General features: G+C 34.7%; 2 protein-coding genes and 3 pseudogenes across 5 annotated transcripts; 3 read left to right on the top strand and 2 right to left on the bottom strand.

Moving 5' to 3' along the window:
* Positions 1 to 7236: 7236 nt before the first annotated feature.
* On the top strand, positions 7237 to 12560 carry LOC138328860 (uncharacterized; annotated as a pseudogene).
* A 3539-nt stretch (positions 12561 to 16099) lies between these two features.
* LOC138328855 (uncharacterized) lies at positions 16100 to 21902 on the top strand (annotated as a pseudogene).
* A 4223-nt stretch (positions 21903 to 26125) lies between these two features.
* Positions 26126 to 35766, bottom strand: LOC138328854 (uncharacterized; annotated as a pseudogene).
* A 307-nt stretch (positions 35767 to 36073) lies between these two features.
* LOC138328853 (loricrin-like) lies at positions 36074 to 36812 on the top strand. Its single transcript, XM_069275575.1, has 2 exons — positions 36074 to 36079; positions 36363 to 36812. Exons 1-2 carry the CDS (start codon positions 36074 to 36076, stop codon positions 36810 to 36812), a joined length of 456 nt encoding a protein of 151 aa, XP_069131676.1.
* A 13993-nt stretch (positions 36813 to 50805) lies between these two features.
* Positions 50806 to 62653, bottom strand: LOC138329034 (uncharacterized). Of its 4 annotated transcripts, XM_069275731.1 has the most exons (4): positions 62123 to 62653; positions 61764 to 61933; positions 52404 to 52496; positions 50806 to 51553 (listed from the first exon to the last, which is right to left on the bottom strand). In XM_069275731.1, the coding sequence occupies exons 2-4, from the start codon at positions 61773 to 61775 to the stop codon at positions 51395 to 51397; spliced, it is 264 nt and encodes an 87-aa protein (XP_069131832.1). In that variant the 5' UTR covers positions 61776 to 61933; positions 62123 to 62653; the 3' UTR covers positions 50806 to 51394. The 4 variants fall into 4 exon arrangements, 3 of the variants coding, with proteins under 3 accessions (XP_069131832.1, XP_069131833.1, XP_069131831.1); XR_011209393.1 differs by lacking the exon at positions 61764 to 61933; XM_069275732.1 differs by lacking the exons at positions 61764 to 61933; positions 62123 to 62653 and adding an exon at positions 61373 to 61399.
* Between the last annotated feature and the right edge of the window lie 5128 nt (positions 62654 to 67781).

Below are 67781 nucleotides of genomic sequence, written 5' to 3'. Positions count from 1 at the left end.
CTATCAAAATCCAAGATGGCCGCCTGTCGGCCATCTTGTTGACTGATCGGTCCCAAAATGCAATATGCACAACTAGGGTCCTGGGGGAACCTGTATATGAAATTTGAGAAAGATCCCTTCAGCACTTTTTGAGAAATAGCGGTAACAACCTTTAACTATCAAAATCCAAGATGGCCGCCTGTCGGCCATCTTGTTGACCGATTGGTCCCGAAATGCAATATGCACAACTAGGGTCCTAGGGAAACCTACATATGAAATTTGAGAAAGATCCCTTCAGCACTTTTTGAGAAATAGCGGTAACAAACTTTAACTATCAAAATCCAAGATGGCCGCCTGTCGGCCATCTTGTTGACCGATCGGTCGCAAAATGCAATATGCACAACTAGGGTGCTAGGGGAACCTACATATGAAATTTGAGAAAGATCCCTTCAGTACTTTCTGAGAAATAGCGGTAACAAGAATTGTTAACAGACGGACGGACGGACGGAAGGACGGACGGACGGACCACGGACGAAAGGCGATTTGAATAGCCCACCATCTGATGATGGTGGGCTAAAAAAGTGGCACAGTTCAAATTTAAAATACTTACAAGTAGTTCAAATGATCTATAGTCTAACCAGTTTAAATGCTTACTAACTGGCATTAAACATGCTTATCACCACTAATGAAATGTTAAAAGTTAATGTGAAATGTCAAGTATGACTGATATTATCATATAATAGTACTAATTATTATTATTCTAATTGTAACTTACCATCAAAAACTGAGATCAAAGATCAGTGAAAAATTGGCCAGGATTTGTATGACGACATCTCAACCACACAATCATTAATTAAAGATGGCAAAACAAAAACAAAAACAACCTATGTTACCTCTAGACACTATCAAAGGTTGGTAACTGTGGTTACCACTAGACAATATCAAAATGATGGCTATTTTGCCTCTTATCAAATCTTAGGCCAAATAATGGCTGTGACCTGGAAAGAATGTCAAGGTCATTGATTTGAGTAAAATTGGAACACATGTAGCTCTTCCTCTCAAGAGGCAATGTGTCTCTGGACATGTTATTTAACAGAAGCATGTTTGAATGAAAAAGTTGATGCTTGACTTAATGTTAATGGGTATTGCACCACAACATAAATTCACATGTCCTTCTGCACTAAAAAAAATGAATTATAAATAAAAACCATATTACATATTAAAATATCCCTCTAAGATATAAAGCCATCATCTTATGGTGAGGGTGTACAATGTTTTAAAGGTATCTTGAAAATCAAGATTGAAACCAATCTTGTTGATAAATTATGAAAAATTTTCACATGACTAATACGAATACACAAATGTTATACACGTATTACAAATGACAGTATGTATATAATGGTACAGTTTTACTTTTAGAGACAAGCAATATCAAGCACAATGTGTTAATCTAATACTTTAACTAACATACATTCTAACATTGGTATTAGAAATATTGCTAGAAAACTATAAGTAAGAAATTTAAGACTAAAGTGAGTACCACAGCCAAGCAAGATTTTACAAGACAATATAAAAGCAAGTGTAATATGTAGATTTAGCTGATTTTACAAATCCAAGCAAGTGAAAAACATATACATGTGTATTTAGCTGAAAAAATATTTAATTTATTGCCTTTACAAGACTATATAAAAACAAGATCAAAATGTAGATTTAGCCGATTACAAAAGACCCAAGCAAGTGCAAGTTAAAGATTAAGCTAATTTCACAAGACCCAAGCAAGTGAAAAAAAGTAGATTTAGCTGAGTTCATGAGCCCCAAGCAAGGGAAAGTTATAGTTTTAGCTGAATTCACAAGACCCAAGCAAGTCAAAGTTATGGTTCTAGCTGATTTCACAAGACCCAAGCAAGTCAAAGTTTAAAAAGTATTAGCTGAATTCACAAGACCCAAGCAAGTCAAAGTTATAGTTTTAAAACTGATTTTTAGCTGACAAAGACCCAAGCAAGTGAAAAAGTAGATTTAGCTGATTTCATAAGACCCAAGCAAGTGTAAGTTATAGTTTTAGCTGAATTCACAAGTCAGTTTTACAAATGTTTTTCCACAGAAACCTAAACCTTCCATGACTTTAGTACTGAGTTGAGTTGAAATCTTTGTCAGTGTGATTGTCTAAGACTGGAATAAGATAGTCTTTCAGAAAATGACAATGCATACATTTAATACCCGTAGAAATATCTAGAGAGTCATAAGATACATTGTAATTTCTAAATTTCCACATTTTTAAATGTGTATGAAAAACAAGATTTCCTGGTTTGAACCAAATTGTGTATAAAGGAATAAAAAATACAATGTACCACATAGATTTGCCAGATTTTGAAAAGGAGCATTCTGTAACTGTCCATTAATAGCTTCAGCTGTAGCAACACACTTCCTTTTTGACCAGGAGGAACAATCTCATAAATCGTGTTTGTGGAAAAACTTTTATGTTCATCAATAGAAGTTTTACATGTTTTAAACACTTTCAGTACCTGTCCGATCTCACTTTTCATGAATTGCCAAATGATTTTGTTTCAAAAAGATTTTGGTGGGGATTTGGAGGTTGGAAATCTTTCTTCAAATCTTGTTTTGCCATCCGATAGTAGATGACAGTTAGATAAATGATTTAGAGAATTTGATTGTGCTAGTAAAGCTGCACTGGGAGAAACATTTTCTTAAGAAAAAAAAGGCTGGGGATTTTGATGTTAAACTAATTTATCTAATGGAAATGACAATAACTTTCTTTGCCAAATAGATCTTGATACATCATTCAGGTCAGAATGTAAAAACCAGCCATCTGAGATTGCATTTAGGCTCAACTTCATCATGAAAGCCTTTGCCAACACAATGTAGAATATGATAGCTAAAATTGACATTACAGTTCTGAGCCAGGCTTACTAAATTTGCCAGTATCTGCTTTAATTTTTTTATATTGTTTTTGTAATTTTTGTTTGCTCTACCTTTTTTCCCCTTTATTTTCCCTATTGCTCTTCCTCTTTTGGATTAACTTTAGAATATCTGATTCAGTTACAACCTGGTGCAGAAATAAGGATTTTGCTGATGTATTTAAAACTTCCATCAGGCAGTCCTTACCTACTTGGGCCATGAAATTAGTATAATATCCTGATTCAATAAATCTACAATAATTTATTTCTTTTCCACCAATCTCCACTTTGAAAACATTACATAAGACAAGAGATCCCAGAGGGATCTTGTCGCCCACCAAAGAATGATCTACATCTGACAATGGAAAGATGGATCTTTTCTCTGCTTTTCAAGCTTTTACTACAAACTTCATATAAAATTTGAGAAAGATCCTTTCATTACTTACTAAGATATATGGCAGTAACAAACTTCAATTATCAAAATCCAAGATGGCTACCTGTTGGCCATCTTGTTCAGCAATTGGTCCCAAAATGCAATATATATGCACAACTAAAATCCTAGGGGAACCTAAATTTGAAATTTGGATCGTTTCAGTACTTTCAGAGAAATAGCAGTAACAAACTTCAATTATCAAATTCCAAGATGTCGGCCTATCGGCTATTTTTTCCCATCCACCGAATGGTCTGAGAATGCAATATGCACAACTAGGGACCTAGGGGAACCTGCACATGAAATTTGAGACAGATTATTTCAGTACTTTCTGAGAAATAGTTGTAATAAAACTTCAATTATCAAAATCCAAGATGGCTGCCTGTCGGCCATCTTGTTCACCGATCAGTCCCAAAATGCAATATGCACAACTAGGGACCTAGAGGAACCTACAAATACAATTTGAGACAGATCCTTTCAGTACTTTCTAAGAAATAGCGGTAACAAATTTCAACTATCAAAATCCAAGATGGCTGCCTGGCGGCCATCTTGTTGGCCGATCGGTCCCAAAATGCAATATGCACAACTAATGACCTAGGGGAACCTGCACACGAAATTTGAGACAGATTAACAAACTTCAGAGGAACATGCACATGAAATTTGAGACATATCCCTTCATTACTTTCTGAGAAATAGTGGTAACAAACTTTAACTATCAAAATCCAAGATGGCTGCCTGGCGGCCATCTTGTTGGCCGATCGGTCCCAAAATGCAATATGCACAACTAATGACCTAGGGGAACCTGCACACGAAATTTGAGACAGATCCCTTCATAACTTTCTGAGAAATAGCGGTAACAAACTTCAATTGTCAAAATCCAAGATGGCGGCCTGGTGGCCATCTTATTGTCTGATCGGTCCAAAAATGCAATATGCACAACTAGGGCCCTAGGGCAACATATATATGAAATTTGAGAAAGATCCTTTCAGTACTTTCTAAGAAATAGCAGTAACAAATTTCAACTATCAAAATCCAAGATGGCAGCCTGTTCGCCATCTTGTTCACCGATCAGTCCGAAAATGCTTTATGCACAACAAGACCTCTAGAGGAACCTGCACATGAAATTTGAGACATATCCCTTCATAGCTTTCTGAGAAATAGTGGTAACAAACTTTAACTATCAAAATCCAAGATGGCTGCCTGGCGGCCATCTTGTTGGCCAATCGGTCCCAAAATGCAATATGCACAACTAATGACCTAGGGGAACCTGCACACAAAATTTGAGACAGATCCCTTCATAACTTTCTGAGAAATAGCGGTAACAAACTTCAATTGTCAAAATCCAAGATGGCGGCCTGGTGGCCATCTTGTTGTCTGATCGGTCCAAAAATGCAATATGCACAACTAGGGCCCTAGGGCAACCTACATATGAAATTTGAGAAAGATCCTTTCAGTACTTTCTAAGAAATAGCGGTAACAAATTTCAACTATCAAAATCCAAGATGGCAGCCTGTCGGCCATCTTGTTCACCGATCAGTCCGAAAATGCTTTATGCACAACAAGACCTCTAGAGGAACCTGCACATGAAATTTGAGACATATCCCTTCATTACTTTCTGAGAAATAGCGGTAACAAACTTTAACTATCAAAATCCAAGATGGCTGCCTGGCGGCCATCTTGTTGGCCGATCGGTCCCAAAATGCAATATGCACAACTAATGACCTAGGGGAACCTGCACACGAAATTTGAGACAGATCCCTTCATAACTTTCTGAGAAATAGCGGTAACAAACTTCAATTGTCAAAATCCAAGATGGCGGCCTGGTGGCCATCTTGTTTTCTGATCGGTCCAAAAATGCAATATGCACAACTGTGGCCCTAGGGCAACATACATATGAAATTTGAGAAAGATCCTTTCAGTACTTTCTAAGAAATAGCGGTAACAAATTTCAACTATCAAAATCCAAGATGGCGGCCTGTCGGCCATCTTGTTCACCGATCAGTCCGAAAATGCTTTATGCACAACAAGACCTCTAGAGGAACCTGCACATGAAATTTGAGACATATCCCTTCATAGCTTTCTGAGAAATAGTGGTAACAAACTTTAACTATCAAAATCCAAGATGGCTGCCTGGCGGCCATCTTGTTGGCCAATCGGTTTTAATATGACTATGGATACAAGAATTCAAAATCTACAATATAAAATTCTCCATAGAATTCTAACTACAAATACTTTTTTACACCAAATTAATGTAATTGATAATGATTTATGTACCTTCTGTAAGAACTCTCCGGAGACTATTGAACACTTACTGTTTTATTGTGGCAAAGTAGACAAAATATGGAAAGAATTCAAAAGTTGGTTAAATAATATAAGCCAAAACAACATTCATACGGTAGGTGAAGATTTGGGAATAAGAGATATACTATTTATTTGTGAAAACGGACCACCTGTTATTAATCATTTGATATTAATAATCAAATACCATATTTATAACTGTCGCTTCAGGAAGACCCAACCAAATTTTGAGAGCTGTAAGAAACAGTTTTGTAAAATAAAAACAAATTAAAAAAATAGTGGCCACTGAAAATAACTCTGTTAATGAATTTAACCAAAAATGGTTCCCCTTAACTATTTAACTACTTTATTATTATTTTTTTTTTTTTATTTTTTTTTTTAAATAAAAAATATCTGAAAAACAAACATTTGTTTTTTTTTTTATATTTATGGGCAACTAGATATTTTTCTTGTGCTAAAAAGGTGTTGTTTATGTTTGTGTTATTTTGTTGTTGTTTTGTTGTCTCCTATACATGTGACATATGTGGAACTATCTATGTACCAATTATGATTACAACAAAATTAGCTCTTCAAGAAGGTCAATATCTCATACTACCCTAGCCAACAAATTGTAAAAAAATATCTAAATAAATATAAATATATAAATATCTAATATCTAAAGAAAATGTGCTTATGATATATATGAACCTTCTTATGTATGAAATCTTATAAGGATTAATTCATTGGCTTTTATTAAAATTACACATATACAATGCATGTATGTATATATGGTATGTGTGAATATATGTATATGAGTTAATTTAATTTCCCAAGATTGCATATGCAGAATTGTTTTACTTCTTAATTTTTATTAACCAGTTTCAACTGACCCTTGTGGAAACACAATGGACTTTTATGGGTCATGTTGCTGCTGAAGATAAATAATGAGTTACTGCTATTGTGAAAAATTTATACATGTATGTGTTAAGTCTGTATTAGGGCACAACAGTGCGAACAAGTATATGTATAAATACATGTAATATATGTGTGCTGGTATAGGAAAATGAGAAATGGAACAATTGTTTTAGTTGCACATATGTCGAGTGCTATGGATATATATGTAGTGTTTGTTTTTGTTTGCTTTTTGTTTGTTTTTCGTAATGTCTAAAGTCATGTAGTTCATAATGTAAGTGTGCCATACATATATGTATTTTTTGAGGTTCCCAATTGATGATTGATACTGTACCTAGCGTCTCTTGTACACATACATGTAAGCAGTTGTATCAATTGATCCTATCTACAAATGTTACAAACTTGTCTGATTCTTTTTCAGTGCTCAGTTCTATGTCACTAAAATTTTAACAATTGTGATATCAAAATCAAGGAATATGTGACATAGCATATATATAAATGATTACATGTATGAATAACAGAGAAATCTCTCACTTATTTTAAATTTGTAGATATATATTTGTGCTCAACTTTATGCCACAAGAATTTAAAAAAATATGATGTCATAATTAACAAATAGGTGACATAACATAAATGATATAAATGATTACATGTATGAATACAAGAGAAACCCTTTCACTTAATTTAAAGTTATATATCTACTGTATAATTGTATTTGTATGAATGAGTTTGGAGAATGAATGGAGCAAATCAAATGTGATGAATGAAAGCGATCGAGTAAAAGGAGTGAAAGAGACCTCCTGTGAGAGGCTATATGTTGTAAGAGGGATGAACCCAGGGTCCCAACCCTGGCATCCCTCAAATTTGCTGGGGAATAAAATCGATTTTGAAACCTTAAAAAAAAAAAAAAAAAAAAAAAAAAAAAAAAAAGCTCTACTAACCGTAACAGATGTGTGAGCATATAGATTCCAACCCCTTGGACTTTGAAATCGTGTCCCCTGGTAAAAGTCTTGCACCTCCATGTAGGCAGCCATTTTTTAATTCTCGTTATCAGCTTATTTGTTACAATTTTTTAAGTCCCCTGAACGCTAATTACAGTAAATTCAGTATTTGTTATTTATTATTATCTTTTTTTTCTCTTTTGTATTATAAGGATCCATACATAATGAGTCTCCTAAAGGAAAAGGCTGTCCTGCTTTTGGCATCACCGTTGACCTGATAAGTTGAAGAAAGGCTTCACAGCTCGAGCAGTTGCATCTCAACTAAAATGCAGTCCATCCCTAGTCTACAAGACTCTGAAATCTGAAAATCTGTCTGTACGGAGCGTCAAATATACAGCTATCAGTGACAGTGATCTAGATGCTGCTGTTGAAGACCTTCATCAGACACATCCAAATGCAGGAAATGAGGTAAAATGTTATATATAATATTATGGGTACGTCTCCATGTTTTCCCTACCTTTATATGTAAAGCTGGGGTTGAATATCAACTCCACTCCAAAAGGCAAATACTGTGAAAAATCCTAATATTACAGAAAATTTCCAACCGATAACGGATCCAGGACCTGATCATGACTCTTGATAAGCATTCACTTCTATATTTCTATACTTCTATACTTGTACTTGTGAGTTCTTACTATATATTTTTAAACTCTTTCCCTGTCTTGTATTCTTTCCCAATTAATATTCCATATGTATCAAAAGTAGTTTATTATCTCATACCTGAAAGTTTTTGAGAAAATGTCGGAACAAAATGGCCAGTTGTTGTATGCTAATTCATTTAGTTCAAGCATACCAAGTTAATGCAACTATTTTATTTATGAATTATTTATAACCTGCTTGTACATCCAGTGTTTTTCCTGCCTATATATATGGGGCCAAAATAATTTAAGGCCCCATTCCCAATTGTATTTTTTTGTAATTTTTTCCCAAATCTATGTCTAAATTTCCCAAATCAGTGATTTGACGCGTATTTTGTGCGATAAAACTAAAAAAATTCAGAAAATCCCAAGCCTGAACGTCGTATTTTAGTAACCATTCTTACACTTGATTCTTAGAAAAGCATAATTGTCTATTCTACCTTTTCCAAGATTTCCATAAACACTGTTCAAATTTTTCATTTCAAATATTAATTTGGGTTTGTCCGTCTGTCTGTAACACTTCGTTTCCGTGCAATAACTGTAACAAATGTAAACTTTTATCGCACAAAATTTCCCAATTTTCACCAGGTGGCAATTTCCCAAAATACCCAGGAAAAACACTGACATCAAGATTTTATTTTGATATTGCAATGTGGAGCAAATGTGCAACAGACCGCCATTTTGTTCATGATGATAACATCCGTATTTTATTTACCTTGTTTCTCTGCCATAAAAACAATATACATGGTCCAATTAAATATTTCATTGATCATTTGGAAAGTTAATTACTAACTTAAAATCACTGATTGAATTTGAATTTAATTGGAAATTTATTGTGACAAAAGAACGTCAATATGGTTATCAAGTGTCGACTAAATTTGACACTGTGAGAGTGGGGAGGGTAAAATTCTGTTGACTATAGTCGACAACAAGGGGTAATTGTGGATTGGTTAAGTTATTGCATTTCAATTTACACAGTTGATGATTTAATAAATAACCTATAAAGGTTTTTGAAAATAACTTCTCTCCAAATTTGACAAACTTGCAATGAAATATTCCCAAAATACACAGGGAAACAATTGCAACTGTTGAATTGCAATTGGTTTAAAATTCAATGCCAATTGCAACAGTCCCATCTAAGTTGAAATGTACGTGTCAATTTTGTTATTTCATTTAGACACAATATTTGTTTTTAGAAACTTTCATCTTGATTTCTTGTTTAGTACTGGTAGTGGTTTTGTTTGTTTAACGAAAAAAAAAACCACATACAAAAATGGTTACCATTAAATTTGAATACTGATTTCAGATGATGAGTGGTTACCTTAGAAGTCAAGGACTTCAACTACAGAGGCATAGAGTCCGTAGTACTCTGAATAGGATTGATCCTGAGGCAGCAGCTCAGAGATGGAGTCGTGCCATAGTGAGACGTGTCTACAAGGTGCCTGTACCAAACAGCCTGTGGCATATAGATGGACACATGCGTCTAATTACCGGTAGGTAACTTTTATATTCTATAATCTCTGCTAAATTTGTCAGGTGACTGATTGGCATAGAAATAATGGGGAAGAGGGATTCATGATTATATATGTTCATTTAATGATTTACATTTTTGTCCTTCTCATCACTTGGTTACATTTCATTTTTATCATACAGGTACTGCATATTTTTAGCCCACCATCATCAGATGGTGGGCTATTCAAATCGCCTTTCGTCCGTGGTCCGTCCGTCCGTCCGTCCTTCTGTCCGTTAACAATTCTTGTTACCGCTATTTCTCAGAAAGCACTGAAGGAATCTTTCTCAAATTTTACATGCATATTGCATTTTGGGACCAATCGATCAACAAAATGGCCGCCAGGCAGCCATCTTGGATTTTGATAGTTAAAGTTTGTTACCGCTATTTCTCAGAAAGTACAGAAGGGATCTCTCTCAAATTTTACATGTAGGTTCCCCTAGGTGTCTAGTTGTGCATATTGCATTTTGGTACCGATTGGTTAACAAGATGGCCGACAGGAAGCCATCTTGGATTTTGACAATGAAGTTTGTTACCGCCATTTCTCAGAAAGTACTGAAGGGATCTCTCTCAAATTTTACATGTAGGTTCCCCTAGGGGCCTAGTTGTGCATATTGCATTTTGGGACCAATCGATCAACAAAATGGCCACCAGGCAGCCATCTTGGATTTTGATAGTTAAAGTTTGTTACCGTTATTTCTCGGAAAGTACTGAAGGGATTTTTCTCAAATTTTACACGTAGGTTCCCCTAGGAGTCTTGTTGTGCATATTGCATTTTTGGACCAATCAGTCAAAAAGACGGCCGACAGGACGCCATCTTGGATTTTGACAATTGAAGTTTGTTACCACTATTTCTCAGAAAGTACTGAAGGGATCTGTCTCAAATTTCAAGTGCATGGTCCCCTAGGTCCCTGGTTATGCATGTTGCATTTTGGTACCGATCGGTTAACAAGATGGCCAACAGGAAGCCATCTTGGATTTTGACAATGAAGTTTGTTACCGCTATTTCTCAGAAAGTACTGAAGTGATTTGTCTCAAATTGCATGTACAGGTCCCCTTGGCGTACAGTTGTGCATATCACATTTTCGGACTGATCGATGAACAAGATGGCTGACAGGCCGCCATCTTGGATTTTGATAGTTGAAGCTTATTACCACTATTTCTCAGAAAGTACTGAAGGGATCGCTCTCAAATTTTACATGTAGGTTCCCCTAGGAGTCTTGTTGTGCATATTGCATTTTGGGACCGATCAGTGAACAAGATGGCCGACAGGACTCCATGTTGGATTTTGACAATTGAAGTTTGTTACCGCTATTTCTCATAAAGTACTGAAGGGATCTGTCTCAAATTGCATTTGCAGGTTCCCCTAGGGGTCTAGTTGTGCATATTCGATTTTGGGACCGATTGATCAACAAGATGGCCGATAGGCCACCATCTTGGATTTTGATAGTTGAAACTTGTTACCACTTTTGCTCAGAAAGTACTGAAGTGATCTGTCTCAAATTTTATATGTAAGTTCCCCTAGGACCTTATTTGTGCCTATTGCATTTTCAACTGATCAGTCAAAAAGATGGCTGACAGGTAGCCATCTTGGAATTTGATAATAAAGTTTGTTTCTCAGAAAGTATTAGAAGGATCTTTCTCAAATTTCATATGTAGTAATATGTACAGCTGTACGAAAAGTTTGAAAAGCAGAGAAAAGATCCCTCTTTTGTTTGTCAGACATAGATCATTCTTTGGTGGGCGCCAAGATCCCTCTGGGATCTCTTGTATTATTAACTCAAACTTTTAATTTTTGAGCTTAAAATGTCTTGTTATATTAAATCTGAAAATAAAATAAATTGTTTTACAGGTTTTTTTGTCAAAATGAATATGATTTTGGACCAGTATCAGAGGAGTGAAATTCACCTATATTTCTCCCAGTTTTCCCCCTATTTTGAAAAAGGGTAGTTCCCCAAAACCTAGCTATAGATTAACCCCTGATATATGACACAAATTCATTTGAACTTGAGTATCATCACCAATGGCTAAATTCGTGAACTATTTTTAATTTTGGACAAGTCTTCATTGCAATTAGGTTCATTTATTTATAATTATTTTTGTTTGTTCTCTTTTCATAGGTGGGGTATTGTGACTCATGGGTGTATAAATGGCTTTTCCCGTTTGATTACATTCCTGGAATATGGAGCTGATAACTCGTCAAAAACAGTCCTGAACCTTTTTATTGGTGCAGTGATGAGATATGGACTGCCAGCAAGAGTGAGGAGTGACCATGGAGGGGAAAATATTCAAGTTGCTCTATTTATGAACTTGGTTCAAAATTCCACAACAAGCCACTTGACAGGGAGGTCAGTCCATAATCAGCGGATAGAGCGCCTGTGGAGAGATGTTCAGGAACAAGTGGGTGATGTTTTCTACCAGAAATTCTACATGATGGAAGACAGTGGCATTCTGGACATCAACAATGACAGCCATATATGTGCCTTACAGATGGTGTATATTCCAGAGGTAAACAAAAAACTGAACTCCTTTATGAAAGGCTGGAACAACCACAGGATGCGGACAGGAGTCCAACAGAACTCCAGAACAAATATGGTCTGAGGGCATGCTGATGGGTGATGCCGAAATTCGTACCGTAGAAACAAATGCAGACAATTTGAGAGACAAACTTCAGGCATTTGGTTTGAGTGAGACAGATGTTCAACTCAATGATAGCGACAGGGTCATTCAGAGGAGAGGTCATGTGTTGAACTACCAAGATATGCAAAGAATCCTTTACGAAACCTCTGGAGCTGCTTCTTTAGAAGAACAGTACAGGCTTTGTGTTGAAGCAGTTGATAGAATTCTAATTCCATCATGAATCTTGCTGTATTCATATTAACTTTCATGCAACAGCAATACTTTGATGGAATGACTTCTAAGACACAACTATGTGCTGTTGAACTTCATAAATTGTGAATTATAGAGTTACAAAAATAACATTCCTTACATTTTTTGGCTATTAATTATAAACCATACCATTTTTTCATGTCCCATCCTAACTATCTTGTTAACTAAATCCAAAACCAAAGAACTGTTGTTTAATCTCTGTTTATTATAAACTCCAAAATTTATATATATATTTGTATATGATTTATGGTAACTAGAATTCATCAATTTATTTGATGAACTTGAACATTTCATGCTGATACTACCTTAAAGTCAGGGCCTGGGTTCTGTTCCACATCACCACAGCACAGTATCATGGATGGAATGGCAGGGTCAGGCTGAATGCATGGAGATGGAGCAGGCCAAGTTAACATGCTATCAACATATAAATGACAGTCAAATGGTTATTGAATTGATTATCAAAATGGTAGATTACTGTTAGTATCAACATTGTAAATAAACATTAGTATCAACATGGTAATTGATGTATAAAATTATCAAATCCTTTAAAAATATGCTCTTTGCAATATGTAGGCTGTATAGAAAATATATCATAGAAGCGTTAATATTTATACCTTTGTTTGACAAGTCTGGTAGTTTATCTAAGAGCTAGTTTTTAAAACTTTAAATAATTTTCTGGTACCAACATATTGGACTTGCAATAAAATGATTTGGCTCTGTTATCTATTTTAGTTATTTACAGCTGTAGAAAGTGTATACATATATATTGACTGGGCTAAATTTAACAGAATGAACAACATGATTTAATTTAAATACTAGTAAATATACCAATCATAATAACTACAAGAGATCCCAGAAGGATCTTGGCGCCCACCAAAGAATGATCTATATCTGACAAAGGAAAGATGGATCTTTTCTCTACTTTTTAAACTTTTTTCAAACATACTACATATAAAATTTGAGACAGATCGCTTCAGTACCTTTTGAGAAATAGCGGTAACAAACTTCAACTATCAAAATCCAAGATGACTCCTTGGCGGCCATCTTGTTGATCAATCGGTCCCAAATCACAATATGCACATAGGGCCCTAGGGGAACCTACATGTGAAATTTGAGAAAGATCCATTCAATACTTTCTGAGAAATAGCGATAACAAACTTTGAATATAAAATCCAAGATGGCTGCCTGGCAGCAATTTTGTTGACCGATCGGTCCAAAATCACAATATGCACAATTAGGGCCCTAGGGGAACCTACATATGAATTTTGAGACAGATCCCTTCAGTACTTTCTGAGAAATAGCGATAACAAACTTTGAATAACAAAATCCAAGATGGCTGCCTGACGGCCTATGCAGCATAAGGTGAGAAGAGAAAATGCATTAGGTAACAATGTAATTATAAACTTATTTCAGAATATTTTGAAATTAACAGATTTGAAATATGTATATAAATCTCTTCTGAGAAGTTATAAACACTTCCCTATTGAAAAGCAACACAAATGGATTGGAAAACTTCATATAGACCCAAATGAGGAATTAGACTGGAGGAAAATTTATACACTTAGTTTTAATATGACTATGGATACAAGAATTCAAAATCTACAATATAAAATTCTCCATAGAATTCTAACTACAAATACTTTTTTACACCAAATTAATGTAATTGATAATGATTTATGTACCTTCTGTAAGAACTCTCCGGAGACTATTGAACACTTACTGTTTTATTGTGGCAAAGTAGACAAAATATGGAAAGAATTCAAAAGTTGGTTAAATAATATAAGCCAAAACAACATTCATACGGTAGGTGAAGATTTGGGAATAAGAGATATACTATTTATTTGTGAAAACGGACCACCTGTTATTAATCATTTGATATTAATAATCAAATACCATATTTATAACTGTCGCTTCAGGAAGACCCAACCAAATTTTGAGAGCTGTAAGAAACAGTTTTGTAAAATAAAACAAATTGAAAAAATAGTGGCCACTGAAAATAACTCTGTTAATGAATTTAACCAAAAATGGTTCCCCTTAACTATTTAACTACTTTATTATTATTTTTTTTTTTATTTTTTTTTTTAAATAAAAAATATCTGAAAAACAAACATTTGTTTTTTTTTTATATTATGGGCAACTAGATATTTTTCTTGTGCTAAAAAGGTGTTGTTTATGTTTGTGTTATTTTGTTGTTGTTTTGTTGTCTCCTATACATGTGACATATGTGGAACTATCTATGTACCAATTATGATTACAACAAAATTAGCTCTTCAAGAAGGTCAATATCTCATACTACCCTAGCCAACAAATTGTAAAAAAATATCTAAATAAATATAAATATATAAATATCTAATATCTAAAGAAAATGTGCTTATGATATATATGAACCTTCTTATGTATGAAATCTTATAAGGATTAATTCATTGGCTTTTATTAAAATTACACATATACAATGCATGTATGTATATATGGTATGTGTGAATATATGTATATGAGTTAATTTAATTTCCCAAGATTGCATATGCAGAATTGTTTTACTTCTTAATTTTTATTAACCAGTTTCAACTGACCCTTGTGGAAACACAATGGACTTTTATGGGTCATGTTGCTGCTGAAGATAAATAATGAGTTACTGCTATTGTGAAAAATTTATACATGTATGTGTTAAGTCTGTATTAGGGCACAACAGTGCGAACAAGTATATGTATAAATACATGTAATATATGTGTGCTGGTATAGGAAAATGAGAAATGGAACAATTGTTTTAGTTGCACATATGTCGAGTGCTATGGATATATATGTAGTGTTTGTTTTTGTTTGCTTTTTGTTTGTTTTTCGTAATGTCTAAAGTCATGTAGTTCATAATGTAAGTGTGCCATACATATATGTATTTTTTGAGGTTCCCAATTGATGATTGATACTGTACCTAGCGTCTCTTGTACACATACATGTAAGCAGTTGTATCAATTGATCCTATCTACAAATGTTACAAACTTGTCTGATTCTTTTTCAGTGCTCAGTTCTATGTCACTAAAATTTTAACAATTGTGATATCAAAATCAAGGAATATGTGACATAGCATATATATAAATGATTACATGTATGAATAACAGAGAAATCTCTCACTTATTTTAAATTTGTAGATATATATTTGTGCTCAACTTTATGCCACAAGAATTTAAAAAAATATGATGTCATAATTAACAAATAGGTGACATAACATAAATAATATAAATGATTACATGTATGAATACAAGAGAAACCCTTTCACTTAATTTAAAGTTATATATCTACTGTATAATTGTATTTGTATGAATGAGTTTGGAGAATGAATGGAGCAAATCAAATGTGATGAATGAAAGCGATCGAGTAAAAGGAGTGAAAGAGACCTCCTGTGAGAGGCTATATGTTGTAAGAGGGATGAACCCAGGGTCCCAACCCTGGCATCCCTCAAATTTGCTGGGGAATAAAATCGATTTTGAAACCTTAAAAAAAAAAAAAAAAAAAAAAAAAAAAAAAAAAAAAAAAAGCTCTACTAACCGTAACAGATGTGTGAGCATATAGATTCCAACCCCTTGGACTTTGAAATCGTGTCCCCTGGTAAAAGTCTTGCACCTCCATGTAGGCAGCCATTTTTTAATTCTCGTTATCAGCTTATTTGTTACAATTTTTTAAGTCCCCTGAACGCTAATTACAGTAAATTCAGTATTTGTTATTTATTATTATCTTTTTTTTCTCTTTTGTATTATAAGGATCCATACATAATGAGTCTCCTAAAGGAAAAGGCTGTCCTGCTTTTGGCATCACCGTTGACCTGATAAGTTGAAGAAAGGCTTCACAGCTCGAGCAGTTGCATCTCAACTAAAATGCAGTCCATCCCTAGTCTACAAGACTCTGAAATCTGAAAACCTGTCTGTACGGAGCGTCAAATATACAGCTATCAGTGACAGTGATCTAGATGCTGCTGTTGAAGACCTTCATCAGACACATCCAAATGCAGGAAATGAGGTAAAATGTTATATAAAATATTATGGGTACGTCTCCATGTTTTCCCTACCTTTATATGTAAAGCTGAGGTTGAATATCAACTCCACTCCAAAAGGCAAATACTGTGAAAAATCCTAATATTACAGAAAATTTCCAACCGATAACGGATCCAGGACCTGATCATGACTCTTGATAAGCATTCACTTCTATATTTCTATACTTCTATACTTGTACTTTTGAGTTCTTACTATATATTTTAAACTCTTTCCCTGTCTTGTATTCTTTCCCAATTAATATTCCATATGTATCAAAAGTAGTTTATTATCTCATACCTGAAAGTTTTTGAGAAAATGTCGGAACAAAATGGCCAGTTGTTGTATGCTAATTCATTTAGTTCAAGCATACCAAGTTAATGCAACTATTTTATTTATGAATTATTTATAACCTGCTTGTACATCCAGTGTTTTTCCTGCCTATATATATGGGGCCAAAATAATTTAAGGCCCCATTCCCAATTGTATTTTTTGTAATTTTTTCCCAAATCTATGTCTAAATTTCCCAAATCAGTGATTTGACGCGTATTTTGTGCGATAAAACTAAAAAAATTCAGGAAATCCCAAGCCTGAACGTCGTATTTTAGTAACCATTCTTACACTTGATTCTTAGAAAAGCATAATTGTCTATTCTACCTTTTCCAAGATTTCCATAAACACTGTTCAAATTTTTCATTTCAAATATTAATTTGGGTTTGTCCGTCTGTCTGTAACACTTCGTTTCCGTGCAATAACTGTAACAAATGTAAACTTTTATCGCACAAAATTTCCCAATTTTCACCAGGTGGCAATTTCCCAAAATACCCAGGAAAAACACTGACATCAAGATTTTATTTTGATATTGCAATGTGGAGCAAATGTGCAACAGACCGCCATTTTGTTCATGATGATAACATCCGTATTTTATTTACCTTGTTTCTCTGCCATAAAAACAATATACATGGTCCAATTAAATATTTCATTGATCATTTGGAAAGTTAATTACTAACTTAAAATCACTGATTGAATTTGAATTTAATTGGAAATTTATTGTGACAAAAGAACGTCAATATGGTTATCAAGTGTCGACTAAATTTGACACTGTGAGAGTGGGGAGGGTAAAATTCTGTTGACTATAGTCGACAACAAGGGGTAATTGTGGATTGGTTAAGTTATTGCATTTCAATTTACACAGTTGATGATTTAATAAATAACCTATAAAGGTTTTTGAAAATAACTTCTCTCCAAATTTGACAAACTTGCAATGAAATATTCCCAAAATACACAGGGAAACAATTGCAACTGTTGAATTGCAATTGGTTTAAAATTCAATGCCAATTGCAACAGTCCCATCTAAGTTGAAATGTACGTGTCAATTTTGTTATTTCATTTAGACACAATATTTGTTTTTAGAAACTTTCATCTTGATTTCTTGTTTAGTACTGGTAGTGGTTTTGTTTGTTTAACGAAAAAAAAAACCACATACAAAAATGGTTACCATTAAATTTGAATACTGATTTCAGATGATGAGTGGTTACCTTAGAAGTCAAGGACTTCAACTACAGAGGCATAGAGTCCGTAGTACTCTGAATAGGATTGATCCTGAGGCAGCAGCTCAGAGATGGAGTCGTGCCATAGTGAGACGTGTCTACAAGGTGCCTGTACCAAACAGCCTGTGGCATATAGATGGACACATGCGTCTAATTACCGGTAGGTAACTTTTATATTCTATAATCTCTGCTAAATTTGTCAGGTGACTGATTGGCATAGAAATAATGGGGAAGAGGGATTCATGATTATATATGTTCATTTAATGATTTACATTTTTGTCCTTCTCATCACTTGGTTACATTTCATTTTTATCATACAGGTACTGCATATTTTTAGCCCACCATCATCAGATGGTGGGCTATTCAAATCGCCTTTCGTCCGTGGTCCGTCCGTCCGTCCGTCCTTCTGTCCGTTAACAATTCTTGTTACCGCTATTTCTCAGAAAGCACTGAAGGAATCTTTCTCAAATTTTACATGCATATTGCATTTTGGGACCAATCGATCAACAAAATGGCCGCCAGGCAGCCATCTTGGATTTTGATAGTTAAAGTTTGTTACCGCTATTTCTCAGAAAGTACAGAAGGGATCTCTCTCAAATTTTACATGTAGGTTCCCCTAGGTGTCTAGTTGTGCATATTGCATTTTGGTACCGATTGGTTAACAAGATGGCCGACAGGAAGCCATCTTGGATTTTGACAATGAAGTTTGTTACCGCCATTTCTCAGAAAGTACTGAAGGGATCTCTCTCAAATTTTACATGTAGGTTCCCCTAGGGGCCTAGTTGTGCATATTGCATTTTGGGACCAATCGATCAACAAAATGGCCACCAGGCAGCCATCTTGGATTTTGATAGTTAAAGTTTGTTACCGTTATTTCTCGGAAAGTACTGAAGGGATTTTTCTCAAATTTTACACGTAGGTTCCCCTAGGAGTCTTGTTGTGCATATTGCATTTTTGGACCAATCAGTCAAAAAGACGGCCGACAGGACGCCATCTTGGATTTTGACAATTGAAGTTTGTTACCACTATTTCTCAGAAAGTACTGAAGGGATCTGTCTCAAATTTCAAGTGCATGGTCCCCTAGGTCCCTGGTTATGCATGTTGCATTTTGGTACCGATCGGTTAACAAGATGGCCAACAGGAAGCCATCTTGGATTTTGACAATGAAGTTTGTTACCGCTATTTCTCAGAAAGTACTGAAGTGATTTGTCTCAAATTGCATGTACAGGTCCCCTTGGCGTACAGTTGTGCATATCACATTTTCGGACTGATCGATGAACAAGATGGCTGACAGGCCGCCATCTTGGATTTTGATAGTTGAAGCTTATTACCACTATTTCTCAGAAAGTACTGAAGGGATCGCTCTCAAATTTTACATGTAGGTTCCCCTAGGAGTCTTGTTGTGCATATTGCATTTTGGGACCGATCAGTGAACAAGATGGCCGACAGGACTCCATGTTGGATTTTGACAATTGAAGTTTGTTACCGCTATTTCTCATAAAGTACTGAAGGGATCTGTCTCAAATTGCATTTGCAGGTTCCCCTAGGGGTCTAGTTGTGCATATTCGATTTTGGGACCGATTGATCAACAAGATGGCCGATAGGCCACCATCTTGGATTTTGATAGTTGAAACTTGTTACCACTTTTGCTCAGAAAGTACTGAAGTGATCTGTCTCAAATTTTATATGTAAGTTCCCCTAGGACCTTATTTGTGCCTATTGCATTTTCAACTGATCAGTCAAAAAGATGGCTGACAGGTAGCCATCTTGGAATTTGATAATAAAGTTTGTTTCTCAGAAAGTATTAGAAGGATCTTTCTCAAATTTCATATGTAGTAATATGTACAGCTGTACGAAAAGTTTGAAAAGCAGAGAAAAGATCCCTCTTTTGTTTGTCAGACATAGATCATTCTTTGGTGGGCGCCAAGATCCCTCTGGGATCTCTTGTATTATTAACTCAAACTTTTAATTTTTGAGCTTAAAATGTCTTGTTATATTAAATCTGAAAATAAAATAAATTGTTTTACAGGTTTTTTTGTCAAAATGAATATGATTTTGGACCAGTATCAGAGGAGTGAAATTCACCTATATTTCTCCCAGTTTTCCCCCTATTTTGAAAAAGGGTAGTTCCCCAAAACCTAGCTATAGATTAACCCCTGATATATGACACAAATTCATTTGAACTTGAGTATCATCACCAATGGCTAAATTCGTGAACTATTTTTAATTTTGGACAAGTCTTCATTGCAATTAGGTTCATTTATTTATAATTATTTTTGTTTGTTCTCTTTTCATAGGTGGGGTATTGTGACTCATGGGTGTATAAATGGCTTTTCCCGTTTGATTACATTCCTGGAATATGGAGCTGATAACTCGTCAAAAACAGTCCTGAACCTTTTTATTGGTGCAGTGATGAGATATGGACTGCCAGCAAGAGTGAGGAGTGACCATGGAGGGGAAAATATTCAAGTTGCTCTATTTATGAACTTGGTTCAAAATTCCACAACAAGCCACTTGACAGGGAGGTCAGTCCATAATCAGCGGATAGAGCGCCTGTGGAGAGATGTTCAGGAACAAGTGGGTGATGTTTTCTACCAGAAATTCTACATGATGGAAGACAGTGGCATTCTGGACATCAACAATGACAGCCATATATGTGCCTTACAGATGGTGTATATTCCAGAGGTAAACAAAAAACTGAACTCCTTTATGAAAGGCTGGAACAACCACAGGATGCGGACAGGAGTCCAACAGAACTCCAGAACAAATATGGTCTGAGGGCATGCTGATGGGTGATGCCGAAATTCGTACCGTAGAAACAAATGTAGAAACAAATGCAGACAATTTGAGAGACAAACTTCAGGCATTTGGTTTGAGTGAGACAGATGTTCAACTCAATGATAGCGACAGGGTCATTCAGAGGAGAGGTCATGTGTTGAACTACCAAGATATGCAAAGAATCCTTTACGAAACCTCTGGAGCTGCTTCTTTAGAAGAACAGTACAGGCTTTGTGTTGAAGCAGTTGATAGAATTCTAATTCCATCATGAATCTTGCTGTATTCATATTAACTTTCATGCAACAGCAATACTTTGATGGAATGACTTCTAAGACACAACTATGTGCTGTTGAACTTCATAAATTGTGAATTATAGAGTTACAAAAATAACATTCCTTACATTTTTTGGCTATTAATTATAAACCATACCATTTTTTCATGGTTTTTGTGTTGCAAAGGCGACACTTAGGTACCACTATGTCGGCATCGGCATCCGGGAAATGGTTTCCGTGCAATAGCTTTAGTATTAATTGTCCATTTCAACCAAATTTTATATATTGTTTAATTTGTTTTAATTTATATCAATGAGATCTCAGATGAGTTTGATAATGGTCAAAATTGGTAAATATTAGCAAGAGTTACGGGACTTTAAAATCGTCAAAACAGATAAATCCATGGTTTCCGCTCGATTAATTCAATATTTATTGTTCTATTTCAACCAAATTTTTTGTATTATTTCATATTGAAGAGATCTCATATGAGTTCGATAATGGTCAAAATAGTGTCAATATTCTCAAGAGTTACAGGCCTTTAAAATGATCAAAACTGACAATTTTTTGGTTACTGCTCCATAACTTTTGTATTTATTATGCGATTTCAACCAAATTATTGGTATATATATTGCTTTATATCAATAAGATCGCAGATGGGTTTCATACTGGTCAAAATCGTAACAATATTTTCACCCTAAATAATAACTATTTTTTGTGATGTTTAAACTGCTGTGCAGGCGACACATCCACTTATGTTGAATTCTTGTTCATTAAAATTTGACTTTCATATATGCAATTTGTTTGTTTTTGATTCTACCTATTAGTTCCCCACCATGAATATGCTGGGGACTAATCTTGCATTGTATCGGTCAGACCGACCTTGTCCATGATCTATTCCTAAACTATAAGGCAATGAACTATTTACTTTGCATGTGGGTCCATTTGGGTAAGATAGTGAAAGTGTACCAAAATCATTTACTTCAATTTTGAAATAGCTTGGACTAGGTATGACAGGGAATTTGAAATACAACCTCAAGCTTGTGTACTTTGAAGTTAAAATGCCTTATAGTTTAGTATAATAGTATTGTCAGGACAAGGTTATAATCATTGAAAACAGAAGCTTGTCTTTAGTTTGCATCATTAATAATTTATTTGTATTTTGTGATTATACACATAACAATAAACATTTCAAATACACTACCATGGTAAAGAAGGCTGGAAGTGACAACACAGATGACCAAAATGGCCATCACAAGGTTAAAAGTCAAAGAAAATTAAAAAAGGTCATACATATGTATCAAAACAGAATAAAGTTGAGCTACTATTACACATTTAATAGACAAAACAATTATCTCTAATATCTTCAGAGAAATAACATAAGATGATAAAAGAGAATAAAAAAGGGAAAACAAAATATGGTATTTTAATGCATCTATAATAATTTTAAAAAATGAAATAAAGAATAGTAAGGTCCATATTCAAATCATACAGATCTGAATATTTTAATGTTTCAAAATGTAGGTCGCATTTATGGGGAAGTGTTTAAAGATGCTCCACCGACGACAGAGGCTACACAATACTCATTATTTTAAAAATTATTGGTATTTATGTCTAATTAACACAAAAAATAATATAAAATGATTAATTTTGCTTTGGGTGCATGCACAATCAATACTTCATTCCATATATAGGACATAGTTCCATGAAATTTTTTCATGGTGCAATTAATCTTTTTTTAATATTTTCATTTTGAAATAAAATTCAAATCCCAAACTTTTGAATGGTGGTAATAGTGTAAAGTAAGTAACTTTTGTAGCTAAGAAAAAATACTAATTCGCCTACTCCTGCTTTTAATAGAGAAAAAATACTATTTGTCAGTGGTAGAGCATCTTTAACTAATGAAATAAAAATAACCATTACCAAGTTGAAATTCAAAGAAAATTCTAAAAGGTCATAAATATGCCACAAAACAAAATTAAATTGAGCTACTATTACACATTTAACAAAGGCAAAATTATTAAATTATCTCCAACATTGTCAGCGAAATAACATAAGATGGTAAAATAAGTCATTTTAGGCACTATAAGAGATCAAATGAAAAAGGGAACACATAATATGGTATATTTATGCATCTACAATAATAAGTAAAAAATGGAATTATAGAATAGAAAGGTTTTACATATATTATTTACTCAAATAAACCAATACAATGTGATCAGAACTGTCATCTCCTGTTACATTGCAATAAACCCAGACTCGATCATTTTTGCAAGGAATTTAATTTCAGATTTTATTTATGTATAAGAGTAGTTTCACAAATTAGTATATTGATAAGACTAGGTATTATAACAAAATGGAATTTAATTACATAAACATTTTAAGAAGCATAACATAAACCACAAAATCAGTCTTACACACATATGACTCGTATTCATACCAACGTAATGTATAGCAAGCTTCCAATTTTGCCTTTGAATAGGAAATAAGGATAAAAACAGCTATATTATCTTTGTAAACAGTAATTAAGTCATCTTTGACTTGAAGTTGGCACATAAAGATTGGTGAAGGAAATTGATCCTATTTCTTTTGCTAATAGCATAAAACCCTGTCTACCACTGAGTTATGTTTTTGTACATCTTTGCCATCATTTCATTTCAGGTTTTTTAGGTCACCTGAGACGAAGTCTCAAGTGACCTATTCTAATCGCCTTTTGTCTGTCGTCGTCCGTCGTGCGTCGTGCGTCGTGCGTCGTCCGTCGTATGTCCGTAAACAATTTACATTTTCAACTTCTTCTCCAAAACTGCTGAAGCAATTTCAATGAAATTTTGCACAAACCTTCTAAGGCATAAGGCCAATCAAAATTGTGAATTATATGGTCCCCACCCCCCAGGGAGCTATGGGAGGGGCTAAAAGGGGTAAAATTGACTAAAATTTCAAAAATCTTCTTCTCCACTCACAGATGTGATGGAATTAAATACTCTTCATAGATAGAAAGGTCCTAAAGTCCTTTACAAAAATTGTGAATTATATGACCCTGGGGTCTCAGGTTTCCCCCTGGGGAGGGGGTTAAGTTTACTATAGTTTATATAGGGAAAACACATTTTTGAGTATTATTTGATCATTTGTAATAGGAAATGAGTCAAATATTGTCAGAATTATCCGTATGAGATAGTCATTGAATCCTATTAACCAATTTTCCATAACTGACCCCCAGGGGCCTTAGGGGCGGGGTCAAAAGGGGTCAAATAGGCTATAACTTCAAAAATCTTCTTCTGAAATCCTGGAAATGGTAGAATCACATACTCTTCATAGATGGAAAGGTCTTGAGGTCCTTTACAAAAATTGTGAATTATATGACCCTGGGGTCTCAGGTTTCCCCCTGGGGAGGGGGTTAAGTTTACTATAGTTTATATAGGGAAAACACATTTTTGAGTATTATTTGATCATTTGTAATAGGAAATGAGTCAAATATTGTCAGAATTATCCGTATGAGATGGCCATTGAATCCTATTAACCAATTTTCCATAACTGACCCCCAGGGGCCTTAGGGGCGGGGTCAAAAGGGGTCAAATAGGCTATAACTTCAAAAATCTTCTTCTGAAATCCTGGAAATGGTAGAATCACATACTCTTCGTAGATGGAAAGGTCTTGAGGTCCTTTACAAAAATTGTGAATTATATGACCCTGGGGTCTCAGGTTTCCCCCTGGGGAGGGGGTTAAGTTTACTATAGTTTATATAGGGAAAACACATTTTTGAGTATTATTTGATCATTTGTAATAGGAAATGAGTCAAATATTGTCAGAATTATCCGTATGAGATGGCCATTGAATCCTATTAACCAATTTTCCATAACTGACCCCCAGGGGCCTTAGGGGTGGGGTCAAAAGGGGTCAAATAGGCTATAACTACAAAAATCTTCTTCTGAAATCCTGGAAATGGTAGAATCACATACTCATAGATGGAAAGGTCTTGAGGTCCTTTACAAAAATTGTGAATTATATGACCCTGGGGTCTCACGTTTCCCCCTGGGGAGGGGGTCAAGTTTACTAGGGAAAACACATTTATGAGCATTTTTTGCTCAATTTTCATAGGAAATGAGTCGAACTTGTTTAGAATTATTAGCCTGAGATAACATTTTAATATCATATCTATATTGGTCCTGGTCAACCCCCTCAGGGCACAGGGGCGGGGCCAAAAGGGGCAAATAGGCTAAAACTTTAAAAATCTTCTTCTTAAATACTGGAAATGGTAGAATCAAATACTCGTCATAAAAAAGGCAGGTCTTAAGGTGTTTTATGAAAATTGTGAATTATATGACCCTTGGGTCTCAGGTTTCCCCCTGGGGAGGGGGGTAAGTTTACTGTAGTTTATAAAGGGAAAAGACATTTTTGAGCATTATTTAGTCATTATAATAGGAAATTAGTCAATTGTAGTCAGAATTATCCCTATGTGATGACCATTGAATCTTATTACCAAATTTTCTATGACTGATCCCAAGGGGCCTTAGGGGCGGGGCCAAAACGGGTCAAATAGGCTAAAACTTCAAAAATCTTCTTCTGAAATTCTGGAACTGGTAGAATCAAATACTCTGCATAGATTGAAAGGTCTTAAAGTCCTTTACAAAAATTGTGAATTTCATGGCCCTGGGGTCCCATGTTTCCCTCTGGGGAGGGGGTCAAGTTTACTTTAGTTTATATAGGAAAAACACATTTATGAACATTATTTGCCTATTTTTCATAGGAAATTAGTCAAACTGGGTTAGAATTATTAGTCTGAGATAGCATTTTAACATCATATCCATATTGGTCCTGGCCGACCCCCAGGGGCCAGAGGGGTGGGACCAAAAGGGGTCAAAATAGATAACACTTCAAAAATCTTTCTTCTGAATTCACAGATTTGATGGAACCAAATAATCTGCATAGATTAAAAAGTCAAATTTATAAAATCACTGACTGACTTCAAGGGCCTGATGGGCAAATATATAGTGTTTATATGCATGTCTTTGTTTCATTCTGTATCTGAACACAGGTGACCGTTAAGGCCCATGGGCCTCTTGTTTCTCTTAGTTGAACTTATTACAATTATCACTTAATAGGTAATTTGTGTCATAAATATAATAAGAAAAATGTATTTTAAGCCATATGCATTTGGAATGAGTCATCATTCCTGATAATACAAAGGAACTCTTTTAAATTCTTGAAGGGTGTCATATTCTAGGGGTAAATCCAAGACATTACCACATGTCCTACCAATTGGATGTCTTTGTAGGCCATCCGCATGGTGAAATATCACAGTTATAGCTAATGAGGGCATAACTGATGAACCAGTCACAAACTGGAGAAAACGGATAAGATCTTCATGAGAGGACAATGAAAGAACAAAGTCCTTCAGAAAGTAAAATATACTGTCTGCCTCAGGCCTCAACAGATCAAAGACACGCGAGGCAGTTGGCGCCAACCTTTCACACATTGTCACAAGGCCTTCCTTTGTAACCTGGTGAAAAAAGACATCCTGATAGATATCAGGAATGCCAGATTTCATTTGGTTACAGAGGAAGGAAGGCTTCCCAGTTAATTCATACACTGCTAGGTTCAACACATGCTGCTTAAAAGTGTTCCTTGTAGGAACCACAGACATGTTGAACCTAGAAAACATATCAATTACCTGACAAGTCTCTCCTTGTGACAATGTGTCAAAGGCATCAAGTCCTTTCCTAGTCAACTCTCTCTCGTGCTCTGAGATGAAGGATAGAAAATCCTGTAGCAGTATTTTCTCATCCATCATCGGACCAAGCCCTACATTTAGTAGAACAGTTCTACTTATCCTTACTGGGAGGAATCCTATCAAGGCAATGCCATGGCATAGGATTCTTCCAAGTATAGGAAAAGCTGAAATGGCTTCACAATACTTATGGGGGGGGGGGGGGGGGCATAAAAGGCACTAAAAAATCTTCACCACAAAAAAATTGTATATATGCTCTCTCCCAAAATGCTGTGAACACATCTTTAGTCAGCCCTCCTGCATATTGACCTTCCTCTCCTTCAAACGACACATTTAGCATGTGTTGAAGAATGTCAGCATCTCCATAAACGTCCATAAGGTCTTTCACGACATGATGTCTATGGACTGTGACATGCTTGCTGCCAGAGAGTATGCCGTTGAGATTGCTGAGAGCTATAATATAAAAATAAAAATGTCATATAATTATATTTATAACAAAGGTGCTTTGAGGCTTTATCATAACAATCTTGTTATATATTATGCAGATATATTATTTGAACATTGAGCAGGAAATGAATTTACAATGTTATAAGCATGTTTGTTATACATGTGTCTTACTGTATTAAACACTAAATACCACCACTCTAGTAAAACACTGTATACCACCACTCTAGTACAACACTGTATACCACTACTCTAGTACAACACTGTATACCACTACTCTAGTGCAACACTGTATACCTATACTATAGTACAACATTGTATACCACTACTATAGTACAACACTGTATACCACTACTCTAGTACAACACTGTATACCACTACTCTAGTACAACACTGTACACCACTACTATAGTACAAAACTGTATACCACTACTATAGTACAACACTGTATACCACTACTATAGTACAACACTGTATACCTATACTATAGTACAACATTGTATACCACTACTATAGTACAACACTGTATACCTATACTATAGTACAACATTGTATACCACTACTATAGTGCAACACTGTATACCTATACTATAGTACAACACTGTATACCACTACTATAGTACAACACTGTATACCTATACTATAGTACAACACTGTATACCACTACTATAGTACAACACTGTATACCACTACTCTAGTACAACACTGTATACCTACTATAGTACAACACTGTACCTATACCACTACTCTAGTACAACACTGTATACCACTACTCTAGTACAACACTGTATACCACTACTACTAGTACAACACTGTATACCACCACTACTCTAGTACAACATTGTATACCTATACTATAGTACAACACTGTATACCACTACTTAGTACAACACTGTATACCACTACTCTAGTACAACACTGTATACCACTACTCTAGTACAACACTGTATACCACTACTTAGTACAACACTGTATACCACTACTATAGTACAACACTGTATACCACTACTATAGTACAACACTGTATACCACTACTATAGTACAACACTGTATACCTATACTATAGTACAACACTGTATACCACTACTATAATACAACACTGTATACCACTACTATAGTACAACACCGTATACCACTACTATAGTACAACACTGTATACCACTACTCTAGTACAACACTGTATACCTATACTATAGTACAACACTTTATACCACTACTATAGTACAACACTGTACACCTATACTATAGTACAATACTGTATACCACTACTACTATAATACAACACTGTACACCACTACTATAGTACAACACTGTACACCTATACTATAGTACAACACTGTATACCACTACTCTAGTGCAACACTGTATACCACTACTATAGTACAACACTGTATACCACTACTATAGTACAACACTGTATACCACTACTATTAGTACAACACTGTACACCACTACTCTAGTACAAACACTGTATACCACTACTATAGTACAACACTGTATACCTATACTATAGTACAACACTGTATACCACTACTATAGTACAACACTGTATACCACTACTATAGTACAACACTGTATACCACTACTCTAGTACAACACTGTATACCACTACTATAGTACAACACTGTATACCACTACTCTAGTACAACACTGTATACCACTACTATAGTACAACACTGTATACCACTACTACTAGTACAACACTGTATACCTATACTATAGTACAACACTGTATACCTATACTATAGTACAACACTGTATACCACTACTATAGTACAACACTGTATACCACTACTATAGTACAACACTGTATACCACTACTCTAGTGCAACACTGTATACCACTACTATAGTACAACACTGTATACCACTACTATAGTACAACACTGTATACCACTACTCTAGTACAACACTGTATACCTATACTATAGTACAACACTGTATACCTATACTATAGTACAACACTGTATACCTATACTATAGTACAACACTGTATACCACATCTACTATATAGTACAACACTGTATACCTATACTATAGTACACCACTGTATACCACCAATCTAGTACAACACTGTATACCACTACTCTAGTACAACACTGTATACCTATACTATAGTACAACACTGTATACCACTACTATAGTACAACACTGTATACACCTATACTATAGTACAACACTGTACACCACTACTATAGTACAACACTGTATACCTATACTATAGTACAACACTGTATACCACCATCTAGTACAACACTGTATACCACTACTCTAGTACAACACTGTATACCTATACTATAGTACAACACTGTATACCACTACTATAGTACAACACTGTATACCACTACTCTAGTACAACACTGTATACCTATACTATAGTACAATACTGTATACCACTACTATAGTACAATACTGTATACCACTACTCTAGTACAACACTGTATACCACTACTATAGTACAACACTGTATACCACTACTATAGTACAACACTGTATACCACTACTATAGTACAACACTGTATACCACTACTATAGTACAACACTGTATACCTATACTATAGTACAACACTGTATACCACTACTATAGTACAACACTGTATACCACTACTATAGTACAACACTGTATACCACTACTATAGTACAACACTGTATACCACTACTATAGTACAACACTGTATACCACTACTATAGTACAACACTGTATACCACTACTATAGTACAACACTGTATACCACTACTATAGTACAACACTGTATACCTATACTATAGTACAACACTGTATACCACTACTATAGTACAACACTGTATACCACTACTATAGTACAACACTGTATACCACTACTCTAGTACAACACTGTATACCACTACTCTAGTACAACACTGTATACCTATACTATAGTACAACACTGTATACCTATACTATAGTACAACACTGTATACCACTACTATAGTACAACACTGTATACCTATACTATAGTACAACACTGTACACCTATACTATAGTACAACACTGTATACCTATACTATAGTACAACACTGTATACCACTACTATAGTACAACACTGTATACACCACTATACTATATACAACACTGTATACCACTACTATAGTACAACACTGTATACCACTACTATAGTACAACACTGTATACCACTACTATAGTACAACACTGTATACCACTACTATAGTACAACACTGTATACCACTACTATAGTACAACACTGTATACCTATACTCTAGTACAACACTGTACACCACTACTATAGTACAACACTGTATACCTATACTATAGTACAACACTGTATACCACTACTATAGTACAACACTGTATACCACTACTATAGTACAACACTGTATACCTATACTATAGTACAACACTGTATACCACTACTATAGTACAACACTGTATACCACTACTATAGTACAACACTGTATACCTATACTATAGTACAACACTGTACACCTATACTATAGTACAACACTGTATACCTATACTATAGTACAACACTGTATACCTATACTATAGTACAACACTGTACACCTATACTATAGTACAACACTGTATACCTATACTATAGTACAACACTGTATACCTATACTATAGTACAACACTGTACACCTATACTATAGTACAACACTGTATACCACTACTATAGTACAACACTGTATACCACTACTATAGTACAACACTGTACACCTATACTATAGTACAACACTGTATACCTATACTATAGTACAACACTGTATACCACTACTATAGTACAACACTGTATACCACTACTATAGTACAACACTGTACACCTATACTATAGTACAACACTGTATACCATACTATAGTACAACACTGTATACCCTACTACTATAGTACAACACTGTATACCTATACTATAGTACAACACTGTATACCTATACTATAGTACAACACTGTACACCTACTACTATAGTACAACACTGTATACCACTACTATAGTACAACACTGTATACCACTACTATAGTACAACACTGTACACCTATACTATAGTACAACACTGTATACCACTACTCTAGTACAACACTGTATACCTATACTCTAGTACAACACTGTACACCTATACTATAGTACAACACACTGTACACCATACTATAGTACAACACTGTATACCTATACTATAGTACAACACTGTACACCTATACTATAGTACAACACTGTATACCACTACTATAGTACAACACTGTATACCACTACTATAGTACAACACTGTACACCTATACTATAGTACAACACTGTACACCTATACTATAGTACAACACTGTATACCACTACTCTAGTACAACACTGTATACCACTACTCTAGTACAACACTGTACACCTATACTATAGTACAACACTGTACACCTATACTATAGTACAACACTGTATACCTATACTTAGTACAACACTGTATACCATACTATAGTACAACACTGTATACCACTACTATAGTACAACACTGTATACCACTACTATAGTACAACACTGTATACCACTACTATAGTACAACACTGTATACCACTACTATAGTACAACACTGTATACCACTACTCTAGTACAACACTGTATACCACTACTATAGTACAACACTGTACAACACTGTATACCTATACTATAGTACAACACTGTACTACCTATACATAGTACAACACTGTATACCATACTATAGTACAACACACTGTATACCACTACTATAGTACAACACTGTATACCACTACTATAGTACAACACTGTATACCCTACTACTATAGTACAACACTGTATACCTATACTATAGTACAACACTGTATACCACTACTATAGTACAACACTGTATACCACTACTATAGTACAACACTGTATACCATACTACTATAGTACAACACTGTATACCATACTACTATAGTACAACACTGTATACCTATACTATAGTACAACACTGTATACCTATACTATAGTACAACACTGTATACCTATACTATAGTACAACACTGTATACCACTACTATAGTACAACACTGTATACCACTACTCTAGTGCAACACTGTATACCACTACTATAGTACAACACTGTATACCACTACTATAGTACAACACTGTATACCACTACTATAGTACAACACTGTATACCTATACTATAGTACAACACTGTATACCTATACTATAGTACAACACTGTATACCTATACTATAGTACAACACTGTATACCTATACTATAGTACAACACTGTATACCTAACTACTATAGTACAACACTGTATACCTATACTATAGTACAACACTGTATACCTATACTATAGTACAACACTGTATACCTATACTATAGTACAACACTGTATACATATACTATAGTACAACACTGTATACCTATACTATAGTACAACACTGTATACCACTACTATAGTACAACACTGTATACCTATACTATAGTACAACACTGTATACCTATACTATAGTACAACACTGTATACCTATACTATAGTACAACACTGTATACCTATACTATAGTACAACACTGTATACCACTACTATAGTACAACACTGTATACCTATACTATAGTACAACACTGTATACCTATACTATAGTACAACACTGTATACCACTACTATAGTACAACACTGTATACCTATACTATAGTACAACACTGTATACCACTACTATAGTACAACACTGTACACCTATACTATAGTACAACACTGTATACCTATACTATAGTACAACACTGTATACCATACTATAGTACAACACTGTATACCTATACTATAGTACAACACTGTATACCACTACTATAGTACAACACTGTATACCTATACTATAGTACAACACTGTATACCACTACTATAGTACAACACTGTATACCTTATACTATAGTACAACACTGTATACCTATACTATAGTACAACACTGTATACCTATACTATAGTACAACACTGTATACCTATACTATAGTACAACACTGTATACCTATACTATAGTACAAACACTGTATACCACTACTATAGTACAACACTGTATACCACTACTATAGTACAACACTGTATACCATACTATAGTACAACACTGTATACCACTACTATAGTACAACACTGTATACCACTACTATAGTACAACACTGTATACCACTACTATAGTACAACACTGTATACCACTACTATAGTACAACACTGTATACCACTACTATAGTACAACACACTGTATACCACTACTATAGTACAACACTGTATACCACTACTATAGTACAACACTGTATACCACTACTATAGTACAACACTGTATACCACTACTTAGTACAACACTGTATACTATACTCTAACACTGTATACCACTACTATAGTACAACACTGTATACCTATACTATAGTACAACACTGTATACCTATACTACTATAGTACAACACTGTATACCACTACTATAGTACAACACTGTATACCACTACTATAGTACAACACTGTACACCTATACTATAGTACAACACTGTATACCTATACTATAGTACAACACTGTATACCACTACTATAGTACAACACTGTATACCGTACCTACTATAGTACAACACTGTATACCACTACTATAGTACAACACTGTATACCACTACTATAGTACAACACTGTATACCACTACTACTATAGTACAACACTGTATACCACTACTATAGTACAACACTGTATACCACTACTATAGTACAACACTGTATACCTACTACTATAGTACAACACTGTATACCACTACTATATAGTACAACACTGTATACCACTACTATAGTACAACACTGTATACCACTACTATAGTACAACACTGTATACCACTACTCTAGTACAACACTGTATACACTACTATAGTACAACACTGTATACCATACTATAGTACAACACTGTATACCACTACTATAGTACAACACTGTATACCACTACTATAGTACAACACTGTATACCACTACTCTAGTACAACACTGTATACCACTACTATAGTACAACACTGTATACCACTACTATAGTACAACACACTGTATACCACTACTACTAGTACAACACTGTATACCACTACTCTAGTACAACACTGTATACCACTACTCTAGTACAACACTGTATACCACTACTATAGTACAACACTGTATACCACTACTATAGTACAACACTGTATACCACTACTATAGTACAACACTGTATACCACTACTATAGTACAACACTGTATACCACTACTATAGTACAACACTGTATACCTACTACTATAGTACAACACTGTATACCACTACTATAGTACAACACTGTATACCTATACTATAGTACAACACTGTATACCACTACTATAGTACAACACTGTATACCACTACTCTAGTACAACACTGTATACCACTACTCTAGTACAACACTGTATACCACTACTCTAGTACAACACTGTATACCACTACTATAGTACAACACTGTATACCACTACTCTAGTACAACACTGTATACCACTACTATAGTACAACACTGTATACCACTACTATAGTACAACACTGTATACCACTACTATATAGTACAACACTGTATACCACTACTATAGTACAACACTGTATACCACTACTCTAGTACAACACTGTATACCACTACTATAGTACAACACTGTATACCACTACTATAGTACAACACTGTATACCACTACTCTAGTACAACACTGTATACCACTACTATAGTACAACACTGTATACCACTACTATAGTACAACACTGTATACCACTACTATAGTACAACACTGTATACCACTACTATAGTACAACACTGTATACAACACTGTATACCACTCTAGTAACAACACTGTATACTCTAGATCTGACCATTTAATTTTTTATTTGAATTTGATCAATTGTCTCAAATGTACCACTACTATAGTACAAAAGTCCCCAAATTGTGTCAATTACATTGAAAATTCTTGATCAAGCCGATATGTCTTATTGTCTGTGCCCTTATGCCTCACCCGTATGGAAAGAAATACAAAATGAAAAATTAAAAAATCCAAAGAAAAGTTATATTCCATGTAAAACATTTATTATATCATTAAGACAAAGCAATAATGTAAGTTTTAGACTACAAAGCTCTGTTTTCATTCTACCATGTTAATTATCAAACTTGACAATTTCACTGACACCAGACAAACACCAAGCTGTAATGTCAATACTAATTTATAGCTAGAAAAATCCCATATTTTTTTATAACAGTTAATACATTTGATAACACTTCTTTAACCAAAAATATCATTCAAATAAAGATGTTTTGTATGTGAGGGATAAAACAGTTTCTCTGGCAATAAAATGACGTCATTACATGCAGTTTGATCCCGCCATAGATTTTTCACAAAAAATATAGATAAAATATTTTGAAATTTAAAATATTTTTGAGTGGTTTACCTAAAAATTTGTGGCCGCCTACATGGAGCAGTGTCTTCAAAGAGAATGACGTCATTAGCAAAAAAATGAATTCTCGTAAGCCTTCATGGACAAAAAAATTTGTCAATAGCGAAATCTTGTGTTCAAGTTTTACCATTTTTTTGGCAACCAGATAACAAAAACATATTCAAAAATGCCCCAAAAAGACATGTGGTCGGCCAAATCCATTTACAGGTAGAAATTGGATTTTTTAAAAGTAAATATGAATTTAAAATTTTTAGCAAAATTTGGCAAGAAGAGGAAAATCATCAATTTGATGACGTCATAGGTGGAGCACATCGTGTACATGGTTATAAAAAGTTATGTTTTGATGAATGGCAAGTATGAGAGTATTTATTTATGTGAAATTGATGTGGATCAGAGTTAATATTTTTCGGCCTGAAAAATAAGGGCCAAAATACTGGTCCTATCATATCTACTCCTTTAAAGCGAGCTTGAGCTCAAAGGAATATGAAAGGAGTGTCATTTTTCGTTTTATGATGACACTTAGTATAATGAAAAAGCACCAACCAAATACTTTCCACAACATAATTCTATATTTACAGTTTGATAAATTTAATACCTGTACGAGAGTTTCATCAACAATGTGATTTGGCGTTGGTTGTGGCATAGCCTCTGGGGTTGGTTGGACAACTGGTGGTGGAGGTTGATGGACAACTGGTGGTGGAGGTTGTTGGACAACTGGGTGGTGGCGGTTGTTGGACAACTGGTGGTGGAGGTTGTTGGACAACTGGTGGTGGTGGTTGTTGGACAACTGGTGGTGGAGGTTGTTGGACAACTGACAACTGGTGGTGGAGGTTGTTGGACAACTGGTGGTGGCGGTTGTTGGACAACTGGTGGTGTTGTTGGACAACTGGTGGTGGCGGTAGTTGTGGTGGAGGTTGTTGGACAACTGGTGGTGGTGGTTGTTGGACAACTGGTGGTGGAGGTTGTTGGACAACTGGTGGTGGCGGTTGTTGGACAACTGGTGGTGGAGGTTGTTGGGACAACTGGTGGTGGAGGTTGTTGGACAACTGGTGGTGGTGGTTGTTGGACAACTGGTGGTGGTTGTTGGACAACTAGTGGTGGAGGTTGTTGGACAACTGGTGGTGGCGGTTGTTGGACAACTGGTGGTGGCGGTTGTTGGACAACTGGTGGTGGAGGTTGTTGGACAACTGGTGGTGGCGGTTGTTGGACAACTGGTGGTGGAGGTTGTTGGACAACTGGTGGTGGTGGTTGTTGGACAACTAGTGGTGGAGGTTGTTGGACAACAGCTTCTACATTTTCTCGAACTATCGTTTCTTCTTCCATAAGCAGTGGAGTTTCCTAAAATGAAATCAACCATTAGCACAATATTCATATAGTTACTAAATCATGCATCTATGGCCAGTTATTTATTGCATTTGCAATTAAAACAAGACTCATGCTAAATATTTGTTTTACCTATCAGTGTGGTTGCATATATAGTTAAAATCCATTTACATAAAGAAATCAGGAAAAATGTTTCTCCATGAGTCTGATCTCATGTGTAATATGATATCTGGCAAATTGTGATAATAAACTTCAGTTGTTAAAATCTAAGGTGGCTGCCTGCTGGCCATCTTAGAGACTGATCAGTTCCAAAATGCAATGTTCATAACTAGGCACCAAGAGGAACCTACATATGAAATTTAAGAGAGATCCCTCCAATATGTGTTGTGAGAAATAGTGATGACAAGAATTGTTTATGGACGGATGTTTGAACAAATGAACAACAGACCAAATGTGGTTTAAAAAGCTATCTATGCTCAGACAGTTTTTCACCAAAACATTTCTATGATTCTAACTAGAAATATGATTAAAAATGTCAAAGCCCAAATTACCAATTAATAAAATTAGACAAAATGGGACAATACATGATATGTTATATTTGTATATTTGGGTAACACTAATAGTCGCCATCCCTTGTTCCATGGTATAGGCATTAAAATGTGTACATAATGATGATACCATTAACTGCTTTGCATTACTAAAAGCACTCAATTATGGGTAGGGTGTCCATCAACACTTAATACTTGCCATTCTCAAGTCCCGATTAGGAATAAGGTATAATTTCCCCTGCTTCAAGATGCTTTTCAGATCTGCAACAGCGTCTGCTTCAATTCTACGTAGCTTCTTCCCTTGGTCACACTTGGCGAAGGTAAATCCAATCATTCCAAGGCGTGCATCTGGGTATAATGTGCAAATCATGGACTGAAAGTCATTCAAGGGCATGTCAACTGGAATGGCAGTTTTCACTGGATAGCGATCTTGGTTTGACAAACTGGGCAGATGGGTATCCTGTAAAATAAATCTCATCTTAGGAAAGAAAGAAAAGAACGCTGGGGTACCAATAATACATAATAGAATCACCATCTAACTAGAACTAAATATACCCCCACTATCATTTTGTACACAAGAGATCCCAATTTTGATATGATACCGGTATGTTAAAATGCTATCTCCGGATAAGTTTTACTCATTTTCCTATAGAAATTGAACAAATAATGTTCATAGGGTTTATATAATTCAATACTTCAAAACGACGACTTTAATAACTGTAATGTTTCTAAAAATGCACATTTGAAAGAAAACAAGGATCCACAAGCGTGACATTATCTCCCGCGCAGTTAGTATAAAAACTCAAATACATCAAAGTCAAAGTAACAATGACTTTAAATGTGTGTCAGTATTAAAAACAGGAAAAAATAACAGCATGTAATAAAAAGAAACTGTAATTTGGTTATCTTTTCCATTGTAACAGAAAAAATCCCAAAGATTGAACGTCTGCAACAGCAAAAGAAACAACTATAGGGCACTTGTACAATAAACACAGAAAGTTTCATGGAGCTGATTTTCAATTTTTTCTCATAGCAGATTCCCCCTGATCTCCTTCAAAACCATTTTCAGTGTGTGTTAGTGTCTGTTACATTGCATTGAAAAGTGACATTTTGTGCAACTGCTGCTCAAATATGAAATAACATATTTATAAGACAAATCGTTAATTCAAGATCGAATGGGGGTTATAAAATCTTGCACTTTGCGCCCCCCCCCCCCCTTGTTTACGGATACACTATGGATAATGGCGTCAAAACGTAATTAGAATAGGTCACTTGAGCCTTTCAGGTGACCAAAAAAAGCTGGAAATGTAATTGAAATCTTGACTTGACTAGGCAAATGAATTCAGGGCAATGAAATTTTAGGAACTTGTTTCATAGTTAAAGAAGATTAAGGTCATGTGCTTACCATATCCACAGCGTTGTAGGCGATTAATTTCAACTGACGTTGGCAAATAGTCATCGTTAGCCTTGCTTAGTAGGAAAACAAGAAACTTCCACTCCTTAGGTTTTCTTCCTCTTTTTTGCTCTGAAATAGGAAAAGGAAATCAAAATTTTCAATGTCACATATGAATACATTTTTAACAGTGTGTCATTTAACCATGTTACCAAGTTTCAAGAAAATCCAGTAATATTTGCAAGAGTTATTGACCAAAAAGACGAAAATAGAGTTTTTCGTTAATCAAAGGGCCATAACTCAGCCAAAAAGGGTCAAAAGTCCCGGTCAAACTTGGTCAAGGCCCCAAGACATTTATTCTTTTTATAATTTACATTTTTTTCAGTGTTTTCATCAATAAATGTAATGTACACAAGATAACTGATCAATGATCATCATACATGCTTAATATGTATTTATTATTTCTCTCTTGTGAAATCATACAGACCCTTACACTCTCACATAGCACATTCTCATACGCTGTAGATTATAAGTTTATTCATCCATACAATAATTAAGATACATACACAAACATTCTCTTACTTGCTAAGGTTTTATTTTAATACACTTACATTCACATACACAAAGAACTTACTTACTTTTTAAGTATGATATTTAATCCATCCATATTATTATGTATTAACCTATAACACTTTCTTACTTAGTAAATAGATCAAAGATCAACACAGGATCAAGTTGGGCAATGTTCAGCATCCCTTAGCATTGTCGCATCTTTATTGAGTGGAAATTTAAATTAATACAACTAGTGTGGCTGAACCCCCATGGGGTCTGAGGGGTGAAGCCATTATGTGTCTTTACACTTAAAAAGAATGTAATTTCCATTATGTGTAATTACACTAAGGTGAAAAGACTTTTATTTCCAGTATGTTTAATTTCACTTAAGGTAAAAATATTTTATTTCCATTATGTGTAATTTCAGTTAAGGCGAAAAGATAGTTATTTCCATTATGTGTTATTTCAGTTAAGGCGAAAAGATTTTTATTTCCATTATGTGTTATTTCACTTAAGGTGAAAAGATTTTTATTTCCATTATGTGTTATTTCACTTAAGGCGAAAATGTTTTTATTTCCATTACGTGTTATTTCACTTAAGGCGAAAATGTTTTTATTTCCATTATGTGTTATTTCACTTAAGGCGAAAATGTTTTTATTTCCATTATGTGTTATTTCACTTAAGGTGAAAATGTTTTCATTTCCATTATGTGTTATTTCGCTTAAGGCGAAAATGTTTTCATTTCCATTATGTGTTATTTCACTTAAGGTGAAAATGTTTTCATTTCCATTATGTGTTATTTCACTTAAGGTGAAAGAGTGTTATTTCCAGTATGTGTAATTTCACTTAAGGTAAAAATATTTTATTTCCATTATGTGTAATTTCAGTTAAGGTGAAAAGATTGTTATTTCCATTATGTGTTATTTCAGTTAAGGTGAAAAGATTTTTATTTCCATTATGTGTTATTTCACTTAAGGTGAAAAGATTTTTATTTCCATTATGTGTTATTTCACTTAAGGTGAACAGATTTTTATTTCCATTATGTGTTATTTCACTTAAGGCGAAAATGTTTTTATTTCCATTATGTGTTATTTCACTTAAGGCGAAAATGTTTTTATTTCCATTATGTGTTATTTCACTTAAGGTGAAAATGTTATCATTTCCATTATGTGTTATTTCACTTAAGGCGAAAATGTTTTTATTTCCATTATGTGTTATTTCACTGAAGGTGAAAATGTTTTCATTTCCATTATGTGTTATTTCACTTAAGGCGAAAGAGTGTTATTTCCAGTATGTGTAATTTCACTTAAGGTAAAAATATTTTATTTCCATTATGTGTAATTTCAGTTAAGGCGAAAAGATAGTTATTTCCATTATGTGTTATTTCAGTTAAGGTGAAAAGATTTTTATTTCCATTATGTGTTATTTCACTTAAGGCGAAAAGATTTTTATTTCCATTATGTGTTATTTCACTTAAGGTGAAAAGATTTTTATTTCCATTATGTGTTATTTCACTTAAGGCGAAAATGTTTTTATTTCCATTATGTGTTATTTCACTTAAGGTGAAAATGTTTTCATTTCCATTATGTGTTATTTCACTTAAGGCGAAAATGTTTTCATTTCCATTATGTGTTATTTCACTTAAGGTAAAAATATTTTATTTCCATTATGTGTAATTTCAGTTAAGGCGAAAAGATAGTTATTTCCATTATGTGTTATTTCAGTTAAGGTGAAAAGATTTTTATATCCATTATATGTTGTTTCACTTAAAGCGAAAAGATAATTGGATTGGTAGTAAAAATTATAGCAGTGACACACTTGAACTTAAATCTATTGTACACTTCTTGGTATTGAATTTCATGCAGATTTTCATACAATAACAAAATTGAACTATGACAAAAAAATAGATTAAACTGAAAAATCTATTATTGAAGATGTGGAACAGAATGAAAATTTTGCCAATTGGTAGAATTTGTAATCATAAAAACTCTTTTGACCCCTAAACGTATTAAATCATCTTTTTATTTCACTTCCAAATCGGGATGAATGCTTTGTAAGACAGATCGACACTATTCCTTTTATTAAACTATAGAATAGTGGTTCAGCTGAAATTAAGAGAGATGTAATTATACAAAATGATATAGATGGAGACTTAAAAATGCTTCAAAAATAGTTCACAGGTTTTATAGATCAATTCATTCAAAACAGGGAGCATAAGAATATTCAGATCCAATGGTAAATGGTGTGATTCTAAATTCTTAAGGTTTTTTTTCATTTGGCAAACTGTGGAAGTAATGTAACATTTTTTGAAACATTGTTTCGAATTTAAAAAAAAAGAGATGTTTCATTAGATGAAATTGGTTTTACTTTTATCATATATAAAATATGAACTGAACATTATATGTTATCAGGACCAATTGATTCAATTCCTTTTGAAAGGACACTTCAGTCTTAGAATGCATTGAAATTGGCATATACATACATGTATCTGGCCAATAAGTAATATTGATATACACCTGTGGAGATGAATCTACTGTAGTAGCAAAATTCATGAAGGTAAATTGTATACAAAAGAAAGTTGGTTTACAGTAATCTCCAATCGTTCCCTTCCCCCAAGAGCCAGTGTTTGTACAAACTATTGGATAGGTAAATAACTCTTTAATCTTTATAGAAATCTAAGGGCCCTACGGGAACCTACATATGAAATTTTAGAAAGATCCCTTCAATACTTTATGAAAATAGCGGTAACAAACTTTAACTATCAAAATCCAAGATGGCTGCTGCCTGCGGCCATCTTTGTTGACCGATCAGTCCCAAAATACAATATGCACAACAAACTGGGTCCTAGGGGAACCTACATATGAAATTTTGAGAAAGATCCCTTCAGTGCTTTCTGAGAGAAATAGCGGTAACAAACTTTAAACTATCAAAATCCAAGATGGCTACCTGGCGGCCATCTTGTTGACCGAATCAGTGGGGGTCCCAAACATCCCATATCCTTCAGCAATAATAGCAACTAACTAGGGTCCTAGGAAAAACCTACATATGAAATTTGAGAAAGATCCCTTCAGTAGCTTTCTGAGAAATATGCGAACAAACTTTAACTATCAAAATCCAAGATCTACCCTTAGGCGGCCATTTTGTGACCGATCAGTCCCAAAATGCAATATGCACTTCTAGTGGTCTTAGGGGAACCTACATAATGAAATTTGAATTCTTTGCATGGGGAACCTATTTTTGAGAACAGATCCTTTCAATACTTTCTGAGAAATACCCAAACTTTAACTAGCAAAATCCAAGAATGGCCACTTGGCGGCCATCTTGTTGACCGATCAGTCCCAATATGCAATATGCACAACTAGGTCCTAGGGGAAACCTACATAATGAAATTTGAGAAAGATCCCTTCAGTACTTTCTGAGAAATAGCGCGGTAACAAAACTTTAACTATCAAAATCCAAGATGGCTACACTGGTCGGCCATCTTGTTGACAGACGATCAGTCCCCCAAAATGCAATTATGCACCAACTAGGGGTCCTAGAGTTGACAATGGAATAAAAACAAAATGATAGTGTGCTTGATTTTGAGCTTTTACATTGTATGAATCGGATACTTATTTGATGCGAATTGTGGCGGAGGCATAAAAGTTCATTCTTTACTGAAATGTTATTATGAAAGACTAGCATGTTAAATTTTTGCAGAACTTATACAATCCGAAAACAGGAAAAGAATATAGAATTTGAACTTGTGTTTATATTGCCCTTATACCTGCTACATTTTGAATATGATTTTTTTTTTTTTTTTTTTTTTTACAATTTTCACAGATTTAGCGCTTCACAGAAAAAAGTGCAGTTCAAAAGAAAACAAGTTGCTGTTTCTAAAACAATCATGAAAATAGAGGGTCAGTGTGCTTGATTTTTTATACAGATCAAAAAGTTGTTATTTTTTTTCAGCTATTTTTGCTAAAAATCAAAATTATTTTTAGCTTCATTAAAATGAAAAAATGAAAACCCAACAGTTTTGAAACAAAATAATAAGCTTTATAGATTGTGGGATAGTACTTTGACAAAAAAATTCTAATTTAGAACGTTTAGAATTTGTATACGGTAATAATATTGTGGAGACAGTACCAATTGTACAAAATAGTTAAAGTGTCAAGAGACCCGGTGAATATGTACCACTGAAATTCGTATTTCAGATACTGTTCTAGTACCGTATGTAACCTGCCTCAAAATGAACACTCATTGCACATTAAACTACCATGATATGGTCTCGATCTAAAGAATATTGAAAACAAATAAAGTTGATTCCTTAAGATGGCAGGTTCATGATAAGGAAGACAACTTATGGTTTGTTTTGTGTAGACAGTTGATTATTGACAGATGCCTCAATGCAAGCTCTGCAAACCCTTAAACGACATATACATGTAATTATGCTGAACAGGATGCATCTTTTGAAATTATTCACAAATTAAATGTACTTATTTCAAAATAACAGTTATAACCTCCATAATCTAAGTTTGTGATTTTTTGTTCACTATATTGATTAAATGCTGTTATAAATTTAGGATTGAAAATATTGACATCTAGGTGATATTTAAAAGGAAGATAACTACTTAATTGAAAATCGTTATCAATGACATAATGTTATAATTCTTGCTACATCTTGGTCTTCTGACAAAATTTCCATCATGTTAATAATTCAAACATTATTGTATTACCATGATTTTCTTGAAAAAATTTATTTTAGCAAAAAAAAAAAAGTTCTGGTCTACAAGACAGATGGTCATAATAGCTCAAACCAGTATTTGTAGAAGAATAAAATTTGAAATTAACACTTATTTCCAATCAAATATTTTCAATTTATTTTTTTGTTTTCAATTAACTTACTTTATTTCATTAAACTAACAAATTAATCACTAAACAAGAATATTCACAATTTTGAAATTTATGATAGTAACTATAGAATATAGGAAAGAAGTCCTTTGTAGTGAGAATGTGAATTAGTAGTTTTAATGATAGGGTCGGTTCGTACGCGCCTCCCATGTCGGTCCAGTCTAGTCGTTTGTGTCCTGTCAGTTGGGAGGTTTTTTCGTCAATGTCTTGTAGAGTTAGTATAAGGATTAAAGAACTTCACTTTTCTGTATTCTTTAATTGAATACTATAAAACAAAAATTGAAAACAAGTTACGGGTACTCAAAAAACAAGACATGATATCAGATAATTTGTTTACTAGCTACAATGGCTATCTTCAAACTTTACATAAGATAGATTATGCAGGACATTTGGAAGATTATTCATTATAAGAATGATTTTCAAAAATATACTGGTTAATGCAAGAGCTAAAAATGATCCTACTGGCTCTTATAGACTAAAACATCACATTAACAAACGTGTCTTTATTGTTATAATCTAAAATTCTTCATTATTTGGAAAATATTACTACATGTAATTGTATAATTGGAAAATAAAAGCAGAGAAAAGAATTTAGAATTTTATCTTCTGCAATATTAATATGATTATATTATAAAACTAAACAATATTTTTAAATTATGGAGGTTTCTGTTTTGATGAAAAAGTAGGTTTTCTTCTTTTGAATGAATAAATGTGCTACAATGCTTCTTCCGAGTCTCCCTTGACACAAGCTTTTTTTTGACCCCTGGCCAAGACACCATAGTCTATATAGTGGTAAAGAGAGTGGGAGGACTGGTTTTTTGACGTTGTCAGTATAATGTAAAAGGTTGGGTGTGCTTGTTTGGTATCTTTAGTGAGATGTTCCAGTGAGATAGCACTATAAAAAGTTACTAAATGGCACAACGCTTAACATACTGCAGTATCTCCAAATAATTTTGTCTGTGTAATCAATATTTACAACATGTTCTTTGTCTACAACAGCTAATCTATTAAATTGTGATTGTATATTATTTATTAACAAAGTTATTTATTCACCATTTACTTGAATATTCATTTGTCAATACCTTTATAATCTGACTGAATGCGAAAGATAAAACGGATGTACTTACTACTACATGTTTAATAACAAAATTGCTTTGCAAAATGTTTTTCTCATAATTTTAATATAGCATATTATGCCTTTATTTACATACACGATTATTATAATGTGATGTTGTAATCTTCAGTTTGGGAAAATAAAGACTATTATTATTACCTGAATGGAGCTCTGTTCATCACTAATGGTATCCTAAATGTGGTTGTCTACATTTCTTATCCTGGTGGTTGTCTCTATCCTGTTGGTTTTTAACTATCCTGCTTATTACGATGCAAAAAATTTTCGCTGTATCTATACCCGAGTAACGTCATTTAAAAATAAAAACAAATTAAAATTAAAAAAAATAAATAAGGTAAACACACTACTGTCAATTTTGGGCATTCTAGACAAAAGTAGCATTACTCTACAGCAAGGGACAGGGTTCGGCATACAAGAATTCGACCACAATGTGTAAAACAGCTTTGAACACTCCACACGCATTTCACCACCATGGGCTTGTTATCACAGTTTTAATTCAGGTTCCAGTTATACAATTACAATTCAAAATCATTTGTGGATATTTTTCTTATAAAAAGACATTTTCTATTTATTTTGATAACGGACATTTTCGATCTCTCTCTTACTGTCGTCCTGGATTTAGATGTCACTGGTTGGGATTGGGAATGGGGGTAGGGGTGTTGGAAGGGCAAATGAAAAATATTTAAAATTATTTAACATGATACTTTATTTGGTCAGGATAACCTATATCGATCGTGTTTTCCCCGATAGAACTTTACAATTCATATACAACAAATGGTCCCTATCGAGGAATGATTGCCATCGGTTGTTGCTATCCTGATGATGTCACTGACTCATTATCATGATGGTTGTCACTAATCTGATGGAGACATCCTTTTGAGATATTTACCATTTTGGATTGCCAGCAAAAGTCACCAAACTAAAGCTTAGTCAAGGTCCATATGCTGGAGCTGCCATTGGGGAGAAATAGTGAAAACAATCAGTATGGTGGAAAACATATATGTTGATTTAAACCAGTGAATACATTGTTTATTGTTGTAGTTTCTATCAAAATTCACAGTTACTATTAAATTCCTTGTCTTCTTTTTGAGAAATAACATGAACAATAATTACAATTATTGTTAATGGACAAAAGGACGGACGAACCTGGACCACAGATAAATAGTATAAAGCTTGTAATTATAGCAACATTCTACATAATAAGAAATAGAATCTTGTTTTAAATGACCACATTACAAGTGATGATTAGAAACAAGGAGACTGACGAAAATATATAGAATTTACAAGAAAGGATATGTTCACCTAATCTTACTGTAATTAGCAGAAAATGATAAACTCAGTTTTTACCTCAGAAGTAAAGTACACTAGATAGATATATCCTACCTGTAATTATGAACTTTATCTGTTTACCAAATTCTTCTGAACTTAAATATCAGCCTCAAACATCAAGCCACGGACAAACTGAAAAAAAAGATGAACAGTGAATTGACAATGAAATTGATTTTTAGCAATTATCATATATTAATTACTGAAATGGTATTGATCAGTTTTTGTTTTATATTGAGTATATATTTGGTAATCTCTCTGATCAGAAAGAAACAGAGGATATTGATATTAATCAAGGGGAGACAATTCCAGACAGAAACAGAGTCAACCTTAATTAAAATATAGAAATATTTAGTGTTGCATGGAGGGAACCTCCACAGCCCTTTTGTTTACAAATAAACAAAGGTGTTTGCATCTCAGGAAAAACATAGATAAAGTCTAAGGAAAAGTGTATGATGTAACCGTCACATCAAAACGCATTATTTGTTACACCTACCTGCTGATCTCGGGTACATATATAGGACGATGACAACCTGAACACTGGTTTTGATTTTTAAGGTCATCTCCTATCTCGTGAATCTGGAAAACTATATTTTGGATTTAACATCTTTTAAACTTTTAGGTAGGGGATGACTGATATATTACCTCCCCATGTCAGAAATGAATTTTAACCAAAAACAGAGGACGATCAATTAAGATGACAACCTGAAACACTGGTTTGTGTCCAGTCGGCATTCATATTGGCTTTGAATGCCAACTGAAACTTAAAGATCTTCAATTCTTAATTCAGATATTCATTATAATGATTCTAACATACAATAACTTCTTTTTTTTTAAGATGTATGACTTCTGTCATCTTGCTAAAACTGAATAATGTATTTGATAATTGGACCACACCTTTGTGTCAAACATGTTCATTTCAACAAGTTTTATTTTCCCTCCATTTTCACCTTGCTTTGTTCATTGACATTTTCTTCGTTAATGTCATTTTCACATTTCCTAACCCATTTCTCCTCATTAGCAAGATCTGACCTACCTCATTTTGGTATCAAAGGATTCTTGTTCGTTATTTTTTTCCTTCCTTCGAATTTTCCACTTCATTTGGCACTGGAAGGCAACTTTCAAGCTGGACTTGTGGATTTTGGTCACAGGTGCCCCAATGGTAATCCAGGCGGGCTTTTTGAGTGATGACAGTTCCATTTTCTGATTGAAGGACAAAGGTTCTACAGCATCGCACAGTCAATTCAATGCAGTTGTCCCCCACATTACAAGTGATGACTTAAAGTAGAAAGAAAGCACGAGACTGAAGAAAGTTAACTATTTGTCGGAAAGGTTGCCGATAATTACGGGGACAAAAAAGAACCTATTTTCTGTCTTTCCGTCTAGAAAAAGTAATCCCGCCCTATACCAGAACACTCTAGTATTGTACGTTGATTATAACCAAATTTTCAGGAGCGATATCCGCTGTTAGAGACAAAAACAATTGAAATTGATTGTGATTGTCATAGAACCATTTTTTCATCATCAAATCCTGATGGTTGTCACTATCCTGATGGATCAAAAGGCCCAGATGCTGGATCTGTTATTTGGGTCAAAATAGTGATATCATTAGTATGGTTGTAAACATATGATTTAATAAATAAGACCAGTCAATGCAACATTGTCTATTTTTATAGTTAATGCTCTATTAAAAATGTGAATTTGATTTGTTTTATTTTATTTCTTAAATACTTCATTTAAAGATCTTCATTACTTTTATTCAGATATTCACTAAATGATTCCAACATCAATGACTTCTGTCAACATTATTTTTAAATATTTGTATGTATTTGAAAATGAATAAACCTTTTTGTCAAACATTTCATTTTACCACAACTTTCATTTCCAACCATCATAGTGTGGAGTGGAATGGATTTGGTTGGGATTGAAGAGGGTAAGGGAGGGGGACAATTAGACACATTGGCAATATCACTGCAGTTTAATTTCACAATTCAAATATTCTTTTCCTTTGAGTTTTAATAGTAAATTTACCTGAATGGAGCTCTGTTCGTCATAACATTAACCATAATTGTTAATGACAAAAGGACTGACCAACGCTTGACCACAGATGAAAAGCAAATTAAACAGCAACTATCTTATGATGGTTTGCAAAACATGCACATTTGCAATAGAACTGTAATTAATTTTACAATTTTGGTAAAGGTATAGTTTTATAGGGAATATACCTTAATTAAGCTCTGCTAATTACTAATGGTCGCTATCATGGAACGTCTGCTATCGGGTGTCACTGTCACTATCTTCATGGTATCACTATCCTGAAAATATGAAAATATTTGAAACAATTATTACATGCTAATTTTTTTATTAACATTTTTTTTCTCTCTTTTTTTTTTTTTTTTTTTTTTTTTTTTTTTTTTTTTTTTTTTTTTTTTTTTTTTTTTTTTTTTTTTTTTTTTTTTTTTTTTTTTTTTTTTTTTTTTGGTTTTTTCTTTTTTTCATAAATTTTTTTAATACCCCAGAACATTTGAAGACTGCCAAGGTTGGGGCCTTGGGGTCAGCCTTTTAAATATAAACAGATGTCCCCTCGCAGGGGGGCTTTCATTCATCACACTAGAGACTTTCTTTCTCTCTTTCTTTCTTTCTTTCCTACTTTCTTTCTTGTTTCTTTCTTGTTTCTTTCTTCTTTCTTTCTCTTTCTTTCTTTCTTTCTTTCTTTCTTTCTTTCTTTCTTTCTTTCTTTCTTTTCTTTCTTTCTCTCTTTCATCATGTATTTAAATACATGCTGCACTTTTATACTTCCTTTCACTCCTGTTTTATATAGAATTTAATTCTACAAATTCTGTCTCTACCTGCCGTCCTGGATTTAGATGGGCTGGCACGTGGTGGCAGGGCGGGGCGCGGCGGGGCGGGGCGGGGCGGGGCGGGGCGGGGCGGGCGGGCGGGGCGGGGCGGGGCGGGGCGGGGCGGGGCGGGGCGGGGCGGGGCGGGGCGGGGCGGGGCCGGGGCGGGGCGGGGCGGGGCGGGGCGGGGCGGGGCGGGGGGGGGCGGGGCGGGGGGGCGGGGGCGGGGCAGGTAATTATTTAAGGATATCACATTTCCTTAAGTGGGGCGGGGGAGGGTAATTATTTAAGGATATCACATTTCCTTAAGTGGGGGGGGGGGGGGGGCGGTTAATTATTTAAGGATAATACATTTCCTTAAGGGGGGCGGGGCGGGGCGGGGCAGGGTGATGCAGGGCGGGGGTAATTATCTAAGGATATCACATTTCCTTAAGTGGGGCGGAGAGGGTAATTATTTAAGGATATCACATTTCCTTAAGTGGGGGGAGGGGGCGGTTAATTATTTAAGGATATCAAATTTCCTTTAATGGGGTGGGGCGGGGCGGGGTGAGGCAAAGCAGGGAATTGGAATGGCAAATGGAACATATCTTAAATGACCACCATTTTATAAGCAAACTCTGAACTTCTTCTCAAGTTCTATCAATACAATTAAGCTAAAATATGTCTGAAATAATCCTAATATGTTCCCAACCAAGTGTTCTTAAAAACACATTTTGAATTTCAAGGATGGGCGCAAAAGTCACCAATTTGAAAAACTTTTTTATTTATATCTTTCCCATGTCACTGGTGCCAAGATTTTCGATGACCATTAATTAGGTTCCATTCAATTTTGGGGCAGTTGCCAGGTTCTGACCTCTGGTCAGCGATTTCTTTCCACCTTTGACCCTGGCATGTACATAAATGACCCTGGCTGTTAATAAGACATAAAACTAATCAAATCAATTCTTTACAATGTTTTTGAATACGTCAACTGTGAGTGTACATGTAGAAAGTAGTGGTTAGAATGTTAAAGATGATTGCGTGCTGTGTTTGTGCTAGGGTATTTGGGCAGGGTAATGTGAGTATTGTTAGGGACAGGGACAAAAAAAAAAAAAAAAACACCTATTGACTACTTTCTGTACACTTCAGTTGAGTCAAAATTATAGCATTGAACACAAGTTGTAATGGGAACCATTGCATACACAATGTATGTACCTCAAATAACACCACAGTTGTATTACTGCATGTGTTCATTGTCCCTCAAAACCTTAAGTGCCAATTTTAGTCTTTTTTCAGCAATGTACACGTATAAAATTTCAACCAATCAGAGGCCTCCGTATATCACCTTGGCGGCCAATCGATCCGAAAATATAGGCATGCTGATCGGCATCCCTTTAAACCCCATTTACCAATTTATAAAAGTGGACCTTGGCAGCCATCTTGAAATTTCTATCTCGAAAACCCTTTATGCACACTCCAACGAGTATGCCTGTCAAGTTTCAAGTTTCTGGATAATCGCTCAAAACCTTAAACAACCTCATAGTTGTATCACTGCACGTGTTTCAGTCAAAGAGAGTACATTTTTTGGGTGAGGGATTGGGGTTGGGACGATTATTGAGGGGTTACCACATCCTCAAGCAACAACAGTCCATGGACTTTACAAGGATATTACAGCACATTTGATTTTGACATCACATGACATAATCCTTGTGCCAGGCTGGTGCCCTCCTCACACGGCCAGATCTTCGGACAGACACAGGGGCGGGAGCGGGTGGTACAGCTGGCTCATCGTCTGCAAGGCTAGGGCTATCCTCTCCTCTGCAGTCAAACGAAGCGGTGAAGTACACAACCTGCAAGAACACAAGCTGCATTTCAGTAAACAAATAAAGGTGCATAATACACAATATTCAGTAGAGCTATATTCAAGTGAGAATCTGGCCTAAGCAATGATCAGATATGTTTATGTGCACATGGTTACTGATATCCCTATTTGAATATGTAGGCATGAAGGATATGGAAGGCAAAAAATAAAATTTTTATTTATTTGCATATCCCATTGTATAACAATACAGATATCTTGTGATCCCGAGTTTAGAATATCCCTATTCTTCATGTATCCATACAGTAGCTAGTGTATATGAAAGGGTATCATTTCTATCATACCTCGATTGGCGTTATTTTTACAGTACATATATATTATGACAATTTCTAAGAAAACCTGACTCCAAATAAATTCCCCAAACATGAAAATTGTGTTATATTTTAAACATGAATCCAATTGATTGCCTACATTACAATAATATCAGATTGGTGTTAAATAAATCTTAAATTAAAATAGAGATTCTTAAAATCACTCCGTTACATAGCAATATAGAAAATTCTCTTCCTAGATTCGGGAAGCAGCAATTTGACTGGACAATTCGAATGGTTACCAGAACGTGGCCCTAATGGGATGTTGCCAGATCCTTATCGAATGGAGTGATACATGTAATAAGGACATGTTAATTGTATTGGTCTTAGAGTTTCAATTGCACAGAGAAAACTGTATATGGTAATGTACATGTATGTACCCAGCCTGACAGCATGTATGCTTTCTGTCTAGAAGTCTTTCGAGCTACAATATTACAGCTCAGAGAGAACTTTTTTCACAGTAGAGAATAACGTATTCTACACTTGAAGCGTTAAAATGTAACATCTTACCACGGCCTCCGACAGAGACAGACGTTGGCTAACCGCAACAGCAAGCGATGTTGCTGCTCGGCTCACCAAGCTAAGGCCACGGAAGGACACAGCCTACAAGAACAAGAGCAACAGAAGTTCAGTAAACAAATAAACAACTCTCGATATTCTGCAATTATTTAAGTAGGAATCTGATCTAACAAATTGATCAGGTACCTTCATGTGGATAAGATTAATTGATTTTAGTAAGAGAAGACTACCCGGTAAGTGAATAGAGAGTTGGGGATAATCTACCCTAGGGTCATATTTTATTTTAAATGTTTACATTATAATGCATTATATTTTGTGATCCAGAGGGTAGAATATCACTATCATTCATATACACAGAAGCCCGAGATACTCTGGCCCTGACACCAGACTTAGACATTATTATCGGGCCAGGTCTATTTCAATTCTTGTCAAATTAAAAATAGAATTTTAAATAAAAATTAAAATATAGATATCTTTAATTGAATTAGAGAATATTTGAAATATAGGTATCTCAATTTGAATTTAAGACATCTGTATTTGAGTCATTCTCAGAAAAGTTCCAAATTGCTGTCTTCTCTATATATTGTCTTTTTAGAAATATTTTAATAGCAAAAGGTTAATGTATGATGCTTAAAGCTGACTTTACCAAGATACTAACATTTAATGTACTTTGTTTTGAAAATAACAACTATGTTGAAGTTTTGTTTTCAATTCAAAGTAGGTCAACCACAGTACATGGGCTTGTCACCAGAGATATTACCCAAATTCATACTTAAACCTAACAATGCAAGTTACAAAGCATGCATTTCAAATTAATAAAAAAATAATGAATTTTTTTTTTCAAAAATTACGTCTGAGACATTCCCCAGTTATGACAGTGTGGTATCCAAGGAAGTGGCTGCCATTTTTCTTTTTGCTTTGCTTAGTTACCTTCACTGACCATCCCCCTATATAAAGCACGGAACTTGATACACGTGCATCATTCCAAACGATTAGCTTATCTCGGATACACATGCAACCATATGTTGTATTTAAAGGAAATTACTAGTTAGTTCAAATTGAGATGTTACAGTTTGTACTATGATGAAGAGTAGAAATGAAAATCTTTAAAAAATGAAGAAAACTTCTGTGGTGTTACTGTCCTTGGTGTTACGTATACCAAATAAAAATAGTAACAACACCAACAAATTAAAAAAATAAAAGTCACACAAGAAGAAATTTAAGACACCTTTTCATGTAATTGTTATAATATTTGATGTATATATCTTCATAGATAAAATACATTTCAAAATAATGAATCACAAATACAATCGGCAACAGTACAACCACATTTAGTTTTGGTAACAGTATGGAAAAACATAGTAACACCACAGACAAGGACAATACTGCTATTTTCCCAAACTCTTTGAAATCATAGTATTTTCTCTATTTAGTTCATTTTTATCTCTAATGAATGTCATTATGATGATCAAGTACAATACAAAACTTTTCAATCGGTTAACACCATGGACAAATGTCTGTTGTGTTACCTTTCTCAGCGGTTAACAATCAATGTCCAAAGTGTTATCCAGGACAAAAATACTGCAAAATAAGAAGTTTAAGATGATAACAAACAACAAGAAGCCCATGGGCCTTAACGGTCATCTGACTTCAATGGCAAAAGTCATGGTGCCATCTTCGATTTGGGATCAATGCCAGAGATGTAACACTTTGTCAAGATCATATCATGATCAATTCAGGCAAGTTTCAGCCAAATTGCACCAGTTTAACTTTAAAAAGTTCAAAATCTGCTTTTAAGATGGTGGCTTTGCCAGCCATCTTGGAATTTGGATCGACCCGAAAAATAACACTTGGTCGGGACCATGTCAGGATCATTTCATGCAAATTTTAGCTAAATTGCACCAGTAGAACTTGAGAAGAACTTCAAAATGTGTTATCAAGATGGTGGCTATGGTGGCCATCTTGGAATTCAGATTGGGACTCGAAAAATAACACTTGGTCGGGACCATGTCAGGATCATTTCATGCAAGTTTCAGCTAAATTGCACCAGTAGAACTTGAGAAGAACTTCAAAATGTGTTATCAAGATGGCGGCTGTGGTGGCAATCTTGGAATTCGGATTGACTCGAAAAATGACAACACTTGGTTGTGACCATGTCAGGATCATTTCATACAAGTTTCAGCTATATCGCACTGGTAGAACTTTAGAAGAAGTTCAAAACGCGAAAAGTTAACGTACGGCTGATGGCCCAAGGCGCAAGGGGGACGGCAGACGACTATGCTATAAAAGTACAGTATGTTGACTGGTGAGATATATCATTTGTCAACTGATAACGGAGTATGCATATTAAAATAATATAATTTATCATGAACTATTACTTTGGCTTAGTTTAAAATGAAATGAACAGTTATTATTTACATTGATAGATTTTAAAACAGGAGATAATGGTATTTAAGTATGGTAACACCATGGACATTTGAACTTGACATGTTATCTAAATATATGTTTCTGTCATAGTAACTAATTGGGAGCTTATCAATAATTACCAATGTTATTTTTGATATACAATGATCATTTCCTAATGAATTCCCTAATTCCCTAGTGAGTTTTTGAGTTTTCTTTGTTGGATTTGGAATATTTCTGATAATGACTCATTTTCACGTGCTCTGTGCGAAGATTAATATTGAAACACAAATCAACAAGATCTAATTGTGACTGGTGCTGTCACAAAAAGTTCCTCCAATCTCCACAGAGCCTAATTTGACAAGTAAGAGTCACCTCCCCTGAATGATGATGTGACATTGTATTTTATTTCCCAGAAGAAAAATGCTTTTTGAAAGTATATATTAGGCACAACAATGTCTATAATTGTATTAGATTTTTGTTCTCAACCCAGTTCCTTTTTGTTCAATTTTGACCAATTGCATGCCATGACAGCCATCTTGACTCCTGTTCTGCAAAAGTTGCCAAAAAAAATGACCTCAAATTAGTTTTATGTCACTTGTAACAGTATGATCTACAACTTAAAAAATACAACAAAAATGAACTTGGACCTAAAACGGATCCTTGCTGACCAGTGAAAAAAGGGAGATAACTCTCACTGATTTTTTTAGAAAATGTGAAAGTCACAAAAAATTTTTTTTCTCATCATTATGGTATTTTTCACTTTAAAAATTTAGAATCTGATTTGAACTACATATTGAAACCGATTCCAGGCAAATCGAAATAGTACAAAAATTAGAGATATCTTTAATTGAAATTTGATATATCTTTTTTTAGTAAGAGATATCTCTATTTTGTGTTTAATTAGACTCATCATGATTTTTAAATAAATTTTTCTCTAATTCAAATAAAGATATCTCTTATTCAATAAAAGATATCTTTATTTAAATTAAAGATATCTCAAGTATCATTAATAGTTCCTAATGACAGAATGGCAATATTGGAATTATAGACAAAGGGAGATCACTCTCAAGTTGTTATTTAAGGTATATTATTTATTACTTTCTGATATACCAATGTGGAAAGATGTACATGTTGCACGTACCAAACATGTGCTAAATAAATGTATTAAAGCTAAATTAATGAAATCATACTGATAATAAAACTTTATCAACAAAACGAAAGTTTGAAAATACGACTGAATTATTCATTTATTTATTTAATTAAATTTATTTTTGAGAACTTTCCCTAGATATAATTATTTCTTTTACAGATAGAGTCTGCAGTATATGATAACAGTAGGTAGCTTCTTAATAGAATTAATTATCAACACTCTCGCTGGTTTTGTCCTGAGCAATTAACCAAATACAATCTAGACTCTAGACTTCATGTAACTACCAGAAATTCAAAGGTGAGCCGACCATTACCTGTATGTTTTTTGTGCCACTAGTAAGTTTACCTGTAGTTTAAATATTGTGCACTACTAGTGCACTAAGGGATAATTATGTAGATATAAAGGTTAGCTTACATTCATATACACTGTAGTTTATTGTCTTAAGATAAATAAAAATGGATTAGGCATATGTTATTTTAACTTATGAAGCCTTCTTTAGTCAACATTATGTACAAGTGATGGCATTCAATTATTACATATATACACTGTAAGTACATTTGTATAAGTTGAATTTAACATATTATTTACATAATTACAAGATATACAATTAACAATTATAATGGTTAAAAAATTCTACTGGGCTTTGTAAATGACTGCACAAATTCAAATAAATAACAATTTATTTCCAAAGTCAAGTTTTCATTTCCATAAAGTAACAAATATAAATTTACTTCTATGTCTAGGTCATTAAAAACTTGGGCCACATCAGCATGGACAGTAGTATCATTCCAAGATTCAAGAAAGAAATGGTTAGCATTTTCACAATGTTGCTACAGTTAAAACACAAGTACAGTCTAGTGTCAAATTTATACCAAAAAATGTCATCTCTGGGAGAACTACACTGATGTCCTGTACGTATATATAACATGGTAGACTAGTAGAAACACACTGTAGGTTGGGAAATTATAGAGATATCGTTCAAAAGAAGAAAACGGTAGTAATTTAACTATCATCTAAGTCGAGGAAAGGAGATTTTGTTGCAGTAGAAAGTAAATAATTTGGAATTGAAAAATTGTCCTTATTTTTATAGTGTAAAGATTATCAGCTGGTCGACTAAATTACCATATATGGAAGAGACAAAAATCCTGTGCGAGTTATCCCCCTTAATTGTATTCAGATCTAAGAAAAGTGTGATTTATGAATGGGTTCGTTTACTGCCCATAGTAATTTCAGGAGGCACTCTTTAATTTCCCCTGCGAACCACAATTTTGAAAAACAGTTAGTAAATCGAATTGAAAGCCACCGTGTGTTTTATTTTTCACATAAAAGTACCGAAAGGACTTTTCTATGTGTCCCGAAACGACCGTACAATAAACGACTTCTGCTATATGTGACCGAAACGACTTTTAAAAGCTTGTTACCGAAACGAACCGATACCATTGTGGCGTCTATAGAGGTACTAGCCTATAGTACTTAAATATTACTGACTGGGAAATTACTAAAATATCAGGAAGCGGGGGGGGGGGGGCAGGGGGGGGGGGCGGTCCCCCCGTTCCCCAGGACGGGGGGGGGCCAAACATGTCTTTTTGCCCCCCCCCCCCATTTTCGCCGACTGAAATTTTCAAAAAATGCTTATTTGAAAGAAAAAAGGGTCCTCCTGCACATTTTTCATACTTCTAGAAAATTTTCCGCTGCGAGGCGCATTTCCAAAAACGTTCAAGCACATAATGTCAAACCTTAAATAGTAAAAATTCAATACAAACGAACTAGACTAAAAATGTCCATCAAGGGATTCTATGTACTATTTAAAAAATGTCTCTTAAAAAATCAATTTGTTTATTTGTCTTAGCGAGACAATTAGTTTTTTATGTTACACAACAATGTGCCGATGGTGTGAAGCCGGTATATTCAGATCGAGTAGGTTTGCATAATTTTATGACGACACAATTATCATTTCTAAATGTAGGTAGCTTTAAATCGAAAAATTACCATGTTAAGAACGCTTTATAATCATTAAAATACATCGTAAAACTCATCTCAGCCATTCTAAATGGTAATTTTTTTCCGGGGGAGACCCCCGGAACCCCCCTAAAACCAAATTCTCGCGTCTTTGGGCGCTCTCAAATTCATCAAAATGCATCGTAAAACTCATCTAAGCCATTCTAAAACATAATTATTTGCCAGGGGAGACCCCCCCAACCTCCAAACACAAAAATCTCGCGCTTTCGGGCGCTCGCAAATTCATCAAAACTCATTTAAGCTATTCTAAATCGTAATATTTTTCCCGGGAGAGGCCCCGGACCCCCCGAACACCAAAATCTCGCGCTTTCGGGCGCTCGCAAAATCATCAAAATACATTGTAAAACTCATCTCAGCCATTCTAAATTACAATATTTTTTCCCGAGGGTCACTCAGACCCCTAACACACCAAAATCTCGCGCCTTCGGCGCTCACACGCTAATTTGGCCAATTTGCGTATTCATTAATGTCCTTTTAGCGACGGCACTGTCTATATATATATGAAAAATGTACATAAAGCATATATGGTTGGGAGTTGAATTAATCTCCTCCTGAAGGTGCAGCGGCGGGGGGGGGGGGGGGGGGGGGTTTACAAAATATTGAGGACCTTTGACCCCCCCCCCCCCCCATTACGTTTCATCTTCCTACGCCACTGAATATTATTTGTCTGTTTTACTCTTGTGACCTTCGATGAAGGTTAAGTTTAGTCCGCTAAACCTGTCTATATTATTAGGCTTTTTTATTTATTTTTTTGCTTAATTTAATATTTTATAGGCAAAAAAAAGCCTTATAATAAAGGCAGGTTTAGCGGACTAGGTTAAGGTCATCCATTTGATAACTTGATGTAGCCCTTCATCCAAACATGCTACCAATTCATCTGATTAAATCGTCTGCTCATGTTTACCAAGTATTGTTTCGACTGGAGCAAAGAGTAAACTCAAAATCTGAGATTTTAACCCAGGGATATTTTTATCAACCCCAGAATTTTTTTTTCAATCTTTGCCCGCGTGTTTATTCAGAGAGCAACTTTAGACCCCTAAAATGGCCCCGTATCCCTAATGAACGTCTTAATATAGTTTAAGGACACTCGTCTTTACTATAAAATATAACTATGTCATGTTATTAGAGAAGTTGTAAGAACTTGTGTCTATTCCCATGATTTTCTTGTTCATACAATAAAAACTTAGGTTACATACCTTTCCGCGAACAATAGCATTGCTTATGCAGTGGAAAATCAATTCCATGGCAATGAAAACAGCGGTGAAAGACTCCATATCTCGGGTCGATGCAAAATGCGTGCGTATGGTCAAGAGTATCTCTGAGAAATGGGCAGAGATTTGAATTGAAATTCGAAATGTGAACCAATGATTGTCTTCCTTTCTGTCACGTGACCAGCATAATCGTGCAAGGGCACATATCGACAACTGAACAGTGATCATCCCACCAATTCACGCTCGTAGTTCATGAGTCTACTTACATTTATTTCACAGGGATCTGAGAATTAGTTACAGATTATATAATCATGGACCCACCAGAGTGCCCTAAGACCATTTTTAGACATTTTAGAGGTCGTACATAGTACCATGTAGAATATGAATTGTATCGTTTTTTTATCTAGACCTCTAAAACGTCTAAAAATGGTCTTAGGTCACTCTGGTTGGTCCATGATTATATAATCTGTAACTTATTCACAGATCCCTGTGATTTATATTGCATGTAGGACGTATCAAAATCTAGTTAAAATTGTTTAAGGACAAACATCCTCGATAACCAGGGGTTACTATCACAATCGTTTTAATATGTATTCACGAAAATGAAAGCTAGTAACCCCTGAAGTATCGAGGATGGAGGGCACTAGGTTATTTCCAAATATATTTAAACGGTTGATAACTATGACTCAAACAAACGATTATTTAGATTATCATTAAACATGGGGCTCGTGGAGTCCACATAAGTTACTTTCTGATTTTTATTCTTTCGCTTATGTTTTAATCAATATGACTTTGACTAGGTTTACTCAATGAATTATGCATAAACTGTATGCCATGGAAATAGGGATACAGCGCCAAAGTTAACATTGTACAATCAAACCACAGGCGTAAATAGCTATATAGAGAGAATTGTCAATAGAGCCAAACGCCTGTGATTATATATACATGTGTATGCGAGTATGCGACACTAAATAAAGTTTAATGTATCTTGTAATTAAAAGCGATTTGATTCAATTCAATTTATTTTTCTCTTACCCGTGCCTTCAAACATCAAAGTTAATTCTATCTCTTTATAATGTACATGGTATAGAGAAACATGGAGTATTAGACAGGTTGGGGACACTCCCGTATATACGAGATAGTCCTGCATTTGAGTAACACTCCTGTATTTGAGGGATAATTTTTTAACGCAAATGCAGGATTCTGTGAAATGAAAATGGATAAAGTCGTTTAAAATTGTATTTGTATATATACATATATCTAAGGAAGACGAATTGTACAAACTTTTAAACAGAACTTTGATCAATTTTGTGGTGTAAATATCATCTCTGAGGATTTCTTTTAAAGAAATGATTGGTTACTCATTGCAACGGAAAGTTCCACTTGATCCAATAGGAAGATTAATATAATTTCTGATCGAATCTTGCGATATGAGTTACCATGTCGCTAACTGACAGCAAAAGTTTGGTCAACATTTCAAGATATAAACACCGAGAACGGTGTTATTACACTATATATAAGTTAAAAAATTCAGCAAACACAAAAAAACAATCATTTGTGTCTACGTAAGGTGTAATGTGTAAGGAGAAATTTAATCCATACAACATTATGTAGCCACCATAGACTCTGGTACTCACGTGTATCCACATACAACAGTATGTAGCCATCATAGACTCTGGTACTCCCGTCCATCCACATACAACATTATGTAGCCACCATAGACTCTGGTACTCCCGTCCATCCACATACAACATTATGTACCCACCATAGACTCTGGTACTCCCGTCCATCCACATACAACATTATGTAGCCACCATAGACTCTGGTACTCACGTGCATCCACATACAACATTATGTAGCCCATAGACTCTGGTACTCCCGTCCATCCACATACAACATTATGTAGCCACCATAGACTCTGGTACTCCCGTCCATCCACATACAACATTATGTAGCCACCATAGACTCTGGTACTCCCGTCCATCCACATACAACATTATGTAGCCACCATAGACTCTGGTACTCCCGTCCATCCACATACAACATTATGTAGCCACCATAGACTCTGGTACTCCCGTCCATCCACATACAACATTATGTACCCACCATAGACTCTGGTACTCCCGTCCATCCACATACAACATTATGTACCCACCATAGACTCTGGTACTCACGTGTATCCACATACAACATTATGTAGCCACCATAGACTCTGGTACTCCCGTCCATCCACATACAACATTATGTAGCCACCATAGACTCTGGTACTCCCGTCCATCCACATACAACATTATGTAGCCACCATAGACTCTGGTACTCCCATCCATCCACATACAACATTATGTAGCCACCATAGACTCTGGTACTCCCGTCCATCCACATACAACATTATGTAACCACCATAGACTCTGGTACTCCCCTTCATCCACATACAACATTATGTAGCCACCATAGACTCTGGTACTCACGTGCATCCACATACAACATTATGTACCCACCATAGACTCTGGTACTCACGTCCATCAACATACAACATTACGTACCCACCATAGATTTGGCACTCACGTGTATCCACATACAACATTATGTTGGCACCATAGACTCTGGTACTCCCGTGTATCCACATCATTCCATGCTCATTTTAGAATTGATACTGAATATGTAGCCACCATAGACTCTGGTACTCACGTGTATCCACATATGTAGCCACCATAGACTCTGGTACTCCCGTGTATCTACATCATTTTCATGCTCATTTTAGAATTAATACCGATTATGCTGGCAACCATTATCGTTTAGGTAACCCCGTATCATACAGAATGAAGTATGTGTAACATTGTACATTTATGAATATCGAACCAGTGATCAATATGCCTAACGGTGAACATAAACATGTAAAGAATAATATCTCCAAATCCACATACCTGTGTGCATGTACATCAACACTTGATCCCAGCCACCACTTTGGTACCAAATGAAGCTACATGTAACAATCTATTATCGTATGTATACAGCGTAGCTCCTTTGTTTGATTGGAATTGTTACTGAAGATATTACCATTACAACACTCGACGAGCACGACTTCTACCTGTTTGGAGCACGTGCGCGAGTCCGTGCATAGCTAATGATATAGTACTGACCGAGACCACAGGGGCTCGTTATATCCAAAGACTGTGTCACAACTGACACGTCAATAGAAGCGGTGGTTAATGTAAGACTATTTAAAGATTCCATTGACATATTTAACAATAGTATGGACACGACACCATAATTATGTTGTATGTTATATGCCCGTGATATTGACGGAAATAAGGAAAGAAAACAATAAACTGATTTTAAAAAGTTTTTGTCTAACATTATAATGCATCTATGAAAAGGAAAAAACTAGAAGCGATTCCTTTCGTTTTCATCAATATAAAACAAATCTTTGAATCTAAAACTGATCTCGGGCAAAAGCTGTACCACTGGGCTTAGCACAAATAAGAATTTTAAGTTATATTTCATGTAATTTTCACTCTACCCATCGTCATACAGTTGCCCATGTCAAGTAGACTATGAACAGATCGTAGTGGTATGGTGTTCCGTTAGGGCCAAATTTCAATTATCGCTGCTTCGCGTAAAGGTCGAAGGAGCGAAAGAGCTTCAAAATGTTTATATGTACGCATGCGCAGTATTAAACATAATGTCGGTACCTGGCCCGATTTACTAAATACATTGTTATTTATTTAAGAGTGCATCCAAATTAATACAATCATAGCAACAGACATTTTTCATTCTTAAAAAATAGTGATAGTAACTATTTTATTTATATTTTTTTTTCAGACTTTATATTGTTTTTCAGCTAAATATATAATACATTTTGCCACTTTTCACATGACTGACAAAACCACAAAGTACAGGTCTTAGTTATAATATCAATATTTATTTTACATGCTTACAATTATGTAATTGTGTTAAAATATGAATTTGATAAATAAAAAAAAATCTTTTACCTAGTTTTTTTTTTATTTCACCTCTATGTATATACTTTTGCATTATGTTTTCTCAAGAAGAATGAATGGTGTAATACAGTCTGAGTTTGCTATTAGTTATAAAGAGTTCGAAGTTCCACGATGTCTATGTGTTTCATGCTTGCTTTCCTTCTAGTGTCACATTACAAGTGCAGTGAGTCTACATTATCACGTTAAAGATGACTGAAAGACGTCAATCTCACCACAACATGAAAGCATGATTGAAAAAAAAATGTTTTAAATAACAAGTTTAGTTTACAAATATGATGACATTCAGCATTAAATAGCATATCTACGACAAAATCATGCTGTTCATAAATATTTCTGAATACAATGTAGATATAGAGGTTCCTCAACAAGTGACTGTTGTTTATCATGTTTATAAAACTCGAGTTAGTTGATTTAAAAATTTTGAAAAGACACGAGCTTTAGCGAGTGTCTTTTAAAAATTTGAAAATTAACTAACTCGAGTTTAGATAAACATGATAAACAACAGTCACGCGTTGGGGAACTTATTTATCCCATAACTTTAAATTTAACTCTATATTTATATTGAGGGAACCATTTTCTTGTCTTCTTCAGAGAAACTTACCACCATACAATGTGTAGTGATAACTTACCACCATACAATGTGTAGTGATAACTTACCACCATACAATGTGTAGTGATAACTTACCACCATACAATGTGTAGTGATAACTTACCACCATACAATGTGTAGTGATAACTTACCACCATACAATGTGTAGTGATAACTTACCACCATACAATGTGTAGTGATAACTTACCACCATACAATGTGTAGTGATAACTTCCCACCATACAATGTGTAGTGATAACTTCCAACCATACAATGTGTAGTGATAACTTACCACCATACAATGTGTAGTGATAACTTACCACCATACAATGTGTAGTGATAACTTACCACCATACAATGTGTAGTGATAACTTCCCACCATACAATGTGTAGTGATAACTTCCCACCATACAATGTGTAGTGATAACTTCCCACCATACAATGTGTAGTGATAACTTCCCACCATACAATGTGTAGTGATAACTTCCCACCATACAATGTGTAGTGATAACTTACCACCATAAAATATAGTGCATACATATAGAGCCAATATTCTATTGTTTAATACTTTGAATAAGCAACTACCTATTAAACAGTAAATACAATACAAATATAATCTAACTCTATTGTAAGATGTCGAACGATCACCTAAATATTTTAAACCTGTATTCTGTATGTCTGTAATTAGCACTGAACTCTGAACTTTACAAACTACACATCTCTTTTCTCTCCACTTACCTAAACTGTACCTCAGCGACAATTTCTCTAATCAACATCCTGTCACAGTACAAAATAAATAAATGTATTGATATTTTGGTCTCCCCTGATTCCATCTCTAGTATAGTTACTTTGATGTTTGTTTCCTTACTCATCTTACTTATACCTTTTCTGTTCCTTTTCTATTCCCGATTCCCTTCTGCCTTGCCTATTATACCATTGATTCCGTCATATGCTAAACTACCAGTTCTTGCACACAGTCCTGAATCTTGCATTATCTTCTTCGGCATTACATAATGCCAGTCAGTCTATCGCTCTATCGTGCTCGAATTGGTAACTTCAACAACTGTGTTCAGTCCTCAAACATTGTCATCTATTTGAGTATCCTTAAGTCACTTTGTGTTGGGTTATTACTTCTGATTCTATTAATATATTTGTCATTTGTTAGGTCTTTAATCCATTCTTTTTGCAATAGTTGTCTTCGTAAGTTTATTAACATCATTTTTTTCTACAGTAGATTTTTTTTGCCTTTTTCCCTACTTTTTCTCGCTTATTCAATGGCAACTATCTGTGTCCGGTGATATTGAAATAAATCCCGGTCCTTCGTCACGAATTCATCTTCATCATCACTTTTCAAATATAAGCGAACAGCTTGACCTTGAGCATAATTTTTCATTCGTCCATCTCAACGTTCAAAGTCTAAATAAAAAAAAGTCGATATACTTTATACCGAACTTAACAAATGCACTATTTAATCATTTACCGAGACTTGGCTAAAGGTCACAGATATCTCTCCAGAACTCAGCCTGCCTGGTTACTCTGACCCATTCTGTTACTGTAGGCCTGATCGTACTGGCGGTGGTATATCTGTCTATGTTAAAGATACTATACCTGCAAAGCGTAGGCAAGATTTTGAATTACCAACCATAGAACGTGTATGGTTGGAAATAGTTCTTGGCACAGAAAAGTTTTTGTTATGGTACTTTTTATAGATCTCCGAATTCACCAGTTATCACCTGGTCTCACATATCTCAATCTGTTGAACAAGCCTTTAACACGGGTATAACTAACATTGTATTTACAGGTGATTTCAACGCTAACTTGTTGGTCGACAATCAGTCCTCTCACTTGCGAGATATGCTTATTCTATATAATTTGTCTCAATTAGTAGAATCACCTACATTTTTTACTGAATCCTCTAACTCACTGTTAGATATTGTGTGTGTTAGTGACAGTAACATAATTAGTAAATGTATTGTTGGAGAGAGCTTCCTCGACCAACCGGTTAGATACCACTGTCCTACTTTCTGTTCTTTTAACATAATTAAACCAATTCAGCAAAGTTTTAAACGTAACATTTGGCTCTTCGAAAAGGGTAATTATGATTTGTTTAGAGTAAAATTGAATGATGTTAACTGGAATACATTTATCGACGTTGATGATATTAACGATTCAGTTTAAATTTTTACAGAGACCTTACTTGAAATAGCTAAATCCTGTATACCAAACAAAACCATTACTGTACGATCATTCGAAGTGCCCTGGATGTCAAATGAAATCAAAAGGTTAATTCGTAAACGAAAGCGTGCCAATAAAAGAGCCAAACGTTCTCCTACAGATGCTCACTGGTCAAATTTCCGCCAAATTCGCAATGTATCAATTCTATCAAACAGGCTAAAATCGCATATGTCAATAATCTTTGTGGAAACCTTCGGAAACCTTCTAATCTCAGTGTAAAGAAGTGGTGGAAAGCTGTATACTCATTACTTCCTAATCGTAAAAATTCCGCAATACCCCCACTTCTTCATAATGACACCTGTATTTCTGATGATTTCGAAAAAGCTTGTTTAATCAATGATTTTTTCTGTTCCTAGTCCAATATTGATGATACTGACACTGTTTTGCCTAACATTGACTATGGGCACAATCACAATCTATCGAATATTGACAACTCTTACTGATGTTAAGGATGCAATTTTGAATCTTGACTTTTCTAAAGCTATTGGTCCTGATCTTATAAATGCTAGATTACTCAGGGAATCTGCTGATATTATATGTAAACCTCTTTGTTCTCTATTTAACAAATCTCTTCAATCTGGTATCATTCCTTCAGAATGGAAATTAGCTAATGTCACGCCTGTGCACAAAAAAGAAAGTAAATCCATCTTTACTAACTACAGACCTATTTCATTACTTTCTATTGTTGGTAAACTCATGGAAAGATGTGTCTTTAAATATGTTTACAATTTCTTACACACCCACTCTATACTATCCCCTTACCAATCTGAATTTAAACAGGGGATTCACCGGTAAATTAACTACTGGCTATCACTCATGATATTTTCTCTGCATTACATAACGGTAAAGAAATAAGAATGGTATTTTTGATGTTAGCAAAGCCTTTGATCGTGTTTGGCACAAAGGGCTTTTATGCAAACTGTCATGTGTTGGAATAAGGGGGTCTCTTCTTAATTGGTTCAGCAACTATCTTCTTCATCGCAAACAAAGAGTAGTAATTAATGGTAAGTTTTCGAATTGGTCAAATGTAAATGCCGGAGTACCCCAGGGTTCAATTCTTGGCCCACTTTTGTTTTTGGTATTCATAAATGATATTGTGGAAGACATAAGAGCTAATATAAAGTTATTTGCAGACGATACCTCATTATACGTCATTGTTGATACAGTTGGAAATACTGCAGATATTCTGAATCACGGTCTAAGAAAAATTCATGAATGGTCAACTAAGTGGTTGGTTAAATTCAATCAAATTCAATCTGGCAAAACCTGAAACCTTATTAATATCTAAAAAGAATAATATCCCGCTCCATCCTCCATTATCTATGAATAATACCTTACTTACTGCTGTTACCTCACATAAACATCTTGGTTTATTTCTTTCGGGAAATGGTGGGTGGACAGTTCATATCAATTTCCTCAAATCTAAAATTTCACCCAAACTAAACATGTTACGTAAATTTAAGTTCACTTTAGATCGTGCATCCCTTCAATCTCTGTATTTTTCTCTGATTCGTCCAATTTTGGAATATGGCGACATAATATGGGACAACCTTACCAAAACTCAATCAGATATGTTAGAAGATCTCCAATTAGAAGCAGCACGGATAGTTACAGGTGGAACTAGACTTACTAGTAGGGTAAAACTATATCTCGAGACAGACTGGCTTCCCCTGGAGCAAAGACGTAAACATCACAAGATTATCCACTTTCATAAAATAGTTCATGGTCTCCTTCCACAGTATCTTCAAGGTATACTTC

This window comes from Argopecten irradians, chromosome 8 (assembly GCF_041381155.1).
Source record: "Argopecten irradians isolate NY chromosome 8, Ai_NY, whole genome shotgun sequence".
In the NCBI taxonomy this organism is placed as follows: domain Eukaryota; kingdom Metazoa; phylum Mollusca; class Bivalvia; order Pectinida; family Pectinidae; genus Argopecten; species Argopecten irradians.
This window is presented reverse-complemented; position numbering and strand designations above follow the sequence as displayed.

What these genes read in the sequence shown, in the direction of transcription:
- LOC138329034 (XM_069275730.1), bottom strand. Translation starts at nt 59,261, where the DNA reads ATGGAGTCTTTCACCGCTGTTTTCATTGCCATGGAATTGATTTTCCAC. An exon ending in ATGCTATTGTTCGCGGAAAG is followed by an intron (nt 52,497 to 59,183) that starts GTATGTAACCTA and finishes TTGTTCTTGTAG; the next exon opens with GCTGTGTCCTTCCGTGGCCT. An exon ending in TGTCTCTGTCGGAGGCCGTG is followed by an intron (nt 51,554 to 52,403) that starts GTAAGATGTTAC and finishes GTGTTCTTGCAG; the next exon opens with GTTGTGTACTTCACCGCTTC.